The sequence below is a fragment of the Rhinoderma darwinii genome, chromosome 3 (assembly GCF_050947455.1).
Source record: "Rhinoderma darwinii isolate aRhiDar2 chromosome 3, aRhiDar2.hap1, whole genome shotgun sequence".
Classification (NCBI taxonomy): domain Eukaryota; kingdom Metazoa; phylum Chordata; class Amphibia; order Anura; family Rhinodermatidae; genus Rhinoderma; species Rhinoderma darwinii.
The window spans coordinates 230,717,771-230,789,859 of NC_134689.1; the positions used below are offsets into that span (position 1 = coordinate 230,717,771).

General features: G+C 44.1%; 1 long non-coding RNA gene across 1 annotated transcript; it reads left to right on the forward strand.

Annotated features, from left to right (window-relative positions):
• The first annotated feature begins 30,187 nt into the window (after positions 1–30,187).
• On the forward strand, positions 30,188–39,644 carry LOC142747983 (uncharacterized). The gene is made up of 3 exons (XR_012882112.1): positions 30,188–30,807; positions 30,901–31,053; positions 39,545–39,644. It is a non-coding gene; the product is annotated as an uncharacterized LOC142747983 (long non-coding RNA).
• Positions 39,645–72,089: the final 32,445 nt, after the last annotated feature.

The following is a 72,089-nucleotide window of genomic DNA, read 5'->3' on the forward strand; positions in this document are numbered from 1 at the left end:
GCGCTCCTTCCCTTCTGAGCGCTGTTGTGAGTCCAAACATCAGTTTATGACCACATATGGGGTATTACCGTAATTGGGAGAAATTGCTTTACAAATGCTGAGGTGCTTTTTCTCCTTTATTCCTTGTAAAAATGAAAAAATTCTATGTTTTCACAGAAAAAAAGGTGATTTTCATCTTCACAGACTAATTCCACTAAAGTCTGCAAAAAAACTGTGGGGTCAAAATGCACACTATACCCCTAGAAGAAACGCCTTGAGGGGTGTAGTTTCCAAAATGGGGTCGCTGTTGGAGGGTTTCGACTGTTTAGGCACCACAAGACCTCTTCAAACCTGACATGGTGCCTAAAATATATTCCTAAAAAAGGAGGCCCCAAAATCCTCTAGGTGCTCCTTTGATTCTGAGGCCGGTGTTTCGGTCCATTAGGACACTAGGGCCACATGTTGGATATTTCTAAAAACTGCATAATCTGGGCAATAAATATTGAGATGCATTTCTCTAATAAAATCTTCTGTGTTACAGAAAAAAATGTATTCCAAATGAATTTTCGCAAAAAAAAACTTAATTTGTAAATTACACCTCTACATTGCCTTAATTCCTGTGAAACACCTAAAGGGTTAAAATACTTTATGAATGCTGTTTTGAATACTTTGAGGGGTGCAGTTTTCAAAATGTGGTGATTTATGGGGACTTTCTAATATATAAGGCCCTCAAAACCACTTCAGAACTGAACTGATCCCTAAAATAATAGCCTTTTGAAACTTTCTTGAAAATATGAGAAATTGCTGCTAAAGTTCTAAGCCTTGTAACGTCCTAGAAAAATAAAAGGACGTGAAAAAAAAAGGTGCAAACATAAAGTAGACATACGGTAAATGTTAACTAGTAACTATTTTGTGTGGTATTACTATCTGTTTTACAAGTAGATATATTCAAATTTAGAAAAATGCAAATTTGTGCTAAAATTTGAGGTTTTCACAAATAAATATTGAATTTATCGACCAATTTTTTTCACTAACATAAAGTACAATATGTCACGAGAAAACAGTCTCAGAATAACTTGGATAGGTTAAAGCATTCCAAAGTTATTACCACATAAAGTGACACAAAAAAAACAAACAAACAACCTAAACAACAACCTCACACCAAAGATGGCGTGTACTGGGGTCCCTTAAAATGTATAGACCTAAAAACGAACCAAAATGGGACATTAGCCCTAAAGCAAGTAAAGCAAATAATGTACTCCAAAAATAAAAGTACAAAAAAATTATTTATTAAATATAATAACAATAACAAGTAATGAGAAAAGAGATATGATACAATTAACGGAGAAATATGCAACAGGGTCAGATGGAATAGACCAAAACCAACAGAATCAACCGTCCACTAGAGACCTAACACACGCTCAAGTATAGATCAATAATTAGTAAACCCGGGAGTATGGGGTGGTGAGTCCCATACATAGTGCCATGTAATCAACTAGATTTAACAGCGTGTAAAGTATGTCAATATGCGTAGCCTGCACAGTATAAAGTGCATGTAGTAGTAAGTGCAAAATCTAAAAAGTTTTGGTTCGTTTTTAGGTCTACACATAAAGTGACACGTCAGATTTGAAAAAATCATCTGTGTCCACAAGTCCAAAACAGGCTGTGTCCAGGCTGGGTTAAGGGCCCAGACGTAGTGACACCAATGACATACTAGTATTGCTTTATCTGGTAGTACTCAAAGCATGCTGTACCCACATTATGGCTACAAACTACCCCTGTTAGGGACACATACTACCTATACAATGGTGTCACCCAGAGGCGTAGCTAAAGGCTCATGGGCCTAGGTGCAAAAGTTCAGTTTGGGGCCCCTACGCAAAGTCCCTCTAACTTTCAGCTGCATTGCTGGGTCTCTAAAGTAACCCATCCATGCAGCACTAGCAGCCAGGGAGGTTGTTACAGTCTTAAAAGATCAGGGGCACAAGCCCCAACACATAGGTTTTGCTTCCCCCTCAAAACAAAAACATAAACTAGTACATCGGAGACAGAATAAAATAACTTTTATAACACGTCAAGCTTACAGCGGCGCAGCTCTATTTATGATAGCATACCTAAATAAGGAAGTCACCAGATAATGGTCATATACGAGCTCTACACAGTAAAAAGTGAATACACTACAGTTGTATCCAGTGACTCGCAGGAGATATCTTCTCCGATTTCCCTTTTCTTCTCTATCCAGGTCGAGACTTCTTCCAGCCACAGCGTATCTCTTTTTGCACAAACTGCTCATTATGCTGCTAGCCCCAATGGACCTCTTAGTGCCCCCTACACCGTAATAGTGGCCCCATTTGTGCCACACACAGTAATAGTGGCCCATTTGTTCCCCAGACTGTACTAGCGAACCCATTTGTGCCTCTACACCGTAATATTGGCCTATTTTGTGCCCCACAGTAATAGTGCCCTCCTTTGTGCCTTATACAGTAATAATACCCACTTTTTTGCCCCCACAAAGGGATTGCTGCCCCTATGTCCTCATGCACAGGATAAATTCTACCTGGGCAGTTGATTATTAATTGCAACCTATTTAAAAGGGTTTCCCCAGAATCATAAATTATCACTTATCCACAGGATAGATGATCATTTTCTTATTGCTGGAGGCGATCGTGAGAACAAGGGTCCCGAACCCCCCATTCCTACTCACTGTGAGGACATTGAATGGAGCAGCAGTTGACCATGCGCCGCTCCATTCACTGTCTATGACAATGACGGAAAACAGCCGAGTGCTGTACTCAGCTTTTTATGTTATTCCCATAGACTTTGAATGAAGCAGTAGCGCGCATGCACGACTGCGGCTCCATTCAATGACCTGCATAAAGAGAGGAGGAATAAGGAGTTCCGGAACCCTGTTCTTATAATCGATAGGGGTCCCAGCGATTACAAAATGATCACCTATCCTAAGGATAGGTGATAATTTATGATTCTGGCAAAAAAAAAAACCTTTACGAAAATGCCCCTGTTACTAGATAATGTCTAATAAACCTAGAGAAGTAGCCTCTTTATTATCTATAGTTTCCCAATGGATACTAGCAGGGCTTTGTGTTTCATATTACAGCACAGCTCCAGATCTCCTGTAATATGCAATGATGACCCACAGTAACCTCTAGCCCCTTTATCAGTGTCTTCTCCATAACTAGAGCCTGGAGCTGTCCTGTAATGAATTATGACACTGTAACCTTTAAATCTCCGGAGATCATCAGCACAACCAGGTTTGTATCCCAGAGGAGGAAAAGTCAAATCCCCAATGAAGGGTGGTGCACACAGCGAAAATGTCCCAGGTCCAAAGAGTCAGCTTGTCTACAATATAGGTGGCAGGAACTACAGCACTCAGAGTTTCCAAAAGATGTATTAGTCTTAATTCACCAAGTAAAAAGCTGCAACGTTTCAACCCATGTTGGGTCTTTATCAATCATAATTACGATGATTCAATGCACACTTTATATAGCACATAGCCTATGACATCATTTCCCATATGAATTTAATGCAAACACGTGCAATACAGTGGAAAATACATAATAAATGTCCATAAACATCCCACATAACACCTATATAACACCTATATAATAGAAAGTTTAAAAATATGTGAGGATCGCAAAGGAATACAGTTGCACAGGGACATAAACTAACCTCTACTATCTAAACAGATAAAAACAAGGGGACATATATACACAAAAACACAGAAAAAGGCAGGTCAGAAACGCTGATGAAGGAGAGTGAACAGGTGCATTAAATAATAATAGCCACTTCTACTAGTCTTGAGGCGAGTGGCGTGTAGTGCATGGTTCCAGTTAGGGATTTAGGGACTCGCAAGTCTGGGGATCCTTTTCGTGGATTGCGAGCTTGCGTCCTTTTGGCCAAAATGATTACTAATACCCCAGGTATTTTTCATTCTTACTTATATTTGCTTCTTTTGGACACAGCCGGGTCTTTGATGCTGGGAGAGCATGGTGTTTTGTTGTTTGGCATAGCAAGCAGGGTAGCCCGCTCTATGTATTATCAAGGCGTCACAAATAGGCTTCTACCTGGCTATACACACTGCGCCTCATGACTTACACACTATCCCTCCATGTTTCACACACTTGCACCCCATAATTCATTTATTTTTATTTAGGCACTTTACTCATTACTGCCCCCTATATTTCACTTTTATTATCACTTGCACATACACTATTCATTTATTATTTCTTACTACACATCCCATGCACTACACGCCACTCCCCTCAAGACTAGTGGGAGTGGCTATTATTATTTAATGCACCTGTTCACTCTCCTTCATCAGCGTTTCTGGCCTGTCTGTGTCCATTTGTAAGTATGACCTTTTTCTGTGTTTTTAACCTCTACTATCTGTAGCGTCCATAGCTCCCTACTGTTTATGCCCAGCCCTCTCCTACACATCCGGCGTCTCCCAGGGCAGCAGATCACAGTTTTGAGGGAGCTGCGCATGCGCGTCTAGAGTTACACTGCGCATGGGTCCCCTCATCAGATAGAAAATCGCTAATTCACCCATTACCTTTGCTAGTTACTAGGAAACCACTGATGCTAATACATCCTCAAGAAAGAGAATGATCTTAGCCAGAACATTAATCGTAGACAAAAAAATAGGCTAAACACACTATATCACTGAGCTCAAACTTCTTAAGAGCTCTGCCTGCCCCAACTAGAACACATTGGCTAATCTCTCCAATATATTAAGCTCTACATAGTAACAAGGTTAAATCTACAAAGGGCTATAGGAGAATATATATCATCTTAGGCTCTAAAAGCTTTTAAGCACAAATGAATACTGCAATCAATGTATAGTCCAAATTAATGGAAAATTCATGCCAGGCAGTAACTTCGAAAGCTATTTTTTTTTAAAAATATAATACCCCATATAATGGGTTCAATTGTCTAATACATCCAGCTACTATTTTATAACGACTTCCAATCACAATAGCCCAACCAGAAACCCAATACCAAAAGGGCATATTCCAATCCTATAACTGTATCAGAAGTGGAGCAGGCAGATAGTCCCAAAAAGTAGGGCGGCAGAGATTCTAAACCAGTCTGATATCTCAATGCTTCCTGCATACTGCATTCCTTGTTTCTCCCACGCAAATATAGTGAATACCTAAGAGAAATATATAAAAACAAGTAATCACTTCAAAAATATTCGATAATTACCTACAATAACACAATGACTGGTTGGGCAATAAACCGGGCTGTCAAAAAATGGAACATGCCCTATTTTGGCTTGTTCTCCCAGCCGCACGGCTCCCATAGAAGTCCATGGGGCCATGTAAAGCACAGCTGTCACTTGGATGTGATCGAAGCGACGGCCATGCTTTCTGCCACTCGCTCACTCTCTTCTCCTCCTCACAGTGTGAAGTGCATGTGAAGAGGATATTTTTTTGCCCCCTGTAGGAGCGGAATTCCTAATCCCTGGCCATAGCATTGCCGAAGCTGTAACCAGGGATTCCACTCCAAGAGAAGTCCCTGACTTCCCTGCACATATATGTACAGTGATGTCTGGGGCTTCCCCTTGGGTGGTCCCCTACTCCTGAAGCGAAATCCCCGATGCTATGGCCAGTGATTCCGCTAGGGCCACATGTTGGATATTTCTAAAAACTGCATAATCTGGGCAATAAATATTGAGATGCATTTCTCTAATAAAATCTTCTGTGTTACAGAAAAAAATGTATTCCAAATGAATTTTCGCAAAAAAAAACTTAATTTGTAAATTACACCTCTACATTGCCTTAATTCCTGTGAAACACCTAAAGGGTTAAAATACTTTATGAATGCTGTTTTGAATACTTTGAGGGGTGCAGTTTTCAAAATGTGGTGATTTATGGGGACTTTCTAATATATAAGGCCCTCAAAACCACTTCAGAACTGAACTGATCCCTAAAATAATAGCCTTTTGAAACTTTCTTGAAAATATGAGAAATTGCTGCTAAAGTTCTAAGCCTTGTAACGTCCTAGAAAAATAAAAGGACGTGAAAAAAAAAGGTGCAAACATAAAGTAGACATACGGTAAATGTTAACTAGTAACTATTTTGTGTGGTATTACTATCTGTTTTACAAGTAGATATATTCAAATTTAGAAAAATGCAAATTTGTGCTAAAATTTGAGGTTTTCACAAATAAATATTGAATTTATCGACCAATTTTTTTCACTAACATAAAGTACAATATGTCACGAGAAAACAGTCTCAGAATAACTTGGATAGGTTAAAGCATTCCAAAGTTATTACCACATAAAGTGACACAAAAAAAACAAACAAACAACCTAAACAACAACCTCACACCAAAGATGGCGTGTACTGGGGTCCCTTAAAATGTATAGACCTAAAAACGAACCAAAATGGGACATTAGCCCTAAAGCAAGTAAAGCAAATAATGTACTCCAAAAATAAAAGTACAAAAAAATTATTTATTAAATATAATAACAATAACAAGTAATGAGAAAAGAGATATGATACAATTAACGGAGAAATATGCAACAGGGTCAGATGGAATAGACCAAAACCAACAGAATCAACCGTCCACTAGAGACCTAACACACGCTCAAGTATAGATCAATAATTAGTAAACCCGGGAGTATGGGGTGGTGAGTCCCATACATAGTGCCATGTAATCAACTAGATTTAACAGCGTGTAAAGTATGTCAATATGCGTAGCCTGCACAGTATAAAGTGCATGTAGTAGTAAGTGCAAAATCTAAAAAGTTTTGGTTCGTTTTTAGGTCTACACATAAAGTGACACGTCAGATTTGAAAAAATCATCTGTGTCCACAAGTCCAAAACAGGCTGTGTCCAGGCTGGGTTAAGGGCCCAGACGTAGTGACACCAATGACATACTAGTATTGCTTTATCTGGTAGTACTCAAAGCATGCTGTACCCACATTATGGCTACAAACTACCCCTGTTAGGGACACATACTACCTATACAATGGTGTCACCCAGAGGCGTAGCTAAAGGCTCATGGGCCTAGGTGCAAAAGTTCAGTTTGGGGCCCCTACGCAAAGTCCCTCTAACTTTCAGCTGCATTGCTGGGTCTCTAAAGTAACCCATCCATGCAGCACTAGCAGCCAGGGAGGTTGTTACAGTCTTAAAAGATCAGGGGCACAAGCCCCAACACATAGGTTTTGCTTCCCCCTCAAAACAAAAACATAAACTAGTACATCGGAGACAGAATAAAATAACTTTTATAACACGTCAAGCTTACAGCGGCGCAGCTCTATTTATGATAGCATACCTAAATAAGGAAGTCACCAGATAATGGTCATATACGAGCTCTACACAGTAAAAAGTGAATACACTACAGTTGTATCCAGTGACTCGCAGGAGATATCTTCTCCGATTTCCCTTTTCTTCTCTATCCAGGTCGAGACTTCTTCCAGCCACAGCGTATCTCTTTTTGCACAAACTGCTCATTATGCTGCTAGCCCCAATGGACCTCTTAGTGCCCCCTACACCGTAATAGTGGCCCCATTTGTGCCACACACAGTAATAGTGGCCCATTTGTTCCCCAGACTGTACTAGCGAACCCATTTGTGCCTCTACACCGTAATATTGGCCTATTTTGTGCCCCACAGTAATAGTGCCCTCCTTTGTGCCTTATACAGTAATAATACCCACTTTTTTGCCCCCACAAAGGGATTGCTGCCCCTATGTCCTCATGCACAGGATAAATTCTACCTGGGCAGTTGATTATTAATTGCAACCTATTTAAAAGGGTTTCCCCAGAATCATAAATTATCACTTATCCACAGGATAGATGATCATTTTCTTATTGCTGGAGGCGATCGTGAGAACAAGGGTCCCGAACCCCCCATTCCTACTCACTGTGAGGACATTGAATGGAGCAGCAGTTGACCATGCGCCGCTCCATTCACTGTCTATGACAATGACGGAAAACAGCCGAGTGCTGTACTCAGCTTTTTATGTTATTCCCATAGACTTTGAATGAAGCAGTAGCGCGCATGCACGACTGCGGCTCCATTCAATGACCTGCATAAAGAGAGGAGGAATAAGGAGTTCCGGAACCCTGTTCTTATAATCGATAGGGGTCCCAGCGATTACAAAATGATCACCTATCCTAAGGATAGGTGATAATTTATGATTCTGGCAAAAAAAAAAACCTTTACGAAAATGCCCCTGTTACTAGATAATGTCTAATAAACCTAGAGAAGTAGCCTCTTTATTATCTATAGTTTCCCAATGGATACTAGCAGGGCTTTGTGTTTCATATTACAGCACAGCTCCAGATCTCCTGTAATATGCAATGATGACCCACAGTAACCTCTAGCCCCTTTATCAGTGTCTTCTCCATAACTAGAGCCTGGAGCTGTCCTGTAATGAATTATGACACTGTAACCTTTAAATCTCCGGAGATCATCAGCACAACCAGGTTTGTATCCCAGAGGAGGAAAAGTCAAATCCCCAATGAAGGGTGGTGCACACAGCGAAAATGTCCCAGGTCCAAAGAGTCAGCTTGTCTACAATATAGGTGGCAGGAACTACAGCACTCAGAGTTTCCAAAAGATGTATTAGTCTTAATTCACCAAGTAAAAAGCTGCAACGTTTCAACCCATGTTGGGTCTTTATCAATCATAATTACGATGATTCAATGCACACTTTATATAGCACATAGCCTATGACATCATTTCCCATATGAATTTAATGCAAACACGTGCAATACAGTGGAAAATACATAATAAATGTCCATAAACATCCCACATAACACCTATATAACACCTATATAATAGAAAGTTTAAAAATATGTGAGGATCGCAAAGGAATACAGTTGCACAGGGACATAAACTAACCTCTACTATCTAAACAGATAAAAACAAGGGGACATATATACACAAAAACACAGAAAAAGGCAGGTCAGAAACGCTGATGAAGGAGAGTGAACAGGTGCATTAAATAATAATAGCCACTTCTACTAGTCTTGAGGCGAGTGGCGTGTAGTGCATGGTTCCAGTTAGGGATTTAGGGACTCGCAAGTCTGGGGATCCTTTTCGTGGATTGCGAGCTTGCGTCCTTTTGGCCAAAATGATTACTAATACCCCAGGTATTTTTCATTCTTACTTATATTTGCTTCTTTTGGACACAGCCGGGTCTTTGATGCTGGGAGAGCATGGTGTTTTGTTGTTTGGCATAGCAAGCAGGGTAGCCCGCTCTATGTATTATCAAGGCGTCACAAATAGGCTTCTACCTGGCTATACACACTGCGCCTCATGACTTACACACTATCCCTCCATGTTTCACACACTTGCACCCCATAATTCATTTATTTTTATTTAGGCACTTTACTCATTACTGCCCCCTATATTTCACTTTTATTATCACTTGCACATACACTATTCATTTATTATTTCTTACTACACATCCCATGCACTACACGCCACTCCCCTCAAGACTAGTGGGAGTGGCTATTATTATTTAATGCACCTGTTCACTCTCCTTCATCAGCGTTTCTGGCCTGTCTGTGTCCATTTGTAAGTATGACCTTTTTCTGTGTTTTTAACCTCTACTATCTGTAGCGTCCATAGCTCCCTACTGTTTATGCCCAGCCCTCTCCTACACATCCGGCGTCTCCCAGGGCAGCAGATCACAGTTTTGAGGGAGCTGCGCATGCGCGTCTAGAGTTACACTGCGCATGGGTCCCCTCATCAGATAGAAAATCGCTAATTCACCCATTACCTTTGCTAGTTACTAGGAAACCACTGATGCTAATACATCCTCAAGAAAGAGAATGATCTTAGCCAGAACATTAATCGTAGACAAAAAAATAGGCTAAACACACTATATCACTGAGCTCAAACTTCTTAAGAGCTCTGCCTGCCCCAACTAGAACACATTGGCTAATCTCTCCAATATATTAAGCTCTACATAGTAACAAGGTTAAATCTACAAAGGGCTATAGGAGAATATATATCATCTTAGGCTCTAAAAGCTTTTAAGCACAAATGAATACTGCAATCAATGTATAGTCCAAATTAATGGAAAATTCATGCCAGGCAGTAACTTCGAAAGCTATTTTTTTTTTAAAATATAATACCCCATATAATGGGTTCAATTGTCTAATACATCCAGCTACTATTTTATAACGACTTCCAATCACAATAGCCCAACCAGAAACCCAATACCAAAAGGGCATATTCCAATCCTATAACTGTATCAGAAGTGGAGCAGGCAGATAGTCCCAAAAAGTAGGGCGGCAGAGATTCTAAACCAGTCTGATATCTCAATGCTTCCTGCATACTGCATTCCTTGTTTCTCCCACGCAAATATAGTGAATACCTAAGAGAAATATATAAAAACAAGTAATCACTTCAAAAATATTCGATAATTACCTACAATAACACAATGACTGGTTGGGCAATAAACCGGGCTGTCAAAAAATGGAACATGCCCTATTTTGGCTTGTTCTCCCAGCCGCACGGCTCCCATAGAAGTCCATGGGGCCATGTAAAGCACAGCTGTCACTTGGATGTGATCGAAGCGACGGCCATGCTTTCTGCCACTCGCTCACTCTCTTCTCCTCCTCACAGTGTGAAGTGCATGTGAAGAGGATATTTTTTTGCCCCCTGTAGGAGCGGAATTCCTAATCCCTGGCCATAGCATTGCCGAAGCTGTAACCAGGGATTCCACTCCAAGAGAAGTCCCTGACTTCCCTGCACATATATGTACAGTGATGTCTGGGGCTTCCCCTTGGGTGGTCCCCTACTCCTGAAGCGAAATCCCCGATGCTATGGCCAGTGATTCCGCTCCAGGAGAAGTCCTTGACTTTACTGTCCATATAAGTCAGGGACTTATCCCGGAGCGGTCCCCAACAGTGGCGCAATCTACAGGAAGTGGGGGTGCCATCTACAGGGGTTGTTATGTACAAGGGTGTTGTGTGGCACTACCAACAGGGGGGCTAAAGCCACTATCTACAGGGGGACTGTGGCACTATCTACAGGGGGCTGTGTGGCATTATTTACAGAGGCCAGGGTGTGGCATTATCTACAGAGGCCAGTGTGTGGCATTATCGATACCGGCCAGTGTGTGGCAATATCTACAGAGGCCAGTGTGTGGCATTATCTACAGAGGTCAGTGTGTGGCATTATCTACAGAGGCCAGTGTGTGGCATTATCTACAGAGGCCAGTGTGTGGCATTATCTACAGAGGCCAGTGTGTGGCATTATCTACAGAGGCCAGTGTGTGGCATTATCTACAGTGGCCAGTGTGTGGCATTATCTACAGAGGGAATTGCGTGGAAAAAAGTTGACAAATTAAATGGCCAGGGAAAAAAATGGATGCAAAACAGGTCAAAATCGGCTGTTAAAAACTGAAACACGGCCCGGAATGGATGTAAACCGGCTGAGAAAAATGGAACAAAATGGAAGTTTTTATCGGCCGACACTCCGACCCTGTCTTGTGAATAGACCAGTGGCATAACTACAGGGGTCACAGCGGTCGCAATTGCGACCGGCCCCGAAGTCAGGGGGCCTGCAGCCCCCCGCACCGCATCAATGAAAAGTTAGTATAGTAACTGGGGCCTATGTAATAAACTACACGGGCCCCTGTTACTGTAGTAACTGACAGTACTTACCCTCCCTCTTTCTGGAGGGCAGTGGAGGTTCTGACGTCACAGCGCTGTGCGCAGCGCATAACATGACAACGCTATGCGTTGCGCACAACATCCCGACACTCACTGGAGTGAGAACTTCCACTGCGGCCGAAGAGGGGGGTAAGTTTAATATTACTGTCTTGCTGAAGCTGATGGGTCGGGGTCGGACACCCTGGACCCACGCCAATCAGCTGTTTTGAAGGGGGTGCAGAGCTCGTACGAGCGCTACTTCCCCATTATTCCGGTCACTGTCTCACACTGAATCGCTGACACGGATAGGTCAGCGATTCACAGTGTGAGCAAGTGAGGGGAGCAGCGCTCGTACCAGCTCTGCACCCCCTTCAAAACAGCTGATTGGTGGAGGTCCCGGGAGTCGGACCCCGATCCATCAGCTATTGATGGCCTATCCTGTTTAGGGACTGGACAACCCCTTTAAAGCCTGTCGTGTGTTAGACTTAGATACAGGGCCCCAGAAGACAGTAATCTTATACTGCAAAAGATTACTGTCTGCTAGACGCTGTATCTAAGCCTACCTTAGGCTTAGATACAGGGCCCTACAAACAGTATCACGCATGTACATGGGCCCTGTATCCAAGGCCCTGTTCACATCACCGCTGCCCTTCCGTTGAGGGGTTCCGTCGGGTTAACCCCTCAACGAAAAGGCAAACGGAATCATCAGCTTCCATTTGCATCACCATTGATCTTAATGGTGATGGAAACTTTGCTAATAGTTTCCGTTTGTCACCGTTGTGAACGGGTTCCGTTGTTTTTGCGTAATCAAAAGGGCAGTCGACAATGCAAAACAAGAGAAACCTGTCACAACGGTGGCAAACAGAAACCTTTAGCAACGTTTCCATCACCATTGAGCTCAATGGTGAGGGAAACGGAAGTTTCAGTTTGCCTTTCTGTTGAGGGTTGTGTGGGGTTTTTTTTATTTCAATAAATCTATTTTTTCTATGTCTTTGTATTTTTTTTAAACTTTATCGCTACCACCTTACTAATGGCCGCTGACTGATTGACAGCATCCATTACTAAAGCGAGGCTTTGTGTTAGCCAGTGAAAAGACTAACACTAACCCCCATTATTACCCCGCTACCCACCACCACCAGGGGTGCCAGAAAGAGCCGGGTACGATCCAGTACCCGACCATCTGTAGTGACGGAGGGGCACTGGGGTGGCCGCAGGCTGGTATTATTAGGCTGGGAAAGGCCAAAAACAGTGGCCCTTCCCACCCTGGTGATGCTAGGCTGCTGCGTTGTATCTTGCTGGCTATGAAAAATGGGGGGGACCCCACATAATGTATTTTATAAATAATTGGACAGCACGATGTGGGGTTCCCCCATTTTTATAACCAGCCAGATACAACACAGCAGCAGCAGGCTAGTTTTACCAGGGTGGGAAGGGCCACTGTTTTTTGGCTTTTCCAGTCTAATAATACCAGCCTGCGGCCACCCCAGTGCCCCTCTGTCACTACAGATGGTCGGGTACTGGATAGTACCCGACTCTTTCCGGTACCCCTGGTGGCGGTGGGTACCAGGGTAATAATGGGGATTAGTGTTAGCCTCTTCATGTCTAACATGAAGACCCGCCTTTGTAATGGGCGTTGTCAATCAGCCAGCAGCTAATACTAAGGTGGTAGATATAAAGTTTAAACAAATACAAAGACATAGATAAAATATTTTATTGAAATAAAAATCCCACACAACCCTCGTTATCCATTTTATTGAGAATAAAAAAAACACAGTTATCGAAGTAGTCCTCGAAGTTGAAGTAGTCCAACAACCGAACTTGTGAAAAAAAATACAAACACACAAAAATAATTAGTAACACATAAAAAAGGAAAATAATTCTTATACTTACCTTTCCTAGATCCAGCGCTGGAGCTCAGCGAGCTGGGCCCTATATCTAATCCTATCATGTGTGATACTGTCTGCTGAACCACTGTATCTAATCCTATAATGTGTGATACTGTCTGCTGTGCCCTATATCTAATCCTATCATGTGTGATACTGTCTGCTAGGCCCTATATCTAATCCTATCATGTGTGATACTGTCTGCTGAGCCACTGTATCTAATCCTATCATGTGAGATAGTCTGCTGGGCCCTATATCTAATCCTATCATGTGTGATAGAGTCTGCTGGGCCCTATATCTAATCCTACCATGTGTGATACTGTCTGCTGAGCCACATATCTAATCCTATCATGTGAGACAGTTTGCTGGGCCCTATATCTAATCCTACCATGTGTGATACTGTCCGCTGAGCCGCTGTATCTAATCCTATCCATAGCTATAGGGTCGTATTGCTATAGATATGCTGTCTTATATATATATATATATATATATATATATATATATATATATATATAAAAATATATATACACATACATTTTTTTGGGTGGGGCACATATGTATTGAGGCTATTCCCCCTGATGTTTTAAGTCCTTAGTAACGCCCCTGGCTTCTAGTGCTGCATTGTTGGATCACTTAGGAGACCCAGCGATGCAGCTGAAAGTTGCGGGCCATCAGCCATGAGAAGATTGGGGGGGGGGGCAATAAGACCCTTTGCATCGGGGCCCATGAGCCTTTAGCTATGCCCCTGGAATAAACCCTAAGTCTAAATGACTACCACTAGTGGCAAAATGTCTTTGTACTAAATTAAAATCGCATCTTCACCTTAAACATGAAGATTCATGATGAATACCACAAAACATTACTTTTGCAACCCCTTATTCATTGTAGGCAAGAACAATTTACAAAATACTAGCAAGCTTTCTTCTACTTGATTGCATTTGCTGATTTGACTTCTCACCCTGTTATTCTTTTAAGTGCTTTTATTCATTGCAGATAATGTAACAAGCTTACAAAAAAGGCCATGGAGTGTTCGACAATTACATTAAACTACTGCAAATGCAACCAGGAAGTTTTTATTCCAAAAGTGAATAACAAATGACTTAAAGGTAAATTTTCAGGAGAAAATCCCTTATGGGGCCTTTTATCGTCAGTGCGTTTTCATTTATATGCTTTATACAAGACATTCTTACGGTAATACATAATCTCTTTGTATAATCACTTTACTGATGTATGTGCCACCTAGAGAACATTGCAAAGTCATTAGCTTATATTCTGATTATACTGTACATTGTGCAAATTATGCAAGTATATCTTCAAGAACAGTGCAGCCAATGAAGGACTACAGATTGAAAATGTGAATTCAATTAAATGTGCATGTTAAGTAAATCTGCCTGTGATAAAAAGCCAACCCTTTAAATCTTAGCTAGAAAATATAAATATATTCAAGCAGAATATGTCATTATATACGCCAGTCACTGTGCACCAGTGATGTTTTCATAGTATTTCAGCATGCCAACCTCTTTATATTATATTCTTCTTTAACATCTAAACCCGCTGATGGATTCTATATTTATACATAATTAAAGTGTACTTCCATTCATAAATACAAACCTTCCAGCGCGTCTTACGCAGTATTTCCCCTACAAACCCATCTGTTTTTGTTCTAAACGTCTCTTGCATTCACTTTTTGGGTCAGAAAGTAGATGTCTGAAAGCTCGCATTGGCAGCCATATTTCCTTTTTCACAGTACCAGTTTTGCTGTCACCAGGTCACCCATATGGTCTTTATCATCTAGAGGGCTCTTTCATTCTCACTGTGTAGTTACATGCTTTATTAAATCTATGGGTGGTCTTACACGGCCCGACGTGCATCATGTAAATGAGCGCCGATCATTTGGATGCTCATTTGCTCCTTTCACAAGGGGCTGGTATGGGGACGAGTGCTCTTTACTCCGATGACTCGTCCCCATAAATTTATATCATGTCGGCAGCACGCCTCCCTGTTTACACAGGGATATGTGCTGCGGTCGTGAAAATATTTTCGGCATTTAAAACGATACAATCAGTGGATGAATGAGTGTGTGCACGTTCATCGACTGATCGTTGCACTGTTTACCAGGAGCAATTATTGGGAACAAGCGTTCTGTGAACGCTCATTTGCCCGATAATTGGCCGGTGTAAAAGGGCCCTAAGTTTGTGAGTCTGATATCAGTAATCTATTTATTTTCTCCATTTGTTAATTTTTTTGTAACTGTCCCTTTATTTGAGCTTAAACAACATAAAAAGTAAGGAATCATTGTAAATATAGTTCCACCGTGATGAAGCCTTCGTCTCCTAGTTGCTTTTGAATAAAAATTCAAATACTGTAGTTGATACCTGGGATGTAAAGGTATTGGACATGAGATATTTTCACTTACAAATGTAGCAGTTTTTGTACAACCTAATACAAAAACATCGAACAATTCACCTGAAATACTCTTAAACTGGGCTTACACTGCGCGTTTCTGTTAAGTTTTTAAGATGCGTCTTTTGTTATGGTTGATAATCTCCCATTGAAAGACATGGGAGTTTATCTATCAAAACAAAAAAAATGCATGCTGAAATTGCAGCAAAAATGCATAGTATGAGCACAGCCATAAATATATGTGTATTGTTTTTCCATTTAATCTTTGGATGTTTTTAAGCTCTATCTTTGCACTTGTGCTTTTTATTATTACATTGCTGTTGCACCAGCTTTTCTAATCCACAGTGCTGAAATAGAAATCTAACTTTGTTTTGTTTAAAAATCTAATGTACTGTAAAACAAACATAATGGATTGATTGGACTAAGCAATTGTGGCTGTTGGTGGATTATAATTTGACGTAGCTAGATGGCTGCAGTAACTTGGAATTTGTCATAGGTTTATTAGGCAAGTATAGTGTAAAATTACAACATGTTTCTGGGTTTCACTAGCCCCTTCCTCAGACTCAAAATAGCAAGTCAATCCCCTGACATAGAAGATAGCACAACTCAGAAACCGGTTTAATTTTTACAATGTTACACATAGTTACATATAGTAACATAGTTAGTACGGTTGAAAAAAGTCTAAATGTCCATCAAGTTTAACCAAGAAATGGGAGAAATAGAAGTGATACGGGTAAACTATAGAACTTTGTTTTACAACTATTGATCCAGAGGAAGGTAAAAAAAATAAAAATATCAGTAAGGCATTAAGCAATTATCCCTAAAAAGAAAAAAAGTCTCTCCTGATCCCAAGTGGCAATGAGACTGCATACAAGAATTCTATACATTGTATGCACTAATATTTTTTTTTTTCATAAGAACTGATCTAAGCCTATTTTAAAGCCATCTACTGTCCCTGCTGTGACCAGCTCTTGCGGTAGGCTATTCCATAGATTCGCAGTTCTCACAGTAAAGATGGCTTGTCGCCTCTGCAGATTGAACCTTTTTTTCTCCAGACGGAGGAAGTGCCCCCTTGTCTTTTGAGGGGATTTTACATGGAACAGGATTTCACTATATTTCTTGTATGGGCCATTCTTATATTTATATAAGTTAAACATGCCCCAACTTAGTTGTCTCTTTTCAAGACTAAATAGGTTTAATTCTTTTAATCTTTCCTCATAACTTAGATTCTCCATGCCCCTTATTAGCTTCGTTGCTCTTCTTTGTATTTTTTATAACTCTAGGGCAGGGGTGGGCAAACTTTTTGACTCGCGGGCCACAATGGGTTCTAAAATTTGACAGAGGGGCCGGGCCAGGAGCATTTGGAGGGAGTGTTTGGGCCGGATATACTAAAGCATTAAATGTAGTGTGTGCAAACCTCATAGCACAGTAAGAACACTACAACCCAATTTATTAACTGTCTTTCAAATGTGAAAAATAGCCCTTATCAGTTAATAAATTTGTCTCAAGGAATATGCAAGATATGGCATTTACATACTATTTCGCAGATACTGGGAGGAGGAAATGTAAATAGATTAAAATAACATACGCACTGTGATTTATCAAGAAAAAAGTTCTGTTGACTCTGTAAATTAGCTGCCAACCTCTGAGCAGTAGCCGCCCGTTCTTGTGTTGACTGCTTGCTAGCATAGTTTGCATGCTTCGTGGCAAAGTGACGGCTGATATTGTACTCTTTGAAAACCGAAGGGCTTAATGGTGACGTGAAACGAAGTGAAAATTAAAGTGAAATAAAGAGAAATACGCGCCACATTAACCCCTTAATGACCGGGCCATTTTGCACGTTAATGACCAAGGATTATTTTTTGTTTTCTCACGGTCGCATTCCAAGTGTCGTAACTTTTTTTTTATTACGTCGACATAGCCGTATAAGGGCTTGTTTTTTGCGGGACGAGTTGTATTTTGTAATTGCACCATTTTTAGATGCTTACAATATATTGATTAACTTTTATTAACTTTATTTTAGGAGAGAATTGAAAATAAGCAGCTATTCCAGCATTAATTTTCACGTTATAAATTTATGCCCTTTACTATGCAGCATAAATAACATGTTACCTTTATTCTACGGGTCGGCACGATTACGAGGATACCAAATATGTAAAGGTTTTATATGTTTTCCTATGTTTGCACAATAAAAACCCTTTTAGAAAAAAATTACTTGTTTTTGCATCGCCGCGTTCCAAGAGCCGTCATTTTTTTATTTTTCCGTCGATGTGACCGTATGTGGGCTTGATTTTTGCGGGCCAATGCGTAGTTTTCATTAGTACTATTTTGGGGTACATAGGACTTATAGATTAACTTTTATTTTATTTTTTATGGGGGGAATGGGAGAAAAGAGAGAATTTTGCCATTGTTTTTTGCGGGTTTTTTGGACGCCGTACATCCGGCGGTTTCATTAATGTGTTCATTTTATTGGTCAAGTTGTTATGATCGCGGGGATACCATATATGTGTATGTGTTATTTGTTTTGACACTTTTACTGAATAAAACCACTTTTTGGGCAAAAAAAGTAGTTTTATTTGATTTTGACTGTAATTATTTTATTTTTTTTCAACAAACTTTATTTAACTGATTGACATTTTTTTTTTAAGTCCCACCAGGGGACTTCACTATGCGATGTGCCGATCGCATATATAATGCTTTGGTATACTTAGTATACCAAAGCATTATTGCCTGTCAGTGTAAGGCCTCATTTACACGAGCGTGTGCGTTTTGCGCGCGCAAAAAAACGCTGCGTTTTGCGTGCGCCAAAGGCAATTGACAGCTCCGTGTGTCATCCGTGTATGATGCGCGGCTGCGTGATTTTCGTGCAGCCGCCATCATAGAGATGAGGTAGTCGACGCCCGTCACTGTCCAAGGTGCTGAAAGAGCTAACTGATCGGCAGTAACTCTTTCAGCACCCTCGACAGTGAATGCCGATCACAATATACACCAACCTGTGAATAAAAAAAGACGTTCACACTTACCATGAACTGCCTGCTTCCTCCAGTCCGGTCTCCCGGCCGTTGCCTTGGTGACGCGTCCCTCTCTTGTCATCCGGCCCCACCTCCCAGGATGACGCGGCAGGCCATGAGACCGCTGCAGCCTGTGATTGGCTGCAGCCTGTGCTTGGCCTGTGATTGGCTGCAGCTGTCACTTGGCCTGAATTGTCATCCCGGGAGGTCGGACTGGAGGAAGGAGCCGGGACTTATCGGTAAGTCAGAACTTCTGTTTTTTTTTACACGTATATGTATATTGTGATCGAAAGTCACTGTCCATGGTACTGAAACAGTTTAAGTCTTTGAGCACCGTGGGCAGTGACTGTCTCCTGACGTCGCGTACCCGAACATTTTTTGCCGGGTTCGGTTAAAACGAGTTCGGCCGAACCCGGTGAAGTTCGGTGCGCTCATCTCTAATTTGACACTCCGTTTGGATGTTTGTAACCAGAAAAGCACGTGGTGCTTTTCTGTTTACATTCATCCTTTTGACAGCTCTTGCGTGATTTTCGCGCATGCAACGCAGGACCGTCAGTGTGGCATGCGTTGTTTTCACGCACCCATTGAAGTCAATGGGTGCGTGTTGCGTGAAAAACGCAAGAATATAGAACATGTCGTGAGTTTTACGCAACGCACTCACGCAGCGCAAAATTCACGCATCGTCTAAACAGCCCCATAGACTATTATAGGTGCGTACGACACGCGTGAAAAGCACGCGCGTCGCACGCGCGTATAATACGCTCGTGTAAATGAGGCCTTAAACTGACAGGCAACCTGTTAGGTCATGCCTCCGGCATCGCCAAACAGGCAGTTGCGGAAGACAGACCTGCGGCTGTCATGGAAACCCGACGGCGACCAGCGATTTGTTTGCGGGGGCGCCGATCGGGTGACAGAGGGAGCTCCCTCCCTCTGTCAAACACATTAGATGCCGCTGTCACTATTGACAGCGGCATTTAATGGGTTAAACTGCCGGAATCGGAGCGCGCTTCGATTCCGGCAGTTGCAGCAGGAGCCAGGCTGTGTATAACAGCCGTGCTCCTGCCGCTGATCGCGTGGGTACACTGGCAGTACCCGCGCCATCACAGGACGGATATATCCGTCCTCCTGCGCGAACTAGCAGCTGCTGAGGACGGATATATCCGTCCTTCGGCGTTAAGGACAACGGTCAATGTGTTTTGAGTGCGCCATCTATTGGGAAAACGTGGGCATTGCAGGGAAAGGGGAAAAAAAAGGAGGTTTTTACTATGATTTGGACAAGTTCGGCGGGCCGGATTAAAAAGCCTAACGGGCCGTATGTGGCCCGCGGGCCGTAGTTTGCCCATGTCTGCTCTAGGGCATCCTTTCTATGAACTGGAGCCCAGAACAGAACCACACATTCTATATGAGGCTGCACTAATGCTTTGTACAGTGATAATATTATATCCGTTGTAAGGGGCCGCCCACCGGATCATTGTCTCCTGGGGTAGACAGGCACTTTTGGCACAGTAAGAACAGACTACAGTCCAGTCACAGTGTGGTACTACTGGCCTCAGACAGTTTTATTATGTAAAAAAGCCGTAGCAGAAAACAAATTAATACATTAAGTAAATCCTAGGCCGTCTGGCCACTAACTAAACATGCAGTTCCTAACTACAAAGAGCTGAGCCTAGAGCTCCAACTCCCAAACACAACACCACAGTTGCTTTACTCACATCCAGCTTTCCCAGGAGTAGAGAGAGAGACTGTGAACTCTGCCTCTGTTTTAAAGCACACCTCAGCTGTGCAGGTAATTAGCCACAATGCAATACCTGAAGTGGCTAGTGGAATAGGAACCCTCCCAACTCTCCCTATTCCAACAACCAGGCCCTTTTACACAGGTTTTCCAGAAAACCCTTGAGCAAGGAAAACACATTTTCCTTCTAGCTCCATTCCCTGGCTGCTTTAAAATGTGTATGAGAGGAACCTGGGTGAGATGTACACTCCATCCACTACTTTTCCCCTGTTCCTGTCACATATCCTCCCCCCCTGTTTCGACCTCGGGGGCAGAACAATTTGTGCCTCCAAGCAATAGACCCTGGACAGGGCATCTGCGTTTCCCTGTTGACGTCCTGGTCTATGCTGGACTACAAAACTGAAGTTTTGTAACGACATGAACCATCGGGTCACGCGTCTATTTTTCTCCCGATTTTGGCACATCCATATGAGGCGGGCATGGTCAGTGACCAGTCTGAATGTTCTCCCTATCACTTAATTCCTGAGAGCTTCTAAGGCCCATTTTATCACCAAGCACTCCTTTTCTACAATGGCGTAGTTTTTCTCATGCTCATTTAGTTTTTTACTCAGGTAAACCACCAGATGTTCTTCTCCTCCCCTCAGTTGTGACAATAAAGCCCCTACTCCTACATCAGAGGCATCCGTTTGCACCACAAACTCTTTCCTGACGTCTGGTGTTATTAACTCCGGCTGGGCACATAGAGCATGCTTTAAACTCTGCAAAGTCTGCTCAGCTTCAGTGGTCCATTTGACCATAACAGAATCTTTGCCCTTTGTGAGGTCAGTTAAAGGTGCTGCAATGGTAGCAAAATTTTCAATAAACCGCCGGTAATAACCGGTTAAGCCCAAGAAGGCCCTCACCAGTTTTTTGTTTACCGGCCTGAGCCTGTTCTGAATGGCCTCAACCTTATTTATTTGAGGCTTGATAATATCTTGCCTAATTGTGTATGCCAGATATTTTGCCTCTTCCTGTCCAATGGCACACTTTTTGGGGTTTGCTGTCAAACCGGCTTCTCTAATAGAGTTCAAGACTGCTCGAACTCTGGGTAGATGACTCTCCCAATCTGCGCTATGTATGATCACATCATCCAGATAGGCAGCGGCATATTTGTGATGTGGTCTTAGAATTCTGTTCATCAATCGCTGGAAGGTGGCCGGAGCCCCATGCAGACCAAAGGGAAGGACCACATAGTGAAAGTGTCCCTCAGAGGTGCTAAAGGCTGTTTTTTCTTTGGCCGAATCGGTCAATGGCACTTGCCAGTAGCCTTTGGTAAGGTCTAAGGTTGTGAAATACCTGGCATTACCCAGCCTATCCATTAGCTCATCCACCCGTTGCATTCGATAAGCATCAAACTTGGATTCAGCATTCAGCTTCCTGAAGTCATTATAAAAGCGTAAGCTGCCGTCAGGTTTTGGGATTAAGACTATCGGATTGCACCAATCACTATGTGACTCCTCTGTCACTCCCAGTTTTAGTATCATTTGCACTTCTTCGGCTATTGCTTTACGTCTAGCCTCAGGCACCCTGTAAGGCTTTTGGTTTACCCTGACGCCTGGTTCGGTTATTATATCATGCTTAATTACTTTGATTCGACTGGGTAGCTCAGAAAATACATCTCTGTTGCGCTGTACAAACTCCCTGGCCTCTTGGATTTGAGAACCTGACAGGGTGTTTGGAATTTTTACCTCTGGTATCCCAGAGACCTGAATCACTTTATCCGTACTCTTGGTGGCCACCAACACTTCACGGTCCTTCCATGATTTAATTAAATCAACATGATAAATTTGGTAGGGTTTTCGTTTACCTGGTTGATGCACCCGATAATTTACCTCTCCCACCTTCTTTACAATTGCATAAGGCCCTTGAAATTTTGCCAGGAATTTACTTTCCACGGTGGGGACTAGTATCAAGACCCTGTCCCCAGGGCTGAATCTCCTTATCTTAGCGGCCCTATTTTAAACCCGGGACTGACTCTCCTGGGCCTGCTGTAAGTGTTCCCTTACCAGTGTCATTCCTTTTTCGATTCGGTTCTGCATCTGCGCAATGTGTTCAATCACACTTTTGCATGGGGTAGGTTCATGCTCCCAAGTCTCTTTGGCAATATCTAGCAGACCACGGAGGTGTCTGCCATAAACTAACTCGAAAGGGGAAAACCCTGTAGACGATTGGGGTACCTCCCGGACAGCAAACATAAGGTAAGGTAAAAGACAATCCCAGTCCTTTCCATCCTGGGCCACCACTTTTCTAAGCATCCCCTTTAAGGTTTTATTGAACCTCTCCACCAACCCGTCTATTTGGGGATGGTAGACGGAGGTACGCAAGTGCGTGATTTTCAACGATTTACATAACTCTTTTGTAACTTTTGACATGAAGGGTGTCCCTTGGTCTGTGAGTATCTCTTTAGGAATCCCAGTCCGGGTAAACATAGAGAACAACTCTTTGGCAATGGTCTTAGCAGACACCTTCCTTAGTGGGATAGCCTCTGGATAGCGGGTAGCGTAATCAAGGATCACCAGAATATGCTGGTATCCCAGGGCGGACTTCACCAGAGGTCCTACCAAATCCATTGCAATCCTCTCAACGGGGGTTTCAATAATCGGTAGAGGCAAAGAGAGGGCTCCTAAAATTTGCTACAGGGTTGTGTAATTGACACTGTGGGCAGGATTCACAATATATTTTTACCTCTTCATGTACCCCTGGCCAATAAAACCTTTACAAGATATGGTCTTTTGTTTTGTCATAGGCCAGATGTCCCCCTAGCACATGTGAGTGAGCTAGATCTAACACATTTTGGCGATGAGTCTTAGGCACTACCAATTGTTCTACCACTTGGCCCCCTACTTCACTGACTCTATATAGTAGGTCCCTTTCCATGGCAAAATGGGGAAATATTTTCTCAGCCCCGGGGTCTTGGGGTACCCCATTTATTACTTTTACATTTTCCCTGGCATGGGTTAATGTAGGGTCTCTGAGTTGAGCAGTGCCAAAGTTATCTCTGGAGACTGGCAAGTCAGGGAGACCAATTTCAGCAGGGTCTTCCTCAACATCTCCTGAAAAAAACTCTAAGGGAGAACTCTCCATTTCACCCAGGGTCACTCCTACTGCTTGCCCATTGTCAGGTTCTCCCACTGGGATAGGGTCAACCACATTCACATTTATATTGGTCAAACATTTTTCAATCCTTTCCCACATTTGCCAAAACAAAGGAAAGTCACCCCACAATTATATTATGCATTAATGTTTTTACAACCCCTACTTCATGGGTTACATTTCCACATGGAGTTTCAAAAGACACCACAGCCGTGGGATAATCCTTTGTATCTCCATATATGCAGACCACTCCCATTCGCCTGTTTTGCAGTTTTCGGGTGTCCCCCAAACTGGCATGGACAAGAGTCACCAGACTACCAGAGTCCAACAGAGCCTCCACAGAGTATCATCAACTGGCAGGTTTGTCGCTCTGTGTTTGGAGAGAACAAGGCAGAGTAGGCGGGTCTAGCAAACATCGATGGTCTCCACCCACTATCACACTCCATAGCCTCATCGACTATGGGACAATTGGCAGCCATATGGCCCAGGCCTTGACAACGCCAGCACACAATGTTTTTTACATTCATAGATCTTTTATGGCTAACTTGCCTGGCTAACACCTCTGTCGCAGGTCCTCCTTTACGGGCCCCCTTTAGATTAGAACCAATAAAAACAAGGGGACATATACAAAAACACCGAAAAAGGCCATACTTACAAATGGACACAGCCAGGTCAGAAACGCTGATGAAAGGGTGAGCAGGTGCTTTAAATAATAATAGCCACTCCCACTAGTCTTGAGGGGAGTGGTGTGTGGTGCATGGGATGTGTAGTAAGAAATAATAAATGAATAGTGTGTGTGCAAGTTTAATACTATAAGTGAAATATAGGGGGCAGTAATGAGTGAAGTGCCTCAATAGAAATAAATGGATAATGGGGTGCAAGTGAGTGAAACATGGAGCGATAGTGTGTACGTCATGAGGCACAACGTGTATAGCCAGGTAGAAGCCTATTTGTGACGCCTTGATAATTCATAGAGCGGGCTACCCTGCTTGCTATGCCAAACAACACACCATGCTCTCCCAGCATCAAAGACCCGGCTGTGTCCAAGAGAAGCGAATATACATAATAATGAAAAATACCTGGGGTATTGGTAATCATTTTGGCCAAAAGGACGCAAGCTCGCAATCCACGTCAAGGATCCCCAGACTTGCGAGTCCCTAACTCCTAAACTGGAACAGAACGTTCCTGATGCACAAACAGAACCGACAAAAACAAGAGGACATATACAAAAACACCGAAAAAGGGCATACTTACAAATGGACACAGCCAGGTCAGAAACGCTGATGAAAGGGTGAGCAGGTGCTTTAAATAATAATAGCCACTCCCACTAGTCTTGAGGGGAGTGGTGTGTGGTGCATGGGATGTGTAGTAAGAAATAATAAATGAATAGTGTGTGTGCAAGTTTAATACTATAAGTGAAATATAGGGGGCAGTAATGAGTGAAGTGCCTCAATAGAAATAAATGGATAATGGGGTGCAAGTGAGTGAAACATGGAGGGATAGTGTGTACGTCATGAGGCACAACGTGTATAGCCAGGTAGAAGCCTATTTGTGACGCCTTGATAATTCATAGAGCGGGCTACCCTGCTTGCTATGCCAAACAACACACCATGCTCTCCCAGCATCAAAGACCCGGCTGTGTCCAAGAGAAGCGAATATACATAATAATGAAAAATACCTGGGGTATTGGTAATCATTTTGGCCAAAAGGACGCAAGCTCGCAATCCACGACAAGGATCCCCAGACTTGCGAGTCCCTAACTCCTAAACTGGAACAGAACGTTCCTGATGCACAAACAGAACCGACAAAAACAAGAGGACATATACAAAAACACCGAAAAAGGCCATACTTACAAATGGACACAGCCAGGTCAGAAACGCTGATGAAAGGGTGAGCAGGTGCTTTAAATAATAATAGCCACTCCAATTAGTCTTGAGGGGAGTGGTGTGTGGTGCATGGGATGTGTAGTAAGAAATAATAAATGAATAGTGTGTGTGCAAGTGTAATACTATAAGTGAAATATAGGGGGCAGTAATGAGTGAAGTGCCTCAATAGAAATAAATGGATAATGGGGTGCAAGTGAGTGAAACATGGAGGGATAGTGTGTACGTCATGAGGCACAACGTGTATAGCCAGGTAGAAGCCTATTTGTGACGCCTTGATAATTCATAGAGCGGGCTACCCTGCTTGCTATGCCAAACAACAACACACCATGCTCTCCCAGCATCAAAGACCCGGCTGTGTCCAAGAGAAGCGAATATACATAATAATGAAAAATGTCCATTTGTAAGTATGGCCTTTTTCGGCCCCTTTAGATTAGGAACAGTCTTACCCAGTTCAGAGGTCTTCTGGTTGGGGTTGGCCGAGTAACAGAGAAATCCTGGAGATAGTCCTCCATATTCAGGTATCTCTCCACGATGGCGACTAGCTGATCCGCATCCTTGGGCTCAGTTTTGCCGACCCAGCGTTGTATCCGGATGGGCAGGGCTCTGAAAAATCTGTCCAGGACCACTCTTTTGATGACCTGTCCAGCAGTGATGACATCTGGCTGCAGCCACTTTTTAGCCAGGTGGATTAGGTCGTACATCTGGGACCTTGCTTGTTTATCCAGGTGGAAAGTCCAGGTGTGTACCCGCTGGGCTCTAACCGCAGGTGTCACTCCCAAGCGAGACAGAATTTCAGCTTTCAACTTTGGGTATTGCTTGGCCTCTTGCTCATTTAAGTCGAAGTAGGCTTTTTGGGGCTCTCCAGTGAGAAACGGAGCAACTGTATCCGCCCACCGATCTGCTGAAAGTCTCTGTCTCTGCAGCCCTTTCAAAAATACTGAGGAATGCTTCGATATCATACTCTGGTGTCATTTTCTGGAGCGAGGCTTGCACTCTCCTTCCAGCACCTGCAGCTTCTGCCTGGACTTGAGGTTTTTCAGGCAGCACCTTTATCTGCTCCACCAGATTTTTATTAATCACCTGCTGCTCTCTGTAGGCGGCTTGTGTAGACTCTAGAAGCAAACCATTTGTTTCCTGCTAGTTAGTATTAGTCTTTTGCTGCAGAGCATTTGCTTGGATCAGCTGTTTAACAACTTCCTCCATATATGCCGTGTTTGACTTTTTAACTAGCACAGCCGATTTAACCCAGGACATCAAACTGGCAGGATTCTTGTGCCAATGCTAATCTTACTGTGCTCGCATTCTCGCACCATTTGTAAGGGGCCGCCCACTAGATCGCTGTCTCCTGGGGTAGACAGGCACTTTTGGCACAGTAAGAACAGACTACAGTCCAGTCACAGTGTGGTACTACTGGCCTCAGCCAGTTTTATTAGGTAAAAAAGCTGTAGCAGAAAACAAATGAATACATAAAGTAAATCCTAGGCCGTCTGGCCACTAACTAAACATGCAGTTCCTAATTACAAAGAGCTGAGCCTAGAGCTCCAACTCCCAAACACAACACCACAGTTGCTTTACTCACATCCAGCTTTCCCAGGAGTAGAGAGAGAGACTGTGAACTCTGCCTCTGTTTTAAAGCACACCTCAGCTGTGCAGGTAATTAGCCACAATGCAATACCTGAAGTGGCTAGTGGAATAGGAACCCTCCCAACTCTCCCTATTCCAACAACCAGGCCCTTTTACACAGGTTTTCCAGAAAACCCTTGAGCAAGGAAAACACATTTTCCTTCTAGCTCCATTCCCTGGCTGCTTTAAAATGTGTATGAGAGGAACCTGGGTGAGATGTACACTCCATCCACTACTTTTCCCCTGTTCCTGTCACATATCCTCCCCCCCTGTTTCGACCTCGGGGGCAGAACAATTTGTGCCTCCAAGCAATAGACCCTGGACAGGGCATCTGCGTTTCCCTGTTGACGTCCTGGTCTATGCTGGACTACAAAACTGAAGTTTTGTAACGACATGAACCATCGGGTCACGCGTCTATTTTTCTCCCGATTTTGGCACATCCATATGAGGCGGGCATGGTCAGTGACCAGTCTGAATGTTCTCCCTATCACTTAATTCCTGAGAGCTTCTAAGGCCCATTTTATCACCAAGCACTCCTTTTCTACAATGGCGTAGTTTTTCTCATGCTCATTTAGTTTTTTACTCAGGTAAACCACCAGATGTTCTTCTCCTCCCCTCAGTTGTGACAATAAAGCCCCTACTCCTACATCAGAGGCATCCGTTTGCACCACAAACTCTTTCCTGACGTCTGGTGTTATTAACTCCGGCTGGGCACATAGAGCATGCACTAATGCTTTGTACAGTGATAATATTATATCCGTTGTAAGGGGCCGCCCACCGGATCATTGTCTCCTGGGGTAGACAGGCACTTTTGGCACAGTAAGAACAGACTACAGTCCAGTCACAGTGTGGTACTACTGGCCTCAGACAGTTTTATTATGTAAAAAAGCCGTAGCAGAAAACAAATTAATACATTAAGTAAATCCTAGGCCGTCTGGCCACTAACTAAACATGCAGTTCCTAACTACAAAGAGCTGAGCCTAGAGCTCCAACTCCCAAACACAACACCACAGTTGCTTAACTCACATCCAGCTTTCCCAGGAGCAGAGAGAGAGACTGTGAACTCTGCCTCTGTTTTAAAGCACACCTCAACTGTGCAGGTAATTAGCCACAATGCAATACCTGAAGTGGCTAGTGGAATAGGAACCCTCCCAACTCTCCCTATTCCAACAACCAGGCCCTTTTACACAGGTTTTCCAGAAAACCCTTGAGCCAGGAAAACACATTTTCCTTCTAGCTCAATTCCATGCTGTTTTTTAAAATTTATATGACAGGAACCTGGGTGAGATGTACACTCCATACACTACTTTTCCCCTGGTCCTGTCACACCGTGTACCGTAAGTCCATGCCTCTTTTAATACACGACAATATCCTTCTGGCCTTAGAAGCAGCTGATTGATATTGCGTGCTATCATTTAGTCTATGATCTACAAGTACACCAAGATCCATCTTAACAAGTGACTAGCTCAGTTTAACTTCCTCTAGGACATAGAAAACAGATAAAAACAAGGGGACATATAACACAAAAACACAGAAAAAAGGCCATACTCACAAATGAAATAGGAAATAAAAGGAGACACGGCGCCACATAGTGCAAAGTAAAAGCAGGATGGGGCAGAGGAGCAATCTTGTTTAAGAAAACGCTCACCTGGCCCAAGGACACAAAGGTAGTGGTGGTAATGAAGCTGCTGCTGCCAAGTCCAAATCACAACAAATGGGGTTTGTTGTCCCGATAATATTTGTAAAAAAATATAAAAATAGGACCATCGGCGCTGCACGAAGAGACAGAAAATTGGACGACTTAGATGACCATCATGGCAATATTTAATGGAAGGGCTTCCATTAAATATTGCCATGATGGTCATCTAAGTAGTCCAATTTTCTGTCTCTTCGTGCAGCGCCGATGGTCCTATTTTTATATTTTTTTACAAATATACTCACAAATGGACACAGCCAGGTCAGAAACGCTGATGAAGGGGAGTGAGCAGGTGCTTTAAATGATAATAACCACTCCCACTAGTCTTGAGGGGAGTGGCGTGTGGTGCATGAGATGTGTAGTAAAAAATAAGAAATGAATAGAGTATGTGCAAGTGATAATAGGGGTGAAATATAGGGGGCAGTAATGAGTAAAGTGCATAAATAAAGATAAATTAATAATGGGGTGCCAGTGTGTGAAACATGGAGGGATAGTGTGTAGGTCATGAGGCGCAGCGTGTATATCCAGGTGGAAGCCTATTTGTGACGCCTTGATAATTCAAAGAGCGGGCTACCCTGCTTACTATGCCAAACAACAGCACACCATACTCTCCCAGCATCAAAGACCTGGCTGTGTCCAAAAGAAGCAAAAATAAGGCGTCACATCGAGGCGTCACAAATAGGCTTCCACCTGTATATACACTCTGCGCCTCATGACCTACACACTATCCCTCCATGTTTCACACACTTTGCTTTGGATGGTTCCTATACATATTCATCGTATTGCTTATGTACCAGTCTTTTCATGCACTATTTGCACTTTACTATAGAGGCTGTGGGACTCGACCTATGTGGGGATCCTTTTTCTATGGGTATTGTTACTGCCGATGTACTTATTTTTATTGATTTTGTCTTTCAATAAAATATTGTCTTTTTTTCGCTAATAATGGTTCATGTGTGATTTCTTATATAGGTGTTCATATTCGTATATCACACGGTTCATTAGAGTTGCTATATCCATGTATTAGCCCAACTATCTTAGTAGGTTTTATGCTATTTTTCCTGTTTTTTCAGAAGGGAAGGTTTTGCAAAATGGACTTCCAGGCATGTGAAGCATCTTGGCGTACAAAAGCAGATGCATTATTTGGTGGCAGTTCACTACCCATTGAACATATGGAGCAAAAAACGGTTCGTGAGATTAAAAATGTATTAAAGAAATCTCTACATCTTAAAACAAGAATTTGGTGGAATAAACTATCTCTGGAGAATTATGTGATTAAGCAACTCATTCCAAGAGGTTTGAGGATACAGATTTTTCCCTCATATGGGGTTGAGGATGAGACTTTCAGTATGAAGTGGGAGGAGATTTGCAACTATTGTTTAAAATCTTTGATACTTCTCATTATTGAACATAATGTGAAATCTATGGAGGAGTTGGACAAAAACATTGTGGAATATGAAACACAGCTTGGTCGTTTGTTAACCCCTGCAGCCATGGAGACATGGAAAGCGGAATTAGATGAGTTATTTCGGACCTGGGAGAAACAGATACAAACCGTGAAGGCTAAAAATATTCCAATGGCATATGATGGATATGCAAACAAGACATATGTACAAATGGAAGCAGAGAACTAGGAGTCGAACTCCGTCAGTATAATTGTATACATCATGTGGAGCGGAATCTACGACTTCAACTCACTCTACCCAGAGTCTTACAACACGTTATGGCAAGAGGAAATCTTATGTAATGAAAAGATCACAGCCAAAACGCAGAGGGGGGTCACGCTTTTGGGAATGCAAAATATGATAACAAAGACACGCAACTTAAGGTAATTAATTTATCTAATGTTACTTTAACCAGACTGAGGTTTTCAATTTTGGTCTTTTGTTTGCTCCTTCTGACGGTTTTGACCATTTCACAGCCATAAAGGATTTGCACCTATTTGCAAGAAAATTGATTTTAAAAAGGATTTTTCATCGAGATACAACATTTGACATCTATTCTACACAGGAGAAACAAGAAACATTGAAAGTTCTTGAGGATCTTATGGAGGAACAGACTGTGAAACCTAGGGGTAAGTTTCCCTCTATTGTTTTACCTAAATCCCAAAAATTCACATTGACCTGCTTGTTGAACTGGTCAGTGAGGAATTCAAGCGTATCCCAAGAGCAATCAGACATGATAATTGCACCCATCCGCAACATACTGCCATTAACCCCTTAATGACCAGCCTATTTCAGACCTTAGTGACTAAGCCATTTTTTACGTTTTTCCATCGTGTTATTCTAAGAGCTATAACTTTTTTTTTTTTGCATCGACATAGCTGTATAAGGTCTTGTTTTTTGGGGGACAAGTTGTAATTTTTAATAGCACCATTTTGGGGTACATAGAATTTATTGATTAACTTTTATTAACTTTTTTTGAGGAGGGAATAGAAAAAAAACAGCAATTTCGCCACACTTTTTTGCGTCCTAAATTTACGGCGTTTACCGTGTGGTATAAATAACACAATAACTTTATTCAGTGGGTTGTTGCGATTGCAACGATACCAAATTTGTATAGTTTTTGTATGTTTTACTACTTTTACACAGTGAAAACACTTTTTTTTCAAAACTATTTGTTTTTTGTGTCTACCTATTTGAAGAGCCATAACTATTTTTTCGCCGATGCAGTTGTATGAGGGTTTTTTTTTTGCGGGACGACTTGTAGTTTTTATCGGTACCATTTTGGAGGAGATCTGACTTTTTAATCACTTTTTATCACATTTTTTTTAAGGCTGGATTCAAAGAAAACAAAAATTTTTGCATGTTTTTTTATTTTATTTTTTACGACGTTCACCGTGCGGGTTAAATGAAGTAATGAGTTTATAGTTGGGGTCGTTACGGACACAGCGATACCAAATATGTGTAGCTTTTTTACTTTATTTTGTTTGTTAATAATAAAGCAGTTTGTAAGGGAAAAAATTGGGTTTTTAATATTTTTTTTCACTTTTTATTAAACTTTTTGTTAACTCTTTTACTAGTCCCACTAGGGAACTTCAATATGCGATCATACGATTGCATTTATAATACACTGCAATACTTCTGTATTTCAGTGTATTATGCCTGTCCGTGTAAAACGGACAGGCAGGGGCGTAGCTAGGGGGGGCGCAGGCGGGGCACATGCCCTGGGCGCAGCTCAGAGAGGGGCGCCAGCGCCACCTCCTCCCGCACTATAATTGTACCTGTGTCGCAAGGACACAGGTACAATTAGAAGCAATGAATGACCGGGCACGTTCCATGCCCGGCCATTCTGCGCCTCTCTACGAATGAAGTGACAGGTACTGTAAAGAATCTGCCAGACACAACTTCTGTGTCGACGCCCATAGGTAATCAGTCTGCACCTGCTTCTATGTCTGTGAGACTGACTCCATCTTCCACCACCCAGGATGGCAGGCTTAGGAGTGGGAGAGCCTATCACAGCCTGGCCAGACGGAGCTAGCTCCCGCCCTCTGTCTATTTATACCTGCCTTTCCTGTTCCTCCTTTCCTTGTGTTTCTTCTCTGCTGGTTTCCTGGCCCTGCTGCAGCTTCTTGAACTACTGATCCTCTGCTTGTGTTTGACCTTGGCTTTACTGACCACTCTTCTGCTCTGCGTTTTTGTACCGCACTCATCTCCTGATTTGACTCGGCTCGTTCACTTCGCTTGTTGCTCACGCTGTCCCCGTGGGCAACTTCCCCATTTCCCTGGCTTCTTTGTACCCTTGTCTGTTTGTCTGTCGTGCACCTATTGAGTGTAGGGACCGTCGCCCAGTTGTACCCCGTCGACTAGGGCGGGTCGTTGCAAGTAGGCAGGGACTGAGTGGCGGGTAGATTAGGGCTCACTTGTCTGTCTCCCTACCCCGACATTACATAATCACAAGCCCATATACCTAGTCTACCCTGGTCCCTGACACTACTATGGACCCCCTTGAGACCCTGGCTCAGCAAATGCAGGGCCTCTCCCTACAGGTCCAGGCCCTGGCTCTGAGGGACAACCAGCCTGATGCTACCCTGGTAGTGCCCCTCACCTCACCTCTTGAACGCCACCTCAAGTTGCCTGACCGGTTCTCAGGGGACCGGAAGACTTTTTTCTCCTTTCGGGAGAGTTGTAGGCTCTATTTTCACTTAAAACCCCACTCCTCTGGTTCTGAGAGCCAGCGGGTGGGTATAATTATGTCCCGGCTCCAGGACGTGCCCCAAGAATGGGCCTTCTCCTTGGCTCCTGATGCCCCTGAACTTTCCTCCGTTGATCTTTTCCTTTCTGCTCTCGGGCTCATTTATGACGAGACTGACAAGACTGCCTTTGCCGAGAGTCAGCTGGTGACCTTACGTCAGGGTAAGAGACCTGTTGAGGAGTATTGTTCTGACTTTAGGAAGTGATGCGTAGCTTCTCGGTGGAATGACCCTGCCTTAAGGTGCCAGTTTAGATTGGGTCTGTCGAACGCCCTGAAAGACCTGCTAGTTAGCTATCCCTCTTCTGACTCCCTAGATCAGGTTATGTCTTTAGCGGTACGACTTGACCGACGTCTCAGGGAACGACGACTTGAACGTGTTTGTGTTTTCTCCTCTGACTCCCCCATGATGCCTCCCGAGGTTCCGTTGCTTCGTTCTTCCACGGAAGACTCGGAGGTACCTATGCAACTCGGGACCTCCGTGTCCCCCCAACTACGTAGAGAGTTCCGCAGGAAGAATGGTCTCTGCTTCTACTGTGGGGATGACAAGCATCAAGTGAACAACTGTCCTAGGCGTAAGAATAATCAGCTGGAAGAACTTCCGCGCCTAAGTGACCATCGGGGAGGTCACTTGGGCGCACAGGTATTTCCCGTAAATATGAAACGTAATAAAATCTTGCTTCCCTTTCAGGTCTCTTTTGGTGGTAGGTCTGCTACCGGCAGTGCCTTCGTGGATTCAGGGTCTTCTGCTAATATTATGTCTGTGGAATTTGCTATGTCTCTAGCGATGCCATTGATTGATTTGCCTAAACCTGTCCCGGTAGTGGGTATCGACTCCACTCCTCTTGCTAATGGTTATTTTACACAGCATACCCCTGTTTTTGAACTCCTTGTTGGCTCCATGCATTTGGAGCAGTGCTCTGTACTGGTGATGCAGGGATTATCGTCCGATTTGGTTTTAGGCCTTCCCTGGTTGCAGTTGCATAATCCCACGTTTGACTGGAATACTGGGAATCTTACCAAATGGGGTAATGAATGCATGACGTCATGTTTTTCTGTTAATTCTATTTCTCTCCCTGAGGAAGTGAACACTCTACCTGAGTTTGTTCAGGACTTCGCTGATGTTTTCTCTAAAGAGGCCTCCGAAGTGTTACCACCTCATAGAAAATACGATTGCGCAATTGATTTGGTACCAGGAGCTAAGCTCCCTAAGGGTAGGATATTTAATCTCTCTTGTCCCGAACGTGAAGCCATGAGAGAGTATATCCAGGAATGCCTGGCCAAGGGTTACATTCGCCCCTCTACTTCTCCGGTAGGTGCTGGCTTCTTCTTCGTAGGGAAGAAGGATGGTGGTCTTAGGCCATGCATTGACTACCGAAACTTGAATAAGGTCACTGTAAGGAACCAGTATCCCCTTCCTTTGATTCCTGATCTCTTCAATCAGGTTCAGGGGGCCCAATGGTTCTCTAAGTTTGATCTACGAGGGGCTTATAACCTTATCCGCATCAAAGAGGGGGATGAGTGGAAGACTGCGTTTAACACGCCCGAAGGTCATTTCGAATACCTCGTCATGCGCTTTGGGTTGTGTAATGCTCCCGCGGTCTTCCAGAATTTCATAAATGAGGTCTTAAGAGACTACCTGGGGGTATTTCTTGTAGTGTACCTTGATGACATACTTGTGTTTTCCAAGGACTGGTCCTCCCACATTGAGCATGTCAGGAAGGTGCTCCAGGCCCTTCGGGAAAACAAACAGTTTGCTAAGACTGAAAAATGTGTTTGGGGTGCAGGAGATACCGTTTTTGGGTCAAATCCTCACACCTCATGAATTCCGCATGGACCCCGCCAAGATCCAGGCTGTGGCGGAATGGGTCCAACCTACCTCCCTGAAGGCGTTACAGTGCTTCCTGGGGTTCGCTAATTATTACAGGAGATTTATTGCTAACTTCTCGGTCATCGCCAAGCCTCTTACGGATCTCACTCGCAAAGGTGCTGATCTCCTCCGCTGGCCTCCTGAGGCTGTCCAGGCTTTTGAGGTCCTTAAGAAGTGCTTTATCTCGGCCCCAGTGCTGGTTCAGCCCAACCAAATGGAGCCATTTATCGTGGAGGTTGACGCGTCCGAGGTGGGAGTGGGGGCTGTCTTGTCCCAGGGTACCAGGTCCCTCACCCATCTTCGCCCCTGTGCCTACTTCTCCAAGAAGTTTTCGCCCACTGAGAGTGGGGCTAGGCACCAGGTAACGGTCCTTACCGACCACAAGAATCTGGTTTTCCTAGAATCTGCCCGGAGGCTAAACCCGAGACAAGCTCGATGGGCGTTATTTTTTACCAGATTCAACTTTTTGGTCACCTATAGGGCTGGGTCTAAAAATATTAAGGCTGATGCACTGTCGCGTAGCTTCATGGCCAGCTCTCCTTCGGAGGAAGATCCTGCTTGTATTTTGCCTCCAGGTATAATAATTTCCTCTATTGATTCTGATTTAGTCTCTGAAATTGCGGCTGATCAAGGTTCAGCTCCCGGGAACCTTCCTGAGAACAAGCTGTTTGTTCCCCTGCAATTCTGGCTAAGGGTACTTAGTGAAAATCATGACTCTGCACTATCTGGCCATCCAGGCATCCTGGGTACCAAGCACCTCATTGCCAGAAACTATTGGTGGCCTGGGTTGCTCAAAGACGTTAAGGCCTACGTCGCCGCTTGTGAAGTTTGTGCTAGGTCCAAGACTCCCAGGTCCCGACCAGCGGGCTTACTATGTTCTTTGCCCGTTCCCCAGAGACCTTGGACCCATATCTCCATGGATTTCATCACCGATTTGCCTCCATCTCAAGGCAAGTCGGTGGTGTGGGTTGTAGTAGACCGCTTCAGTAAGATGTGCCACTTTGTGCCCCTCAAGAAACTACACAATGCTAAGACGTTAGCTACCTTGTTTGTCAAACACATCCTGCATCTTCATGGGGTCCCTGTCAATATTGTTTCTGACAGAGGGGTACAATTTGTTTCATTGTTTTGGGGAGCCTTCTGTAAAAAGTTGGAGATTGATCTGTCCTTCTCCTCTGCCTTCCATCCTGAAACTAATGGCCAAACTGAGAGGACTAATCAGTCTCTAGAACAATATTTAAGGTGTTTTATCTCTGACTATCAATATGATTGGGTCTCATTCATTCCCCTCGCCGAATTTTCCCTTAATAACCGGGTCAGTAACTCGTCAGGGGTCTCCCCCTTTTTCTGTAATTTTGGGTTTAATCCACGGTTCTCCTCCGTTTCACCTGGTAGTTCCAACAATCCCGAGGTAGAGGTCGTTCATTGGGAACTGTGCACAGTCTGGGCCCAGGTTCAGAATAACCTAGAGGCGTCCCAGAGCATACAAAAGACTCAGGCAGATAGAAGACGTTCTGCTAACCCCTTGTTTGTTGTCGGGGATCTGGTGTGGCTATCGTCAAAAAATTTGCGCCTTAAAGTTCCGTCCATGAAGTTTTCTCCCCGGTTTATAGGGCCATGCAAGTTCATTGAAGTCCTTAACCCTGTCTCCTTCCGACTGGAGTTGCCCCCGTATTTTCGAGTACACGACGTGTTTCATTCCTCCTTACTTAAACGCTGCTCCCCGTCCTTGGCTCCCTCGAGGAAACCTCCGGTCCCTGTTCTCACCCCTGAGGGGGTAGAATTCGAGGTGGCCAAGATTGTGGACAGCAGGATGGTCCAAGGCTCCCTCCAGTACCTGGTCCATTGGAGGGGATATGGGCCTGAGGAGAGGACTTGGGTACCCGCCCGGGATGTTCACGCTGGGGTATTGCTCAGGAGGTTCCACCTTCGTTTCCCCAATAAACCAGGTCCACCTAGAAAGGGTCCGGTGGCCCCTCATAAAACGGGGGGTACTGTAAAGAATCTGCCAGACACAACTTCTGTGTCGACGCCCATAGGTAATCAGTCTGCACCTGCTTCTATGTCTGTGAGACTGACTCCATCTTCCACCACCCAGGATGGCAGGCTTAGGAGTGGGAGAGCCTATCACAGCCTGGCCAGACGGAGCTAGCTCCTGCCCTCTGTCTATTTATACCTGCCTTTCCTGTTCCTCCTTTGCTTGTGTTTCTTCTCTGCTGGTTTCCTGTCCCTGCTGCAGCTTCTTGAACTACTGATCCTCTGCTTGTGTTTGACCTTGGCTTTACTGACCACTCTTCTGCTCTGCGTTTTTGTACCGCGCTCATCTCCTGGTTTGACTCTACTCGTTCACTTCGCTTGTTGCTCACGGTGTCCCCGTGGGCAACTTCCCAATTTCCCTGGCTTCTTTGTACCCTTGTCTGTTTGTCTGTCGTGCACCTATTGAGTGTAGGGACCGTCGCCCAGTTGTACCCCGTCGACTAGGGCGGGTCGTTGCAAGTAGGCAGGGACTGAGTGGCGGGTAGATTAGGGCTCACTTGTCTGTCTCCCTACCTCGACATTACAGGTACCTTTTGTACCAGTGACGCTTCCGTCGGTGAAAGGCTCTGACTGACTGGCAGGGAAAGTCATCCTGCCCAGCCAATCAGCGCCTTTCATAGACGCTGTGTTCAACCCCCTGGAGACCTGCGCAGAAGAGAGCAGGTCTCCATGGCTGCCGGACGGCGTGGGAGCGGGAATAAGGTGAGTTTGAATATTTTTTATTTTTTTAAATTGTAATAGAAGTGTGTGGCTGTATCTGCGGGGGGACGGACTATATCTACAGGGGGGGCTATATCTACAGGGGGACTATATCTACAGGGGGTGGGCTATATACAGGAGGACTATATCTACAGGGGGGCTATATCTACAGGGGGTGGGCTATATACAGGGGGACTATATCTACAGGGGGACTATATCTACAGGGGGGCTATATCTACAGGGGGTGGGCTATATACAGGTGGACTATATCTACAGGGGGTGGGCTATATACAGGTGGACTATATCTACAGGGGTTGGGCTATATACAGGGGGACTATAGCTACAGGGGGTGGGCTATATACAGGGGGACTATAGCTACAGGGGGGCTATATCTACAGGGGGTGGGCTATATACAGGTGGACTATATCTACAGGGGGTGGGCTATATACAGTTGGACTATATCTACAGGGGGTGGGCTATATACAGGGGGACTATATCTACAGGGGGGCTATATCTACAGGGGGTGGGCTATATACAGGGGGATTATATCTACAGGGGGTAGGCTATATACAGGTGGACTATATCTACAGGGGGTGGGCTATATACAGGGGGACTATATGTACAGGGGGCTATATACTGGGGTGGGCTATCTACAGGGGGACCATATCTACAGGGGGTGGGCTATATACAGGTGGACTATATCTACAGGGGGTGGGCTATATACAGGGGGACTATATCTACAGGGGGGCTATATCTACAGGGGGTGGGCTATATACAGGGGGACTATTTCTACAGGAGGTGGGCTATATACAGGCGGACTATATCTACAGGGGGCTATATACTGGGGTGGGCTATCTACAGGGGGACCATATCTACAGGGGGTGGGCTATATACAGGTGGACTATATCTACAGGGGGTGGGCTATATACAGGGGGATTATATCTACAGGGGGGCTATATACTGGGGTGGGCTATCTATGGAGCACCATATACAGGGGTGGGCTATAGCTACAGGGGGGGCTATATAGTATATAGCCCCCTGTAGATATAGCCCACACCTGTAGATATAGCCCACCCCTGTAGATATAGCCCACCCCTGTATATATAGCCCAGCCCTGTAGATATAGCCCAGCCCTGTAGATATAGCTCAGCCCTGTAGATATAGCCCAGCCCTGTAGATATAGTCCACCCCTGTAGATATAGCCCACCCCTGTAGATATAGCCCACCCCTGTAGATATAGCCCACCCCTGTAGATATGGTCCCCCTGTAGATAGCCCACCCCTGTAGATAGCCCACTCCTGTAGATAGCCCACCGCTGTAGATATAGTCCCCCTGTAGATATAGTCCCCCTGTAGATATAGCCCACCCCTGTATATAGTATCCCACAAATAGCTCCCCCTATAGTGCTCCACAGAAAGCCCACCCCTGTATATAGCCCCCTTGTACATATAGTCCACCCCTGTATATAGTGCGCCACAGATAGCCCACCCTTGTATATAGTATATACAGGGGTGGGCTATCTGTGGAGCACTGTATACAGGGGTAGACTATCTAGTGGAGCACTATATACAGGGGTGGGCTATATGGCAGGCACTATCTACAGGGGACTCTATGGCAGGCACTATCTACAGGGGGCACAGTGTGTGTGTGTGTGTGTAGGACACGGTGTATGGTGCTATTATAATTAGAGGTGCAGTGTATGGCGCTATTATATTTAGGGGCGTAGTGTGTGGTATAATGATAACTTTATATTTATTTATCGGTGCAGAAATGTTGGAAAAGTGAGAAGCTGAAGACATGTGAGCGGCAAACTGCAGAAATGGTCTGTGACCGGGAGAAGCCACCATAGAGGTCTGGACCGGATGGAGAAAAATAACTAAAATCGGAGACGTCACCGGTGAGTCACTTAATGTAAATGTTTATTCTGCCTTTAATCAGCACTGTAGTCACTGTATGATCTGCAGCGAGATGATGGGTGATATGATTATGATAGGATTTATTTTTTGTGAAACGGCATCTCCCAGCATATCCTTATCATTGTTTGGGCCATGCTGGGAGCTGTAGTTTTACGCCGTACACACCTATACGGCAGGGGTTGCACTAAATTGAGCTGTATTTGTGCTGGTGTAGTATATATGTAGTGAGCTTGCTTCTGGGGCTGTATATATGTACTGAGCTTGGTTCTGGTGTTGTGTATAGAACCATATTGCTTGTAAAATGTACAAATGTTTTTATGCTTGCGTTACATAAAAATAAATGACACGTCGATTGGTAGAGAAAACAAACACGGCGAGGGGGAAGGAGATGTCGGGAAAGAGGTTGGGGGGTGCCAAACTGAATCTTTGCCCCGGGTGCTGGAGAACCTAGCTACGCCTCTGTGGACAGGCATCTGCTAGGTCATGCCAGAGGCAGGATCTAGCAGGCATTCGCTACAGGCAGACCTGGGGGTCTTTATTAGGCCCCCGGCTGCCATCGGCGACACAGACACGGGTGCCGGTGGGAAGAGAGGGAGCTCCCTCCTTCTCTCCAAAACCACTCAGATGCGGTGCACGCTATTGAGCACCACATCTCAAGGGTTAAACGGGTGAGATCGATACTAATATCAATCTCACACGTTCGAGCAGGGACGCCCCCAGCTACCTCTGGCAGTTGAGAGCAGGGAGATTTGACAGCTCCCTGCTCTGTTTACTTATTCCAATGCAGTGGCGTAAAAAGACTATTGCATCGGAATAAAGCCCGTTAGTGACCGACGTAAAAACACTATGGGGCGGTCACTAACAGGTTAAATAATTGAGCCAGATGAACGACGTTCTTATTAAACCATCTGATAAGGGGGGAACGTCGTCATCTGGTAAAAAGGCATGTATAAAAGAGAGGCTTTTAGACAACTTCGTGACTCAACGTGGTTTAAGTGACTCACGTTTAATCCATTGAGTAAATTTCAAACTGAGCTTGATACTATTCTATCAAAAGCAGTGTCTGACGCGATTACAAGTGAAAAACAATATGAGGGACTAATCCCCATAGATCCAATGGTGCCTTTACATGCTACCTAAGATCCATAAGCATGCCATGCTGCCTCCCGGAAGACCAATTGTATCGGGAATCAATGGGATTTGTGAACCTATATGCAAGTTCATTGATTTTATTTTGCGTCCTCTAGTTAAGACTTTACCATCTTACTTGAAGGATACGACTGACATTCTACGTAAGATGAATGGTATCACCTTGAACCTGATATGACTATTGTCACCTTTGACGTGGAATCGTTATACACCTCAATACGTCTCCAACTGCTTGAGTTTTCCCTGACTCATCATAACTTTTCTCTCTTTAACCCCTTAATACCAAAGGTGTTTTAACCTCTTAACGCCGAAGGACGGATATATCCGTCCTTAGCAGCTGCTAGTTCGCGCAGGAGGACGGATATATCCGTCCTGTGATGGCGCGGGTACTGACACTGTACCCACGCGATCAGCAGCAGGAGCACGGCTGTTATACACAGCCTGGCTCCTGCTGCAACTGCCGGAATCGAAGCGCGCTCTGATTCCGGCAGTTTAACCCATTACATGCCGCTGTCAATAGTGACAGCGGCATCTAATGTGTTTGACAGAGGGAGGGAGCACCCTCTGTCACCCGATCGGCGCCCCGGCAAAGAAATAGCGGGTCGCCGTCGGGTTTCCATGGCAGCCGGGGGCCTAACAAAGACCCCCAGGTCTGCCTTCAGCAAATGCCTGTTAGGCCATGCTGGAGGCATGGCCTAACAGATTGCCTGTCAGATTTACACTAACAGGCAATAATGCTTTGGTATACTAAGTATACCAAAGCATTATGTATGTGATCGGCAGATCACATAGTGAAGTCCCCTGGTAGGAAAAATGTAAATCAGTTAAATAAAGTTTGTGAAAAAATAAATAAAAAATTACAGTCAAAATCAAATAAAACTACTTTTTTTTGCCCAAAAAGTGGTTTTATTTAGTAAAAGTGTCAAAACAAATAACACATGCATATATATGGTATCCCCACGATCGTAACAACTTAAACAATAAAATGAACACATTAATTAAACCGCCCGATGAACGGCATCCAAAAAAACCGCAAAAAACTACGGCAAAATTCCCTCTTTTCTCCCATTCCCCCCATAAAAAATTAAATAAAAGTTAATCTATAAGTCCTATGTACCCAAAAATAGTAGTAATGAAAACTACACATTGGCCCGCAAAAATCAAGCCCACATACCGCCACATTGACGGAAAAATAAAAAAATTACGGCTCTTGGAATGCGGCGATGCAAAAACAAGTAATTTTTTTCTAAAAGGCTTTTTATTGTGCAAACGTAGAAAAAACATAAAATCTTTACATATTTGGTATCCCCGTTATTGTGCCGACCCATAGAATAAAGTTAACATGTTATTTACGCTGCATAGTAAACGGCGGTAATTTATAACGTGAAAATCAATGCTGGAATAGCTGCTTATTTTCAATTCTCTCCTAAAATAAAGTTAATAAAAGTTAATCAATATGTTATAAGCATCTAAAAATGGTACAATTACAAAATACAATTCGTCCCGCAATAAACAAGCCCTTATACGGCTATGTCGACAGAATAAATAAAAAGTTACGACTCTTGGAATGCGACCGTGAAAAAACAAAAAATAATCCTTGGTCATTAACGTGCAAAATGGCCCGGTCATTAAGGGGTTAAACCTTAGTGACCAGAGCAATTTTCGCAGTTTTGCTATTCACAGATGTAACGCAGTATAACTCTGTATGTGTTTTATGTATCGATGTGAATTTTGCACTGTTTTCTTGGGACATGTAGCGCTTCCTTTTTGTGGTATATATGTATAGGTAAAATTTTTGTTACTTTTTTTATAGCCGTGGAAAGACAGAAAAAAAAGAAAAATTTTGATTGTTCATCATTTAAAATGTAACAGTTTGAAAATAAAAGTAATTGTATCATACAAATGTATTGAAATATATTTTTTCATATATCCTGATCATAAGGACACCTGACTTGGAGGTGTAGTTTATTTTTTTTGACCAGAAATATAGTATAAAACACAAGTGCCCCTTTTTTTCAATTGCGCACTAAAATGTCTTAATTTAGTTTTTTACACCATGGCATTAATGTATGGGTAATGGACTTGAAGTCCAATAAATAATGGTTAAAAAAACATTGTGTTCTAAAAACTAGACACTCTAAAGTCTATTTCTAGCTGTTAAATTTCTGTTTTAACCCTTCACACTTTTTACAGAATATGTCAAAACTTGGGCCAAAAAAATGTAAAATGCATTTTTTTTTTTACAAAAGTGGCAATTTTTTTAAGCCATTTCGAAACACCATATGACATATTGGTAAAAGTGACACCTTTCCACATTCTGCTATTTCTCCCGTGTACGGTGATACCAAATATGTGTGTCTAATCTATTATATGGACCCGTTATAGGGCATATCATAGAAGGAGTCCATTTTGGCTTTTGGAGGCCTGATTTCAGTGAACCACGCTATAATTTCCGTGGTACTGCAGTTCATTTTGACAAGTATAAATGTCCTGCTATTATTCATCTAGGGGTATAGTGAGTATTTTTAATAGGTGGAAAGAAATAAAAAATATGTTTTTCCAGAAAATACAGTATTGCTGCATTTTTACAGTGAAACATTATCCAATAAGCAACCCTCCCTTTTGGTTCTCCCTACAAAAACAGTGTGAAATTAAATGAGTTAATAATGTGGGTAATATCACGGTCTTTGCCTTCATAGATTCTAAAGGCAGATGTGTAGCCTGTACCGCTCTCACAGAGCTTGTAGATTTTAACCCTATATTTTGCTCTCTTTGAGGGGATGTACTGGCGGAATGAGAGCCTGCCTTTGCAACTCATCAGTGATTCATTGACCGCTAGGCTTTATTCGGGGTTGTACACCGGCATTAATGACTCCTCCAAAATTTTTATCAGGGGCCTTATTTTATACAGGTGGTCACGGCCTGGATCACTACGGGGGGGGGGGGGGGGGGCTGGTGATTGTCATTAAAATGAAGGAAGCACATTACCAATGCATATCTGCTTCTGATCATAACGGCTGGAAAAACAGGTGTGGCATGTGTAGGGCTTGTTGCCGAATATGACCGGATTGAGGGCTTTTTCACTTTTCCCATGTTGAGGATGAGCCCCAAAAAATGTGTGAGTTCGCCAGTATTTGTGGGGTGCCACTGCTTTGCATAGGAGGACGTTGGCTTTTCAGCTCAACTACCCTTAACCGCCGATGTAAAAACACTATTCGCCGGTCGTTAAGGGGTTAAGGAGTCTGTGTACCTACAGCTCCAGAGCACAGCAATGGGGTCGTCATGTGCGCCCTCATATGCTAACCTGTTCCTGGGGCTGTGGGAATGTCAGATATTGCTTACTGAGCCCACGCCTTTTATTGAGAGGGTTCATCTATGGGGGCGTTATATTGATGATGTCATTTTTATCTGGCAGGGGACATCTCAGGAACTGAAATGTTTTATGGATAGTCTAAATAACAACTTAATGAATATCAAACTGACATATACATCCGGAAGAACTAAGATGGATTTCCTAGATGTACAAGTTCATGTGACCAACGATGGACAAATAGAAACTGATGTACATAGAAAATCCACCTCTGTGAATGCCCTTTTACATGCCGATTCGTCTCATCCATCCAATTTGATTAACAGTATACCTGTAGGCCAATTTCTGAGAATACGCAGAATTTGCTCTGATGACTGTAGCTTTGAAAATCAAGCGACTGAACTCAGGAGGCGGTTTGAGAACCGTTGTTATAGTGAATGGTCAATTAGACAGGGCTATAAGAGAGCAAAAACCTCAAGGTACCATTGATAATCTATTGAAGATCAAAAAATTTGAAAGATCTATTGGTTCGCAGTTATTACCCAGGTAAGGTCCCGGGTAAAATATTTGGGACAAAAGGTCCCAAATGGAGCTGTAAGCCTTGTGGTAAATGTGTTGCATATCCAAATGTGGAAACTGTTGATAATTTCCTCAATTCATGTAGGAACAGAGAATTTAAAATCACACATTCCATTGGATGCAACACAATTGGTGTAATATACAGTATTATGCAACGTGCCCGTGTGATAACGTCTATGTGGGACTAACATCACGTGAATTAAGACGTCGTGTGAGGGAACATGTTCTGGATATTGAAGCAGCAGAAAATGAAACTGATTAATCAAAGTTGAAGACTCTACCTAGGCATTTCAAGATACATCATAACTGCAACAGTAAATACTTACCGGTAAGGGGGATTGATCGGGTATTGGGTAATGGTAGGGGAGGGTATTGGAAGAGAATTCTGACCCAGAAGGAGGCTAGATGGATTTATACACTTGATACTGCTTCCCAAAAAGGACTAAATGAGAAAATTAGTTTTGCACCGTTTCTATAGCTTTATAACATCTTATTTTGACTAAGATCTTTTTGAATACTAGAATTATCTACAGATCCCTTTATTTATTTTCTCACACTCATAACCACCCTATATGTCCATGTTTAATTGATAGAATCTATGTTATCAGTGCTTCATATCACCATTACCAAGGTTTTTGGAAATGGCTTTTTAAGTTGGTTTTATATGTTTTAATTTTACTAAGCTTTGTGTTTCTTTTTATTTATTATCTATGTCCTAAAGATATATTCACGTTTAATATGCCTGCTGCCCTATTTTCTTCCTCTATACGTGTATGATGGATATGACGTAGAATCCTCGACATCTGACATTTTTGTCACCATTCTTCATGGGACTATTCTCATTTTAAATACCCGTTTAGGATTGGTATATTGGATCTTAATTTTATGCTGATACTTTGGTTTGGGTGACTCTCACTAAGATCACTGTATTTTGTTTTTTCTACTATTGTGATTATTTATGGGTTTTTGTCGATGTGTGTTTCACTTCATGTTCAATTATTTGTGTTTCACTCCTTATTGGTAAACATATTTTGTTTATTATTATTATGCACTATTATTTGATTGTACTGTTTAGAACCATATTATGCATTAATGTATGTTTTTACATAATTTTGTACACATTACATACGAATTGGACATGATGTAATATAGCGTCATATTATACATGTCCCTGTTCGCACACAAATTTTTCTACATTTATGTATTTATTTATTTTTAATTTATTTTGTATTTTTTTATTTTTTATTTATTGCGGATTGAATTTTAATATTTTATTCTACAAGCACGGGGACTTTTATTTCACTTATTGTCATCATATCTGTATTAGTGTATCCTGAATGTATAATAATGACCGTATATAATGTTATACGCTGTGTATTTGTATATCGGTGGATGAAAAATAATTTTTTCATTAGTGGTCACATGAATTCTGACATGTTCGGATCTTATATCAATCGTGACATTTATTCTATGTTTTCCTATCCTGGCCGCCCTCTCATTCACCCCTCCCTCCACCCTTGTGGTGGGACAGGCATCTAGTGATGGCGGCCATTTTGCCTGCGTTCCAATGCACTCATGGGCTAATATGCACGTGTGCTTATGATCAGTATTTCCCAGGCGGCTGACTGTGCTCCCACTCGCTCGCCCCTCCCTTTGCGAGGGACGGGCAAGTGTGTGCGGTTAGCTGCACCTGGGTTTTGTTCTGTGAACAAACACAGATCCATACCCTCTTGTTTTCATGCGATGATACTTGGGAGGTATCTGCCAATGGGATTATATCATGTAGGACTTTAAAGGTAAATTGTGGTTTGTTACCAGCTATATGTTTTAGCCGTTCATTGGTAGGTTGTGCTTTATATACCCACATATCTGTGCTCTTTGGTGTAACCCCTGGAAGAAGCTACGTACAAAACATGTGTTGGGGGTTGATCCCCCCATAGTTCTGGTCTGTATGCCTCCTTAATTGTACCTTTCTGCTGTCTGCTTTTTTATATTACTTTGCTTTGGATGGTTCCTATCCATATTCATTGTAATACTTATGTACCAGTCTTTGCATACACTATTTGCACTTTACTACAGAGGCTGTGGGACCCAACCTATTTGGGGATCCTTTTTCTATGGGTAATGTTACTGCCAATGTACTTATTTTTATTGATATTGTCTATTTTCCGCTAATAATGGTTCATGTGTGATCTCTTATATAGGTGTTCATATTCATATATCACACGGTTCGTTTGAGTTGCTATATGCATGTATTAGCCCAACTATCTTAATAGGTGTTATACAGTTCAAATTAAAGCAGCAGAGAACAATTATCCCCTTCCCTTAATTAGGTGCACACCAGAAAGGAAAAAACTAGTTTTAAATTAGGTCAGTGGTTATAACACAAGCTGCACAAAAAAGAACCTTGCTGAATTCTAATTGCAAGAACTCAACCAGCCCACAGAACCACACTTCGCACCAACAAATCTGTTTTTTTGACTCCACTTATTCGCAAGTCGTTTAGTCCAGCAAGCCCAGTGAGAGTTCTTACCCAATACATATATTCCTAGATTCTATAACAATTCAGTGGCATATGGACACATTTCCTTTCTATTAGGGTATGTTCACACGCTTAACAAAATACGGCTGAAAATACGGAGCTGTTTTCAAGGCAAAACAGCTGCTTATTTTCAGCCATTTTTTAAGCAACTATCGTTTTTTGACGTGTTTTTCAAGCTCTTTTTCTATTGAGTCAATGAAAAACGGCTCAAGAAGTGACATGTACTTCTTTTTACGTGCCGTTATTTGAGGCATAAAATAACGCCCAGTCGAAATAGAACGTTGTATTTCCCATAGAAATCGATGGGCAGATGTTTGTAGGTGTTCTGCTTCCGATTTTTCGGGACGTTTACGGTCCAAAAACGGATGAAAATAGCTTATGTGAACATACGCTTAGTTGTGCCACCCTTTCCTGATTCAGCCTAATAAATTGCATGTGCTACGAGAGCTCATCCTTGGAGCACCCAAGAGGGAGAGGTGCAGCAGAAAAGCAGGGAAGATGATACTTTATCATAATGAGATACATTATAAAGTTTAATTTATTCCCATATACCACTAATTTATGAAATACAGTTTAGCAAAGCTTCACTATAAATTTACAAATTAAATGCAATGGGAAACTTTTTCCATACAATACTTTTTATGCATATGTTGATTCATAAGATATAATAAAACCATTGTGATATTTAGGTTGTACCAGTAAAAAATGTAGCCCCTTGTGTTGTTTCTGTTATGGTCATTACTAAAATTGTGCAATTTTTCTGTGGTAACAAAAAATACACCCTTAGGCTGGGTTCACACGAGCATGTTACGTCCGTAATGAACGGAACGTATTTCGGCCGCAAGTCCCGGACCGAACACACTGCAGGGAGCCGGGCTCCTAGCATCATAGTTATGTACGATGCTAGGAGACCCTGCCTCTCCGTGGAACTACTGTCCCGTACTGAAAACATGATTACAGTACGGGACAGTTGTCCCGCAGCGAGGCAGGGACTCCTAGCAGTGGCGGATTATCATTAGGGCAGTTTGGGCGGCCGCCCTGGGCCCAAGGCTCCCGGGGGGCCCATGGCCGGCCAAACCGCACATGATCACACGGGCCCCCTCATGCCCGGTGGTGTCACTAACACCGAAGGGGGCCCCGGTGCTAGCGGCAGCCACATTCATTTGTATCTGAGTCCTCAGGACTTAGATACAAATGATTACTATAGGCTGCAGCCGGTCACGTTCGGCTTGCAGCCTATAAGGCGCTGGGAAGACCTCATCACGCTGGTCTGCACATGCGTCTAGTCCGGAGGATTCACACGCGTCCAGCTGGAGCGGCCGTCAATGGGTAAGGCAAGTAAACGTTATTTTTTTTTTTTCTGGCGGGAACTATCGCTGTGTATATGTATATATATATATATATATATATATATATATATATATATATATACACATGTATATATATACAGTGAATATATTCATTCAAGGAGGGGGGATTGCTCCGTTACACTATATACAAGGGGGAGTGCTGGGTGGCCCTATATACAAGGGGGAGGGTAGTGCTGTGTGGGCCGGTATACAAAGGGGGGTGTGCTCTGTGACACTATATACAAGGGGGTGAGTGCTGTGTGGCACTATATACAAAGAAGGGAGCGCTGAGTACACTATATACAAGGGGGAGCGCTATATGGCCTTATATGCAAGGGGGGAGCGCTGTGTGGTCCTATATACAAAGGGAGAGTGCTGTGTGACACTACATACAAAGGGGGAGCGCTGTGTGACACTATATTTAAAGGGGGAGGACTGTGTAGCACTATATACAAGGGGGGGCTGTGTAGCGCTATCCACAGCGATGTGTGTGTGGCGCTCTTTATAGGGGGGGGGGCTTTTTGGCGCTATTTACAAGAGGGGGAGGACTGTGTGGCGCTCTCTACAGGGGGCTGTATGGCACTATCTATAGGGGCTGTGTGTAACGCTCTCTACGGAGGGGATGTGTGATCTATGGGGGTGTGTAATATCTACAGGGGCTGTGTGTGGCACTATGTACAGGGGGCGGTGTGTGGCACTATGTACAGGGGGCTGTGTGTATGTGGTATTTTACAGTGTGTGGTATTACTATATTCAGGCGCGCAGTGTTTGGGCCTTTTATATTTAGGGGCACCGTATGTGGCACCATGATAACTATTTTTGTTTATAGGTGTGGAAATGTTGGATGAGTTGGATGAGTGAGGAGCCAAAGACATCTGAGTGGCAAATTCTGCAGAAATTAGTCATGGCCGGGAGAAGTCGTGGACCGGATGAAGAAGAAAAGAGGGAAAAAAACTAATAGAATCTGAGACGTCGTCACATGTGAGTCACTAGATTTATAGAGAATCTGTCACCTCTCCTGACATGTTTATTATAGGAAATCCTTGTATTTCACAAAAAGTCTTTCTGCAGTCCAGGACTTATAGACAATTGCCCTTGTCAGGAGGATGTGTCCCAGCACAGTGTGATACTGTCAGTATGTAGGGACACAGCCCTGTGACAAGGGGAATCGTAACAGCCATTTGTTAATGCTTGCCCAAAAAGGTAGTGTTAAAAATAGTTACAGCGCGGCAGGGCAGTGGTGCGGAAGGGGGGCCCAAGTTTGGGTAACAGCCCAGGGCCCATGGTCTACTTAATCCGCCACTGACTCCTAGCATCGTACATAACTATGATGCTAGGAGCCCGGCTCCCTGCAGTGTGTTTGGTCTGGAACTTACGGCCGAAATACTTTTCGTCCATTACGGACGTAAAATGCTCGTGTGAACTCAGCCTAAGGGTATGTTCACAGGCTTAACAAAAAACGTCTGAAAAATACAGAGCTGATTTCAGAGAAAACAGCCTCTGATTTTCAGGCATTTTTCAAGCTGGGAATGAAATTTGGAGCTTCTTTTGATGCTTCTTTTCAGACGTTTTTGACGCGTTTTTTGAGGCATTTTTCATAGTGTTCAATGGAAAATCAGGTCCAAAAACGCCTCAAGAAGTGACATGCTACTTCTTTTTACGAAGCGTCTTTTTATGCTCCGTTTTTTGACAGCGAAGCGTAAAATAATTGCTCGTGGGAACAGAACATCGTAATTCCCATTGAAAGCAATGGGCAGATGTTTGTAGGCACATTAGGGGCGTTTTTTCAGGCATAATTCGAGGCATAAAACGCCTCCATTACCTGTGAAAAGAGGTCGTGTGCATATACCCTTAGAGTCAGTTCACAGAGTTTTTTGACGTGGAAACCGTGTCGGAAAACACACAAAAAACGTCCGAAAATGCCTCCCATTGATTTCAATGTAAGGCGGAGGCGTTTTTTTCCCGCGAGCGGAAAAAACGGCTCGCGTCAACAAGAAGGGACATGTCATATCTTCGGGCATTTACGTCTCCGACCTCCCATTGAAATCAATGGGAGGCAGAGAAAGCGTATTTTGCTGCGTTTTTTTCCCGCGGCACTCAATGCCACGGGCAAATATCGGCATGCAGGCAGAGCAAAATCTGCCTCAAAATTCCAAACTTTTTGGCTGCAAAAAACTCTGTGTGAACCCAGCCTTAAGTGAAGTGATTCCCCTGTCAGTTATGTAACACTACACGAAGCTTAATTACTCAACCCGTTATTGACCGCCCCATAGTGTTTTTACGGCAGCCACTAACAGGCTTTATTCCAATGCAATAGACTTTTTACGTGGCTGCATCGGAATAAATAAACAGAGCAGGGAGCTGTCGAATCTCCCAGCTCTCAGCTACCAGAGGTACCAGAGGGCGGGGGGCATCTCACACGTTTAACCCCTCAAATGCGGCACTTAACAGCGAGCGTCACATCTGAGTTGTTCTGGAGAGAGGGAGGGAGCTCTCTCTCATCCCACTGACACCCGGCGATAAGATTGCCGAGTGTCTGTGTCTCCGATGGCAGCCGGGGGCCTAATAAAGGCCCCCAGGTCTGCCTGTAGTGTATGCCTCTGGCATGACCTAGCAGATGCCTGTCCGTTTTACACGGACAGGCATAATACACTGCAATACAGAAGTATTGCAGTGTATTATAAATGCGATCGGATAATCGCATAGTGAAGTCCCCTAATGGGACTAGTAAAAAAGTAAAAACAGTTTAATAAAAAGTGAAAAAAAAAATGAAAAACCCACTTTTCCCCCTTACAAACTGCTTTATTATTAAAAAATAAAGTAAAAAAAGTTACACATATTAGGTATCACCGCGTCCGTAATGACCCCAACTATAAACTCATTACATAATTTAACCCGCAACGGTGAACGTCATAAAAAATAAAATTAAAAAACATGCAAAAATTGCTGTTTTCTTTGAATCCAGCCTTAAAAAAAATGTGATAAAGTGATCAAAAAGTTGCATCTACTCCAAAATGGAACCAATAAAAACTACAAGTCGTCCCGCAAAAAAAAAACTCATACAACTGCATCGGCGAAAAAATAGTTATGGCTCTTCAAATATGGAGACACAAAAACAAATAGTTTTGAAAAAAAAGTGTTTTCACTGTGTAAAAGTAGTAAAACATAAAAAAACTATACAAATTTGGTATCGTTGCAATCGCAACAACCCACTGAATAAAGTTATTGTTATTTATACCACACTGTAAACGGCGTAAATTTAGGACGCAAATAATTGAGGCGAAATTGCAGGGTTTTTTTCTATTCCCCCCGAAAAAAAATTAATAAAAGTTAATCAATAAATTCTATGTACCCCAAGGTGCTATTAAAATGTACAACTTGTTCCGCAAAAAAAACAAGACCTTATAAAGCTATATTGACGCAAAAAAAATAAAGTTATAGCTCTTTGAATGAGACGATGGACAACTCCAAGCCCAAAAGTGAGCCTTTCTCAAGTTGTGAGCCGAAACGTCACATTGACATGTGTGGAATAAATCCGCTTTGCTTTTCAGAATTCAGGACTATGTGCTGTTACCTTCTCTGTTTGCTGTGGATTGTGAATGGGGATTGGATCTTTCGCTGATGGCAACATGCATAGGGATACTCTAGTTTTAGTCCACAGCAGGGGCGTAACTAGGAAAGACTGGGCCCCATAGCAAACTTTTGACTGGGGCCCCCCCTCCCCTGGGTGTCACACAACACCCCCCTTGTAGAAAGTGCCTTTTTTACAGCCCCCCCCTGTAGATATCTACAAAGGGGGCTGTATGGCGTTATCTACAGAGGGGGCTGTATGGAATTCTCTACAGGGGGGGCTGAATGGCGTTCTCTACAGGGGGGGCTGTATGGCGTTCCCTACAGGGGGACTGTAGGGCGTTCCCTACAGGGGGAGGCGTATGGCGTTCTCTACAGGGAGGGGGCTGTATGGCGTTCTCTACAGGGGGGGCTGTATGGCGTTCTCTACAGGGGGGGCTGTAGGGCGTTCCCTACAGGGGGAGGCGTATGGCGTTCTCTACAGGGGGGGTTGTATGGCGTTCCCTACAGGGGGGGCTGTATGGCGTTCCCTACAGGGGGGGCTGTATGGTGTTCCCTACAGGGGGGGCTGTATGGTGTTCCCTACAGGGGGGGCTGTATGGCGTTCCCTACAGGGGGGGCTGTATGGCGTTCCCTACAGGGGGGGCTGTATGGCGTTCCCTACAGGGGGGGCTGTATGGCGTTCCCTACAGGGGGGGCTGTATGGCGTTCCCTACAGGGGGGGCTGTATGGCGTTCCTTACAGGGGGGGGGCTGTATGGGGTTCCCTACAGGGGAGGGCTGTATGGCGTTCCCTACAGGGGGGGGGGCTGTATGGCGTTCCCTACAGGGGGGGCTGTATGGCGTTCCCTACAGGGGGGGCTGTATGGCGTTCCCTACAGGGGGGGCTGTATGGTGTTCCCTACAGGGGGGGCTGTATGGCGTTCCCTACAGGGGTGGCTGTATGGCGTTCCTTACAGGGGGGGCTGTATGGGGTTCCCTACAGGGGGGGGCTGTATGGCGTTCCCTACAGGGGGGGCTGTATGGCATTCCCTACAGGGGGGGCTGTATGGCGTTCCCTAGAGGGGGGGCTGTGTGGCGTTCCCTACAGGGGGGGCTGTATGGCGTTCCCTACAGGGGGGGCTGTATGGCGTTCCCTACAGGGGGGGCTGTATGGCATTCCCTACAGGGGGGGGCTGTAGGGCGTTCCCTACAGGGGGAGGTGTATGGCGTTCTCTACAGGGGGGGCTGTATGGCGTTCCCTACAGGGGGGGGCTGTATGGCGTTCCCTACAGGGGGGCAGTATGGCGTTCCCTACAGGGGGGCTGTATGGCGTTCCCTACAGGGGGGCTGTATGGCGTTCCCTACAGGAGGGGGGGCTGTATCGTGTTCCCTACAGGAGGGGGGCTGTATGGCGTTCCCTACAGGGGGGGCTGTATGGCGTTCCCTACAGGGGGGGGGCTGTATGGCGTTCCCTACAGTGGGGGCTGTATTGCGTTCCCTACAGGGGGGCTGTATGGCGTTCCCTACAGGTGGGGCTGTATGGCGTTCCCTACAGGGGGGGCTGTATGGCGTTCCCTGCAGGGGGGGCTGTATGGCGTTCCCTACAGGGGGGCTGTATGGCGTTCCCTACAGGGGGGCTGTATGGCATTCTCTACAGGGGGGGCTGTATGGTGTTCCCTACAGGGGGGGGGGCTGTATGGCGTTCCCTACAGGGGGGGCTGTATGACGTTCCCTACAGGAGGGGGGGCTGTATGGCGTTCCCTACAGGGGGGGGGCTGTATGACGTTCCCTACAGGGGGGGCTGTATGGCGTTCCCTACAGGGGGGGCTGTATGGCGTTCCCTACAGGGGGGGCTGTATGGCGTTCCCTACAGGGGGGGGGCGTATGGCGTCCTCTACAGGGGGGGGGCTGTATGGCGTTCTCTACAGGGGGCTGTATGGCGTTCTCTACAGGGGGGGCTGTATGGCGTTCCCTACAGGAGGGGCTGTATGGCGTTCCCTACAGGGGGGGCTGTAGGGCGTTCCCTACAGGGGGAGGCGTATGGCGTTCTCTACAGGGGGGGCTGTATGGCGTTCTCTACAGGGGGCTGTATGGCGTTCTCTACAGGGGGGGCTGTATGGCGTTCTCTACAGGGGGGGCTGTATGGCGTTCCCTACAGGGGGGGCTGTAGGGCGTTCCCTACAGGGGGAGGCGTATGGCGTTCTCTACAGGGGGGGGCTGTATGACGTTCCCTACAGGGGGGGGCTGTATGGTGTTCCCTACAGGGGGGCTGTATGGCGTTCCCTACAGGGGGGGCTGTATGGGGTTCCCTACAGGGGGGGCTGTATGGCGTTCCCTACAGGGGGGGGCTTATGGCGTTCCCTACAGGGGGGCTGTATGGCGTTCCCTACAGGGGGGGGGCTGTATGGCGTTCCTTACAGGGGGGGCTGTATGGCGTTTCCTACAGGAGGGGGGGGCTGTATGGCGTTTCCTACAGGAGGGGGGGCTGTATGGCGTTCCCTACAGGAGGGGGGCTGTATGGCGTTCCCTACAGGGGGGGCTGTATGGCGTTCCCTACAGGGGGGGGCTGTATGGCGTTCCCTACAGAGGGGGGCTGTATGGCGTTCCCTACAGGGGGGGCTGTATGGCATTCGCTGCAGGGGGGGGGCTGTATGGCGTTCCCTACAGGGGGGGCTGTATGGCGTTCCTTACAGGGGGGCTGTATGGCGTTCTCTACAGGGGGGGCTGTATGGTGTTCCCTACAGGGGGGGCTGTATGGCGTTCCCTACAGGGGGCGCTGTATGACGTTCCCTACAGGAGGGGGGGCTGTATGACGTTCCCTACAGGGGGGGGCTGTATGGCTTTCCCAACAGGGGGGGCTCTATGGCATTCCCTACAGGGGGGGCGTATGGCGTCCTCTACAGGGGGGGCCGTATGGGGTCCTCTACAGGGGGGGCCGTATGGCGTCCTCTACAGGGGGGGCCGTATGGCGTCCTCTACAGGGGGGGCCGTATGGCGTCCTCTACAGGGGGGGCCGTATGGCGTCCTCTACAGGGGGGGCCGTATGGCGTCCTCTACAGGGGGGGCTGTATGGCGTTCTCTACAGACAGCCCCCCCCTGTAGGGAACGCCATACAGCCCCCCCCTGTAGGGAACGCCATACAGCGTCCCCCCTCCCAAAAAAGTCTGACCTACAGTGTGTCCTACTAAAAGACATGTATCCCCTATCCACAGGATAGGGGATACATGTGTGATCGCTGGCAGCGATAGGGAGAACGGGGGACTGAAAGTCCCCCAAGTTCTCCATGACTAACCTCTGACTTCCGGCATCTGCGCAGCTCACTAAAAATGAAAGGAGCGCTGGTCACGCATGCGCACAAGCGGGACCGGTGCTCCATTCATTTCTACGGAGCTGCCGACACAGACCCCGGAAGTCCGAGGTTTGTGATGGAGAACTTCAGGGGACTTTCAGTCCCCCGTTCTCCTTATCGCTGCCAGCGATCACACATGTATCCCCTATCCTGTGGATAGGGGATACATGTCTTTTGTTTAATGGCAGAGCGGGGAGATACCGCCCTGCTCTGCCGTAGTGTTCAGTGGCGTCCCGTTGTAGCAGCCATAGCGGCTGCTAGCGGAGCCTCCGGACATGGTGGGGGCCTGTGCCGGCGGGCGACATGGGCCCCCTCATGCGCCGCGGGACCCGTAGCAGCCGCTACGGCTGCTATAGTGGTAGTTACGTCACTGGTCCACTGTGAAGCAACATATTTTTGTTTTATAGGATTAGAAAAACATGACTTCTTTCTTCCAAAAACACTACCAAACCTGTCCACAAGTTGTGTCAGTATTGCTGCTCAGCTAAATTGAAGTGAATGGGGCTGAGTTGCAATACTAAAAAAAACCTAGAAGAAAGCAGCCATGCTTTTTAGTCCTGGACAAGCCCTTTAAGATTCTTTCTACTGCAACCTTACACAGCATTTATTTTTTTTGTAGTCTTGGTTATCATATTTGCGTAAGCAACAAGTTATATCTATTGTATTATCAGAAGATCACACACAGTAATTCCATAAACTACAATAGCCGTTTTTTCGAACTTTCCACATATGGGGCTCTTTAACAATTAATAGCCATTGCAAGTAAATAGCAAAATACAAGGTTATTAAAGTACTTTAGAAGGTCAAAAGGTGAACATCGTATTGCCTGATCATTACCGCTGACAATAAATGTCGTCTATTCCAAATGGTGCAACGTGCGTCCCACAAATTATATCTGCTTGCTGTCTGTTATTGCTTCTTCTTGATACAACTTGCAGTTTTCTTCTTTTTTATTGTCAGCAAGTCTTAGAGAAAAAAGATGTAAATGTTACATTGCCTTTATAATTGTTCCATCAATAACTTGGTATAATTGTTTCCAGTAAATTCTCACTTACTGAACTCTTGACTCTTCTTTTAATTACAGGTGGCACATTATAAAGAGTGTATATAGAAGTTTTTTTGATTAACTACACACAGACACAGTGATGCTCATCAAGAAGTAGCTCATTCATTACTTTGCGAATAAAGAAACCGTGCTCATGTAGCAAGGATTTATATTAACCCCTTCCCGCTGCAGCCATTTCTTGGATTTTCCCTTTCGCCCCCCGCCCCTCCACTTTCCAAAAGCCATAACTTTAAAATTTCCCCGTTGATATAGTCGTATAAGGGCTTGTTTTTTTTCTAGGAGTTGTAGATTTTCACTGCACCATTTATTGCACCATATAATGTAGTGGGAAACTAGAAATAAATTCTTTGTGGGGTGTTCACCATATGGTAAAAACTGTCAGCTAACTTTATTCTTTAGGTCAATACAATAACAGCAATACCAAATTTATATAGATTTTTTTTTATGTTTTACTACTTTTACAAGGAAAAAACTGATTGTTAAAAATAAAATTTAAATTTAGTCACCATATTCTGAGAGCCATACCTTTTTTTTTTTTCCCTGTCGATTGAGCAGTGTGAGGGCCTATTTTTTTGTGGGCCGAGCTGTAGTTTCTATTTGTACCATTTTGCGGTACTTGAGACTTTTCAATCATATTATTACATTTTTGGTGGGAGATGAAGTGACCACAAAACAGCAATTCTGGCTTTTTCATTTTTTACAGCATTCATCATGCGGGCTAAATAATGATATATTGTAATAGTTCTGACATTTATGGATACGGCGATAGCAGTTATGTTAGTTTTTTTTTACAATAGTCTTGGGGGAAAATGGGAAAAGGTTTTTTTTTTACTTTAAATTTTTTGTTAAATATAAACCTTTTTATTTTATTTTACTGTATTTAACATGTTTTACTAGTCCCCCCTAGGGGACTTGAACCACCGATCGTTGGATCACTTGCTTGCTATAGTGCAATGTATAATGTATTGCAGTTTATCGTTATACTGACATTCTCTTAGGCTATGTTCACACACTTAACAAAAAACGGCTGTAAATATGGAGTTGTTTTCAAGGAAAAAAGCCTCTGATTTTCAGCCGTTTTTTATGCATCAAGCGGTTTTTGATGCGTTTTTACGGCCGTGTTTGGAGCTGTTTTACTATTGAGACAATGCAAAACGGCTCCAAAAACAGCTCAAGAAGTGGCATGCACTTCTTTTTTATGGGGCTTTTTTTTATGCGCCGTTTTTACAAACGGGCGCGTAAAGAAACGCATCGTGGGAAAGAAATGCAGTTTTTACCATTGAAATCAATGGGCAGATATTTGGAGGCGTTCAGCCCCCGTATTTTCAGCCGTTTACGGCCCGAAAAATGGCCGAAAATACGCCATGTGAAAACACCCTTATGAAGCCCTGCCAGAAGCAGGGCCTCATAGGAGTACAGGCTGTAAGATTTTGCTGACATGCTCGTTCTATGGGGCGGGCTCAGCCTGTGATCCTGCTCCATACTCCCACCACCTGACATGTGCCATAGATCTACTGTGGATGTCGGGAAGGGGTTAAACTAATTAATGCTCTTATAAAGTGTACACAAATATAGCCATAGAAGCACATGAAATAAAGCCACATGTGCTCTTTGATAAGTGCTTCATTTTCCCCTTGAGACAGAAAACTTTGTCAAAGGTTACTAATACTCAGTGGTGTTAATTCTTAAAGTTGAACTCTGCAATTTGTGGAACATGGAGGCAAGGATACGAGGCACTTTCATGTTCAGAAGGCGGAGCAACCAGAGGTTAAAAAGTACGTGCCCTTGGCGCCAAACACTGTTAGGTGTATGACTGATGTGAGAGAAGGGGGTACCTGGCAGTAACCGGGTCACAAGTGGTGTTGCAGCATAGCAGAGCAGGAAGTGGCATAGCTATAGGGGTCACAACAGTCACAGTTGCGACCGGGCCCCTAAGCCACACCGCGCTAACCAGGACAATAAATACTTTATTCATCAACTGTCCCTACACTGCAGGCTGCCTAGATGAGCAGGGCTCCTTTGACGTCATGGTAACATAGTACACTCATGTGACCATGATCCTATGTGAGAGGCTCGTAATATAATGTATTGTATTGTATTGTATTGTGCTATCTGTGTTTGCGGAGGAGAGGGGGGCCTGTAAATTATGCAGATACAGTTGAATTCAATACTGGAGCAGAGAGCTGACGGCTCCCTGTTACAGCATTCACTATGCGGTGAGCTGGGGCGACGCAGACAGGCGCGATGCAGTGACGTCATCGCGCCTGTCTGTGCCGATTCATACACTGCACAGACCAAAGCAGGAGAAGGATTGTGGGAACAGGGATAGGTAAGTAATTATTTTATTATTTTTCTATTAGGCACTATGGGGGCGTTATACTGGGTATGGGGATATGGGCCAAGATACCGAATAGGGGCATTCTACGGTGTAGGGGTAGCTATGGTGGCATTATACTGTGTGGGGCAGCTATAGGGCATTATACTGTGTGGGGGCAGCTATGGGGGCATTATACTGAGTGGAGGCAGCTTTGGGGGCATCATACTATATGGGGGCATTATACAGTGTGGGGGGCAGCTATGGGGGGGCGTTATACTGTGTGTGGGCTGCTATGGGGGCATTATACTGTGTGTCGGCAGCTATGGGGGGGCGTTATACTGTGTGGGGGCTGCTGTGGGGGCATTATACTGTGTGTGGGCAGCTATGGGGGGCATTATACTGTGTGGGGGCAGCTATGAGGGGCATTATTCTGTTTAGGGGCAATTATGGGAGCCTTATACTGTGTGGGGGCAGCTATGGGGGGCATTATGCTGTGTGGGGGCACTTATGGGAGCATTATACTCTGTGGGAGAAGCTATGGGGGCATTGTACTCTATGGAGGCATTACACTGTGGGAGGGCAACTATAGGGGCATTACACTGTGTGCTGGCAGCTATAAGGGCATTATAGTGAGTTTGTGGCGAAGCAGCTATAGGGACATTATAATGTATACTGGCAGCTATAAGGGCATTATACTGTGTGGAGGCATTGTACTGTGTTGGGGCACCTATGGGAGCATTATACTGTGTGGGGCAGGTATGGAGGCATTATGCTTAAAGGATTAAAATGTATACCCCTGATAAGATTTTGGTCCTGCCGCTGGGCAAGGCGGCCAGCCATAGGCATGCGCAGGGGTCTGGTGGTGTTGGGGAGGTGTAGGTGGGCCCAGGCTGAATTCTTGCACCAAGGCCCATGAGCCTTTAGCTATGCCCCTGGGAGCAGGCCAAGACTGGGCAAGGAACAATGTGATGTAAACTGGTTTTACGAGGAGTAGGCTATGATTGGCTGGAGAGGGCCACCGCAAGTCAGAGTGTATCAGGGACCCAAAGGGAAACAGTGCAGTGTGAGAGAACCATACTACCCCAATTCAGGCCGTCTATGCGCATCGCGCTGACGAGCCACTGCCATAGACTGTGAGAAAATATTTAAAGGGGAAGCCACCACAGACAACCACTGTAAATAGATGTTTGGAAGAGACTGTAACTAAGATTTGTGTCAACTGTGGAACCTGTAAGCGTTTTGTGCCTAAGCGAATAACCACTGCCAACCGCCACGTGTATTGTATATAAGTCTGTAACTTTCAAGTTTGTGCTCTGTGTGATAGTTCAGCAAGCTTACTGTTACAGCCTATGTATATATGTATATATTTGAAACTGTCAAGCTTGCATTGCTTAAAGGGGTTGTCCGAGATAACAGAATATTTTTAATAACACCATTAAATCATTTAAGTTAAAAAAATAAATACATTTGTAATATACTTACGTTTTCCAAAGTGGCCCCGTTTCCAGATTCTGCCATCGGGAACTTGATCGTTGACGTCTCTCTCTGCTCCGGCTCTGCTGCTTTGTTGATCTTGAATTCTTGCCGGGTACACGACACGTCACTTGTGACGTGGTGTGTATCGGCTTGTTCTGTTGTAACGCGCATGCACGGCCCCTGCTGTTATCTCGAGAACAGCAGGGACTGCGAGAACAGCAGTGACAGCGCATGCGCGTTACTGCATGTGAAGCAGAAGAAGCTGATCTACACCACGTGACAAGTGACGTGTCGTGTACCATCCGAGGTCTCGCTGGTGCGAGACCATGTGATCGGGATACGACACGACAGTGGAGGCGGCTGAAAAGGTGACGTCAGAGCTCTAGTGACCAGAAGGAAGAAGCAGCCAGAGCGGAGAACAGAAGCAAGATTGCACAGGTAAGTATATTATGCAATTTTTAATATGTGTAATGTATTTCTAACTGTACTTAAAAAAAAAATCTCGGACAACCCCTTTAAGTACTGAGCAAAATTTTAAGTTGCTGCATTTGAACTGTCCGTCTGCCATTTTTTTATGCCATCAAAGGTCCTTCAAGTGTGGCGTCCCCCCCCCCCATGTTACAAAACATTTCTCTAGTTAGTGTTTCATTTTCAGAATTTCATGGAAAAATGTTTTTGATAGATTTTGTTTATTTTACTTCACTTAATTAAATAGATCTAACGATCATATTGTCCTACATTTACTAATACCGGCATATTATACTTCAGTCAAATTGGAGAGGGTACTAAGAAAAATTTGTGCCAGGAGCACACCTCTTAACTTGAACTCTCTGACAAGGCAAATCATCTTTTTACGCTTTCTATAAGTTGTTATGGATTTGTGCCATAATTTAGCGCCATTTTATGTCACTCTCCTTAATAAATTTGGCTTAAGCTAGGTCTCCTGGAAGACCATGTCCACATTTCTCATTACATTTCAGTCGAGTGAGGGGAAAAATTTCAAATAGTTGCGCAAACCTGTCAATGTGGGTCATTGTATTTTTATGTGGATATATTCTTTTGTCAGACAGGTTCTGCTCTTCCAAATTGTGGCCACCTACTTTAAGTTCTTTATGTTTGTGCTCGAAAATTTCAGAACGTTGCAATCTCAAACTAATCTGAAAAGGCTTTACAAAATGCCATGAAAATATCTCAGTCAGTATTATGTTCCACACAGTTAGGACCCACGCACACGGACCGTGCTCACAGTAATAATTATAGGGGCTAGGTCTGTAAATGCGAAAAATACGATGTCCTATTTTTTGCGGCTCATTTCTATGGCCCGGACACACATCCGTAAATATACCGGAAGGTGTCTGTGGCCAATAGAAATGAATGAGTCAGTATTTTATCCGCAATTACAGATCCGTAACTGTGGATAAAAACTATAGATTTGTGAATGGGGCCTTAAAGACAAGGGGCCATATTTATCAATGTGTTTACGTGAGTTTTTATTTAAGTGGAGTGAGGAGAAACATAGCAAATTCAGAGGCATGCGCCTTTCAATACAATTGGTGCAAATCATGCCATCTATCCCATACCTTTAATTGGCATGAAATATCGATTTCTATAAATTCAGGCATTTCCTGTCCTGGAAACTTGAAAACACTTGAAACATTTGCGATATTGATGCATATTTCAATTTTATTTAAATCATATGAGTGATTGCCAAGTATTTTCTCTTTGAATAAAATTGTTTGTAAGCCCCATGAGGAGTATTATTAGGCCCCATGCACACGAACATGCTTTTGCGGCTGCAATTCCCCTGAAAATCAACGGGAGAATTGTGGCCCCATTCATTCCTATGGGGCCATACATACGACCGTGGTTTTCACGGTCTGTGCATGGCCCCGGAGCCCGGACCGCAGAAAGAACGGGCAAGCCTTATTACGGCTGTGTTCTGCGGTCCGGGCTCATTGAAAATTATGGCCACGGCCATGTGCACAGCCCGCGATTTGCGGGCGGCTCATGGCTGTCACTCCGTGGCCGGCCGACCCTTAAATCACGGCTGTTCACATGGCTACGGTCGTGTGCATGAGGTCTTAGCACAATTCTGCAACAGGTGCATGCACACAAACACATGAAGAGAACAACAAAGAATAAAACAATGGCTCAACTTTAAAAATGGTTGTTGTAGTCAGGGTTGCTAACCTGCTTTTATGTTTTTTTTCTGGACAACTCAGGCGAAGAATGTTAAGTACAAATTGGAAAACCAAAATTAAAGATATAATATATACACTTCTCAACATTGAAATTGCAACACCAAAAATAAATTTTTTTGGAATTGTGGAAATCACAGGATTGATAGACATGTTATAGATGTGCGAATGATAAAAAAGGACACAAAATATTAAAAAAATCTTGATTTATTCAGTATCGAGTATGAGCGCCATGCGCAGAAATACACACAATTACACGCCTTGGCATGCTATCAATGAGGTTAGTAATGTCTGTCTGAGAAATGTTATGCCACACTGAATGCACTTGGGCCCGCAATGAAAACTAGAGGGGTCCGGTTACCATACATTATGCCTAGCATGGCAGGACCGATGTAATGTTCCCTTGTGAAAGCCTCTTCATGTCGTTGTCCATGGGGTCTACAAACCAATCTTCAGCTATCATTGCATCCAAGACAAAAGCAGGACTCATTGCTGAAGAGGATAGACCTCCATTCCAGCCTCCATTGCAGTCTGACTGTGCACCATGATAGCCTTTGAGAGTGGGGGCTTATGGTCAATGGAACACCTGTGGCTTGATGTCTGGCTCGTAGCCCAATGTCGTGTAAAGACCTTCTGATAGTTTGTGTTGATACTGGTTGCCACGATAGGCTTGTGATGTGACGTCTAATTTCACTTGCAGTACAGAATGGATCACTACGTGCAATTCTTCCAATCAGACGATCCATCAGTGCAGAGGTTCGCCTCCGTGCACCTCTTGCTTTCATTCATGTTTGTTATTTGTCTCCCAACCTACGGGACACGTAACGTTGAATAGTGCTGATATCTCGGCCTAGGCGTGTAGAGATCTGCTGGAGTGATAAACCAGGTAATTTAGTTGAAGGATTCTTTCCCTCTCAGTTTGCGACAAGTGGCAATAACTGGCACGTTGACCAACAGGAGACATCGCACAATCAATCCACATACTTGAACCGATATTTGAGTTTTGATGTGGCTTAAAGACTGCTCTCAATCTGGCTTTTATGCCCCTTCCACATGCCACAGATTGGAGCTAGGTACTTGAAAATTTGATAATTTGCAGATCTTAGCGACACCTGCTACTTTCTCAATTTGCATAACCTTACGGCTTGCCCTTCTTGGTGTTGCAATTGCAATGTTGAGGAGTGTATATATAGAAGTTATATATGTCTATAGGTCAGAATACCGATATAAGCACAATAGTAGTGTAAAGTCTATGGCCGCGGACCGTCGTCCTAACTCTCCCTCCGATGGCTGCGGCCATGAATGAGCAAGTGCCCGGCGGCATCTCCCTCCTGGGAGACGCCGGCACTCACTTCCTGGTCCGGACACTGTGTCCCTTAAAGGGCCAGTACGCGCACTGTTGCAGAATACTGCAATTAGCCCAGAACGCTCTGGACTATAAAGGGCTCTGCCCTCTCGATCCTTGCCTGACCGTTGTTGTGTTACCTTAAGTTTGTCCTTGCAAATGGTCTCCTAGTGTTCTCCAGTTCCTAGTGTTACCCGTTCCCTCTGCCTGTATCCCGTGCTTCTGTGCCTCTGTGCCTTCAAGAGTTGGAGTCGTGTTGTGCCTTCCACTGTATCTATTGTGTCGCACCCTGTCGGGTGTCTGTCTACTGTCGGAGTTTCATCTTAGCCTGAATCCACCGTTACTGTCTACATTGCCTCAGGTACCCTTTCTGAACTATAGACATTGCATTGTACCTGTTTGGCCAGCTGCTATGCCGCTACGCGGTACGACCCAATGGGTCCACACCCCGCGCCGAGACAAGTAGCATTTACTGTGAACTGTAAAATATTGATTACAAGTGCAATTAATCTGCACAGGCTCCCCCAGTTTTCAAAAAAATCACAAATGTTTTTTTTTTTATTACAGACACTGGCCAAAAGTCCCCTATTTTTACATTGTATTTGTGAATTTATGGAGGGTTGGCAACACTGGTGTTAGGGTGCAGCAGGGCCAATTCTAGCTTTTCTGCTGCCTGAGGCAAAAATTTAAATGGCGCCCCCAAGATCTTGATTAACACCCCCCTGGCTGTTCTACATCACTAGCAGCTACCTCCAACTCTTGCGAATGCGCCTTTGCCTTATACTCCCCTGGCATGCGCGGTGCAGTGATGAAGCCAGGCAGAGTACACCTCACTGCATGGTGCATGCCCAAGTAGTACAAGGCAATGGCACATCCGAGAAAGTTGGAGGAGGCTGGTAGTGATGTATAACAGCCAGGGGTGTGGAGGCAGAACTGTGTGACTCCTCACGATAGCGGCATTGCCCCATGACCCTTTAATGAGTAATTAGCATATAGTGTGCGCCGTTTTAAAAGTTGATTTGATAGATTTTGCTACATCTGAAAAAAACATACAAGGGAATGTTTAAAAATATTGTCAGGTCATGTATTATGGCATGGTGGCGATTCGAGGGGTTAAAACTACCTGACCGGTTCCCATTAAATATACAATGAATTTAAAACAATTCCATCTGTCCTGTAATTTTGTTATTATAAATATATCCTATATAATTACAGCTCCAGAACCAAGCTCATACATATATACAGTACCAGAACAAAGTTCAGTACATAAATGCAACACCAAAACCAAGCTCAGTACATAAATACAACATCAGAACCAAACACAGTACATATACACAGCACCAGAACTAAGCTCAGTACATAAATACAACACCAGAACAAAGCTCAGTACATAAATACAGCTCCAGAATGAAGCTCAGTACCTAACTACAGCATCAGAACCAAGCTCAGTATATAAATACAACAGAACCAACATAAGTACATATATACAGTAAAAATAGGAGGGTTCCTCCAGCTCACCTTTACATATATACAGTACCAGAACAAAGCTCAGTACATAAATACAGTACTAGAACCAAGCTCAGTACATAAATACAGTACTAGAACCAAGCTCAGTACATAAATACAGAACCAGAACAAAGCTCAGTACATAATTTCAACACCAGAACAAAGCTAAGTACATAAATACAGCACCAGAAACAAGCTCGGTACATATTACACAGCACCAGAACAAAGCTCAGTTCATAAATAATGCACCAGCACAAATACAGCACAATTTAGTGCAACACCTGCCGTACAGCTCCCAGCATGGCCCGGACAATGGTAAGGATATGCTGGGAGTTGCTGTTCCACAAGAAAAAAAAAAAATAATCATACTACCCATCATCTCGCTTCAGATCATACAGTGACTACAGAATAAAGGCAGAATAAACATTTACATTAAGTGATTCACAGGTGACATCTTCTGAGATTCTAGTTCTTCTTTTTCTCTTTTCTACTCCATCTGGTCCAGACCTGTAAGATGACTTCTCACGGCTGCAGTCCATTTCTGCAGAATACAGAGCAGCTGTATCTCAAAAAGCAAAAATAATGAAAAAATAAAAATAATTTGAAAGTTGCAACAAACACATTGACTGACATATATATATATATATATATATATATATATATATATATATATAATCACTAGGGTATGTGCACACACAAAACCAAAAACGTCTGAAAATACGGCGCTGTTTACGGCGCTGTTTTTTTTAGCAACTTGCGTTTTGGGCTGCGTTTTTTACCGCCATTTTTGGAGCTGTTTTTTATAGAGTCTATGAAAAACGACGTGCACTTCTTTTTCACGGGCGTTTTTTTATGCGGCCATTTTGAAAAACGGCCGCGTAAAAAACGCCGCGTCGGAACACAACCCCATTTTCCCATTGAAAATGAATTCAAATGAATTCAATTCAAATGAATGGGCAGATGTTTGCCGACGTATTGTAGCCCTATTTTCAGACGTAAAACGAGGCATAATACGCCTCGTTTACGTCTGAAAATATGTTGTGTGAACCCAGACTAAGACTATGTTCACACAACATATGTTTGAGGCAGAAAAATAAGAGGCTGATTTCAAGAGAAAACAGCCTCTGAATCCAGGTGTTTTTGGACCTGATTTTCAAGGCGTTTTTGGTGTTTGCAAGCGTATTTTGAAGTGTATTTTAAGACGTAATTTTTCTAAGCATTTTTTTGTAGTGTCAATCGAAAATCAGCTTAAATAATGCCTTAAGAAGTGACATGCCACTTCTTTTAAGGCCTTGTTCACACGGCATTAAAAAAAAACGTTGTGTAAACGCGTCAAAAACGCTAGCGTTTTGTGACACTTTTTTTACGCTGAGCTGTGTGAACATATCCTTATGGTGTATTCACACGGTGCGATTTTGCCGAGTAGCCAAATACTGCATAGAAAAACGCATGCAATTTGCTGCAATTTTTCAAAACATGGCAAAACCGCACCATGTGAATACACCGTTAGGCTGGGTTACCATGTAGTCTAAAAGCTGCGGAATTTCCGCAATGGAATTCTCTGCGGAGATTCTGCAGCATTGAGGGTATGTGCACACACACTAATTACGTCCGTAATTGACGGTTGTAATTCGGCCGCAAGTACCAGACCGAACACAGTGCAGGGAGCCGGGCTCCTAGCATCATACTTATGTACGATGCTAGGAGTCCCTGCCTCGCTGCAGGACAACTGTCCCGTACTGTAATCATGTTTTCAGTACGGGACAGTCGTCCTGCAGAGAGGCAGGGACTCCTAGCATCGTTTATAACTATGATGCTAGGAGCCCGGCCCCCTGCAGTGTGTTCGGTCCGGGTCTTCCGGCCGAAATACGTCCGTCAATTACGGACGTAATTAGTGTGTGTGCACATACCCTTACAGTAACAGCAAAGTGAATGAGGTTTAGAAAATCTCATGCAAACATTTTGGAAAAAGAAAAGCAGAAAAGTCTTGCGGAAAGTGTTCTGTGGTGCAACTTATAATTCCGCAGAATTGAAATTTATGCTGCAGGTTCTGTGCAGAGATGCAGCGTGTTTGGGCCATAGACTTCAATAGGGAGCAGAAATTCTGCAACAGATTTGTTTTGTTGCAGCTTTTACAGCGCTTACACATCAGAAAGGCTGTAAAAACTGCTGGAAATCTGCAGGTGTACACAGGGCCGCCATCAGAAATTTCTGGGCCCCATACAGCCAAGGAGTCTGGGGCCCCCCTCACTATTGGGGCGGGCACAAAGTAAAGTAGTGGGAGGTAAGGCAGTGGTAAAAAGCAAACCAGTAGGGTCTCATTGGAGGGGCAGTTCAGAGACAGCTTGTGGGTATCAGGGGGCAAGGTGGAGATACTAAGTGCCAGGGCTCAGTGGGGGAAGGAGGAGGGGATTACTTGGAGAACTGGAAGTGGCATGGGTGGCAACACTGGGCATGAGGACACCCGTCAAAACGGGCCCCCCATGGCCGGCGGTGTACTATAGCAGAGCAGGAAGGTATCCCCCTGCTCTGCAATCTACTAGCGCCATTGTAGCTCCCTGAAGGAGCAAAATCCCTGTGTGGCCGGGGGTTCCGCTCCTGTTACGCTCCTCTTGATGTCTCTGTCCGTATATGGACAGTGACATCAGGGGCAACTCCTGAAGGGGAATCCCCGTCCACAACGTTGTTGACTCTGTGACCGGGGATTCCACTCCAGGAGAAGCCCTTGACGTTACTGTCCATATACGGACAGAGACATCAAGAGGAGCGTAACAGGAGCGGAACACCCGGCCACACAGCCTATTTTCCACAACGACTTTTTCTGCAACGTCTGCCTTAAGTTACCTAAAAAGCCATCGAAAGTAATGGAAAAAAAGTCTGCTGCATATTTCCACTGCAGACTGTCCGCAGCGGAATTCCACATCAATTAACCACATCTGAATGTGCCCTAAGGCCATCTTCACACCATAGTTTATTTTTCAGGTTTTTTTTCTCCAGTATTTGTGAGCCAAAACTAGGAGTAGAACTTACACAGAGAAGAAGTATAATGGAAAGATTTGGACCTCTTGAGTGTTTTGAACGCACTACTAGTTTTGGCTTCCAAATACTGAAGCAAAATACTGACCTAACTACTGCCGTGCGAAACAGACCTTATAAAAAAAAAGGTAAGGGTTAGGCCCCATGCACATGAACGTAAAAACGTTTACGGCACGTTTTTATGTGTCCATGGACTTATATTGGTCACGGGTACCTCCCCGTATGCTTACGGGAAGGTGCCCGTGCCGTTGAAAAATATAGAACATGTCCTATTTTAGGCCGAAATTACGGCACGGGCAGGCCCATAGAAGTATATGGGGCTCCCGTAATTACGGGTGACTACGTGTGTGCACCCGTAATTACGGGAGCGTTGCTAGGTGACGTCAGGGGATAGTCACTGTCCAGGGTGCTGAAAAAGTTAAACGATCGGCAGTAACTCTTTCAGCACCCTGGACAGAAACTACCGATCACAATATAGATCAACCTGTAAAAAAAAAAGACGTTCATACTTACCCAGAACTCCCTGCTTCTTCCTCCAATCCGGCCTCCTGGGATGACGTTTCAGCCCATGTGACCACTGCCGCCAATCACACGCTGCAGCGGTCACATGGACTGCCACGTCATCCAGGGAGGTCGGACTGGATGTCGAAAGATGGTCGCGTCACCAAGACAACGGCCGGGTAAGTATGAATTTCTTTTACTTTTACTGCGGAAAGGGCTGTCTCTTCTCTCTATCCTGCGCTGATAGAGAGAAGGGCTGCCGATTAGTGCAGTGCAATTTTGCAGCGAAAATGTGCCCGTAAATACGGGTGGAATACTGGTGACACCGGACCCGTATTTACGGGCACGGGTCCGTAAATACTGGTGCAATACGGGTCGAATACGTGTGACGTCTGCTCTCTTATTCCTATTATTGATTGTTATCATTAATTTCTCTTGATGTTTTCTTTGTTATTTGCTTTTGTGATTAATTTTTCTAGCAGCCAATTTGTAAATGCCGTCTATCTGTTATTTAATAAATAGAGACTGTTCTTCTGGTATTGCTAATACACAAAGAACTACAAGAATTTCTAGTATTTCCATGTAGAATATTAATTACGACAAGAACTTATTTGCTATGCTTTTTCTAATGCTTTACCAAGTACATTTCATATCAATACCTTCCGGCTGTATCTCATGGGGCTTCTTAAAGTTCAACAGAATGGCAAACATATTGGTCTGTTGTTTAAGGTGGCCCATGTGTATACTAAAAAACAGATGGAATATAAAAGAAAAACTGTCCCCATTTCACACCTGCTGTAGAAACAGCTTGTGTAAGTAGTGCACTAGCTTTATCTGATGGTTTTCTTTAATTCTGAGAGTTGTTATCTTAAATAACATCTCTCTTGTGGAAATCATGATTTGCAATACATCATCCAAAATTCTAATCAGCTCTAAAATGTAATTATTTTCTAACAATAAGCTAAAAGCAATTGCCTAAAAATCAACACAAATAATATTAACTACAACTAAAGAGATCATTACAGTGCTATGAATAAAATATGTGATATTCAAAATATTAATCATACATTAAATTACTGAACATAAAAAATGTACTTTAAAAATTATTATTAATATTAAAATAATTAATTAATATTTTGTCAATAATAGATCATTGGTTAAAACGGGTCACGGGCGCATGGGTCATTACAACAGAGCTCTCATAAACTTAAAGAGCTATATACCTGTGTCAGTGATGTCATTAGAGCAGGTTTGCAATCACTGACAGCAAGCAGAAATCTTGAAAATGGTGAGGGATTGAAACACAAAGTATAGCAGAAAGCTGAATAACTTTTTATTCAACAGTGATTAAGCTGTCTGGCTCTATCTTCCTATCACTTCCATAAGAAGCCATCTAATAACAATACATTAATACTCATAATAAAATCCCCAAAAAAGCGTACCTTCCCCAAAACCCCTAAAAATCACGTTGGCTGTAGTTATGTATAATATTCCACTTATACAGTGGCGTAACTACCGCGGTAGCAGCCGTAGCGGCTGCTACGGGGCCCGTGGCTTGAGGGGGCCATGCCACCAGCTGACAAGCCCCCCACATATGCCTGTTATGGCTGCTACAGCGGTACCGCCGCTAGTACGGGGCCCACGCTGTTGAGCCTCTAACATGTATGGGCCGGGCGACACAGGCCCTCTCATACCTGTAGGCGTCGCCAGCGACAGAGATCCCATCTTGCAGTAATTGTACCTGCGTCTATAGCACGCAGGTACAAATACATGCATTAGCGCTGAATGGCCGGGCATGTTCCGACCATTCAGCACCTCATTCTGCCCTGCCGATCAGCACCTTTGAACGACGTGTCATTTAACTCCAGCAGACCTGCTCAGAAGAGAGCAGATCTGCATTGCGATCAGACTGCGCGGGAACGGGATCATGTGAGTATGTAAAGTTTTTTGTTTTTTTCTAATAAAACTGTGAGTGGCATTATCTACAGAGGGGGTTGTCTATATGTGGGTATGTGGGCCACTGTATACGGGGGGGGTCTATATGTGGGGATATGGGGCACTATCTACAGGGGGGTCTATATGTGGGCCACTATATACCAGTGGGGTCTATATGTGGGGATGTGGGCCACTATATGCAGGGGTGTCTAAATGTGGGGATGTGGGCCACTATATACAGGGGGGTCTAAATGTGGGCCTCTATATACAGGGGGGTCTAAATGTGGGGATGTGGGCCACTATCTACAGGGGGTCTATATGTGGAGATGTGGGCCACTATATACAGGCGGGTCTATTTGTAGGGATGTGGGCCGGCTACTATCTACAGGGGGGGTCTATATGTGGGGATGTGGGACACTATATACAGGGGCGTCTATATGTGGGGCACTATATACAGGGGGAGCTATATGTGAGACACTATATACAGGGGTGGGCTATATGTAGAGCACTATCTATAGGGGAGCTATTTTTAGGGCACTTTATATAGGTGTGGGCTATATATGGGACACTATATACAGGGGTGGAATACCTGTGGGGCACTAGCTACAGGGGGTCTATATGTAGGGCACTATATACAGAGGGAGCTATATGTGAGACACTATCTACAGAGGTGGACTATAGGTGGAGCACTATCTATAGGGGAAGCTATATGTAGGGCAGCATGGTGGCTCAGTGGTTAGCACTATTGCCTTGCAGCTCTGGAGTCCATATGTGGGCACTATCTACAGAGGGCTGTATGTGGGACACTATCTACAGGTGGCACGGTGTGTGTGTGTGGGACACAGTGTATGGTACTATTATAATCAGGAACACAGTGTATGGCGCTATTATAGTTAGAGGTACAGTTTATAGCGCTTTATTATATTTAGAGGTGTTGAGAATTTTATTTTCGATTTTAGGTGCAGAGATGTTTTAAAAGTGAGAAGCTGAAGATATCTGAGCGTAAAACTGCAAAAACGGGTCATGGCCGGGAGAAATCCACCATAGATGTCTGGACCAGAGGGAGAAGAAAAGAACTACAATCTGAGACGTCATCTGTGAGTCACTTAATGTAATTGTTTATTCTGCCTCTAATCAGCATTGTAGTCACTGTATGATCTGCAGCAAGATGATGGGTGGTATGATATT